Raw genomic sequence first — 72089 nt, forward strand, 5'->3', positions numbered from 1 at the left:
CCCATCTTGAAGGGCAGGATGGAGAATTGGATCAGACCTGAAGACAGGATCCTGGCATCCAACAACGAAGACAAGGGCCTAGAATATACTAGAATAGAAGTCAGGTTTATTCTACTATAAATTCTAGAATATATTTATGCTCAATATATATTCTAGTATATTCTAGAATATACTAGAATAGAGCCTTGTGGCTCAGATGGTAAAGAATCTGCATCTAGTTCAGGAGACCCAAGTTTCCATCCCTGGATCAGGAAGATCCCCTGGAGAAAGGAATAGCTACCCACTCCAGTATTCTTGCTTGGAGAATCCCTTGGACAGAGGCACTTTGCAGGCTACCGTCCATGGGGTCACAAAGAGTCAGACGCAGTTATGGCTAGAACTCAGAGGAAAGAGCAATCCAGTAGGTCTGAGAAGGGTTCATGGAGAATCCCACAACTGAGCAATCTTTAAGGAGGTCACTGAACAAGGAATAGGGGCTGACCTTTCAGGTGGAGAGCAGAGCCTGGGAGCAGGAACAAAAGCAAGTTTCCAGGGCTGGCGGGGTGGGAAGTGGTGAACAGGCAGTGGTAAGTTGTGATGGGCTCCTGGAGCTCAGGAATGAAGGATGGTCCGATCGCTGGTGATGTTCAGAAGGAGTCACACTTGCAGTGTAGAGACACACGTCTAGACACCATGCTGCAACACTCTTCCATGTGGATACTTGAGGGAGAGAGGGTGCCCCAGAGGAAGCGGTTCAGAATCTGCCCCTGAGACTTCCCATGGGTCTTTCTTCAGGGTCCCCTGGCACCCCAAGCTCACCTCTTCCAGTGCACTGCCTACCATGCTCAACTCTATGTTTCTGTATATCGTTTCATGGTGTGAGCGTCTAGCTTTCTTTCTAGGATACTCAGAGCCTAGAGACCAATTGAATTTATTTTATTCATTTTTTTAGTTGGCTGCGCCGGGGCTTAGTTGTGCATGCAGGATTTTCAGTTTTGGCATACAGACTCTTAGCTGTGACATGTGCGATCTAGTGCCCTGATCAGGGATGGAACTCAGGTCTCCTGGGTTGGATGCACAGAGTCTTAGCCACTGGACCACCAGCAAAGTCCCGAGACCAGTTAGATTTAAACAAACAGAAAACTCTGCAAATCACCTCTAGTGCAATCACCCCACAAATAAGCTCTGTAAACCACTCAGTGAATGTCCTTTGGGCATTTTTTTCCTATGTGTTCCTTTGTGTGTGGTGTCTGCAGTCAAAATTAGCTTCAAAATATACATGTCCTTTTCCAGCCTGATTTTTTCACCTCACAATGTTTATATTGGAACTGTATGCCAATATTCACTTGTATCCACCTACACCATAGCGTTTAGCAGCTGCCTGGTGTTTCACAGCATAGTTTTGGTCACCAATCTGTGGCCTCTGAAATATTAGGTTGTTTCAAATAGTTCAGTTTTTATAAATAAGGTACAGTGAGTACCCCTGTATGCATATCTTTTCACATTTGTCTAAATATTTTTTTAGGACACATCCCCAGAAGTGAATTTGTTTCATTAAAGATATATACAATTAAGGATTTAGAACTTATTGCTAAATTATTCTTTGGAAAGTTTATCTCTGTTGAGCAGTATCTGAAGGTGCCCATTTACCCCACAGTCTAGCAACACTGTGAATTGTGAATTTTTTTCTTCCAAGCTAATAAGCAAACCATGGGATTTAGTTATTATTTTATGGTGAATTGTGGTGGTTTTTTTTTTGTTGTTGTTGTTGTTGTTTTTGCTATAAATGAGCATCTCTTGGACTGCAAGGAATTAAATGAGTCAACCCTGAAGGAAATCAACCCTGAATATTCGTGGGAAGGACTGATGCTGAAGCTGAAGCTGCAATGCTTTGGCCACCTGGAGCAAAGAGCCAACTCACTGGAAAAGATTCTGATGCTGGGAAAGATTGAGGGCAGGAGAACGAGGTAACAGAGGATGAGATGGTTGAGTGGTATCACCGACCCAATGGGCATGAGTTTGAGCAAACTCTGGGAGATGGTGAAGGACAAGGAGGTCTGCAGTGCTGCAGTCCAAGGGGTCGCAGACAGTCAGCCAGGAATGAAGACTGAACAACAACAAACTCCTTCATGTGTTAATTGACCGTTTATATCTTTTCCTTTTGAAAATGCTCAACTCTCTGCCTATATTTCTATTGGAGGGTTTGCCTTTGTTTTCTTAATGATAAATAAAAAGATTTTTATGAAGATAAACTTCTGTCATTTACGCGGAAAACAAAACTCATTCCAGTTCGTCTTTGACACGCTAACTTTGTTATGGCATTTTAAACTATTCGGAATCTGTTTCATGTGATGCAGTCATATTTAGCCCCTGTCTCTTTTATGGTTCCTGCCTTCAGGGTCAGGCTTGAGCGTCCATCCCCCCCCTGCGATTAGGTCAATGTAAACCAGATGTCAGTGCCGTCAGTCCAGCCGTGGCGACCGCAGTCCACAGGCTCCGTGGGGAGGAAGCTCGGTCCATTCACTGGCTTCCCCAATAAATCCACTCACACCAATTGTTTGGTGGAGGGCAGGGAAGGAGGTTTCACGAGGAAGGAAACATCACCATTAAATGCAAAGCATCACACCATCTTTTTCTCTTTTGCCAAATCTCCCTTTAATTTCTCTCTCTAGTGAGCACACAATGTTCTTTTATTATGTGTAGGAAGCAATGAACCATCTTTTGATAGGTAAGTATTCTTTGAGGGTCCTGACCTGTACCCCAAGAAGCTTATCAAAGATTTCTGCCTGCAGGACTTCCTGGTAGTCCAGTGGTTAAGAATCTGCCTTCCAAAGCAAGGGAAGCAGGTTCGAACTCTGTTCAGGGAACTAAGATCCCACATGTCTGGGGACAACTAAGCCACAATTAAGCCCACTCACGGCCAGTAGAGAGTTCAGGCACCGCAACAATGATCCCACAACTAAGACGCAATGCAGCCAAATTAAAACAAAACAAACAAAAATTCTTCCAACCAAGTATGTTGCTGTCTTCTGAAACATTTTGGTGAATACTTTTTCCTCCAATTCATAAATTACACAAATCCAATTATGTAAATCTGTTACCATATTTTCTTATAGTGATTAATACAGTTTAATACTTAATATTTGAATATTTATGCTATTGGAAATTATTTTTATATATAGAGCATAAAACTATAAGATAACTATTACAATTCTTGTCTCCATCCATAAAATCATCACTAGACAGGGAGCTGGAGAAGGCAATGGCACCCCACTCCAGTACTCTTGCCTGGAAAATCCCATGGATGGAGGAGCCTGGTAGGCTGCAGTCCATGGGGTTGCTAAGAGTCGGACACGACTGAGCGACTTCACTTTCGCTTTTCACTTTCATGCATTGGAGAAGGAAATGGCAACCCACTCCAGTGTTCTTGCCTAGAGAATCCCAGGGATGGGGGAGCCTGGTGGGCCGCCGTCTATGGGGTCACATAGAGTCGGACACGACTGAAGTGACTTAGCAGCAGCAGCAGCAGACAGGGAGCTGTAGAGGGGTAGCAGATGTGTTTGTTTCTCTTTGTATCCTCAGTTCTTTTCACGGTGTCTGATGCATGTATACATGTGTGATCAGTTGCTTCAATCATGTCCAACTCTTTGTGACCCTATGGACTGTAGCCCACCAGGCTCCTCTGTCCATGGGATTCTCCAGGCAAGAATACTGGAGTGGGTTGCCATTGCCCTCCTCCAAGGGATCTTCCTGACCCAGGGATTGAATCTGCATCTCCTGTGGCTCCTGCATTGCAGGCAAATTCTTTACTGCTAAGCCACCTGGGAAGCCCGTCTGATTCATAGTAGGTGCTTAATAAATACATATTGAATGAATAGGGAAGGTACAATGAAAAGTTATTGAGACCAAATTTTTCTTTCTGCAATTGAAATGAGGCTTGCCCTCTCGAGATGAAACTCAAGAACTCTTTCTCCACTGAACTGATCGGAATTTTCCACCTTTATTTATAGTGACCTGGAGGAGAAGAATCATTGCAGCTGCCCTGGGTCTTCTTCCCCTTCATTTGGTAACTGCACCTTGATTTCCGTTTGTGAGCAGAGCCAGCTGCTTTGGGGCAACCAGAACACTGCGTGACTATGGCCATGTCACTGGTTCAGGGGCAGGCATGTGCCTCAAGCCACACCAAAGAGACGTTCCCCAGGGCTTTTGATGGACGTTTCATGAGAGAGATGCTCTCTTCACCTGGGGATGGTAGTGGGGAGGTCAGTATGCTAAACTGGTATCAGTGTGGAAAGACATTGCACGGTGACCACCTCTGCCAAACTGGAAAATAAACCAACATCAAAGAGGTAAAACTGGGAGATAAAGAAAGACTGATTTCTAGAAAGTGCATTTGAAAATGCACTGGCTCTAGTCTGCATACTTTATTTGTGACAGTAAATATTCCTCTCTTAGGTTTAAGTCAACTTGTTGGATTTCTGTCCCTTGAGCCCCAGGTATTCACAATCTCAACTAAAGTATAAACCTTGCATCAGAGACCTGGGCTTGTTAACACAAAGATCTCAAAATGGTTGATAGTTCTGGTCCTGGTCATCCTTATGATCTTCCTGGACTAGCTAGAATCCTTAAATAAGCATCTTCTTGGAATGGAGCATGATTAGCTGTTGTTGATGGAGTCTCTACTTGACATTGTGAATACATTCATTATCCCTATTCTTTGCAACAATTATCGATGCTAAAGGAAATCAACCCTGAATATTCATTGGTAGGACTGTTGCTGAAGCTCCAATACCTTAGCCACCTGATGTAAAGAGCTGACTCATTGGAAAAGACCCTGATGCTGGGAAAGATTGAGGGCAAGAGGAGGAGCAGGTGGCAGAGGATGAGACGGTTGGATCGTATGGACCAATGGACCTGAGTTTGAACAAACTCTGGGAAATAGTGAAGGGCAGGGAAGCCTGCATGCTGCAGTCCATGGGGTCACAAAGAATCAGACACAACTTAGCAACTGAACAACAACAATGGAATGTTTGAGTCACACAATCGTAACTGAGAGGCAGTTGTGTGGTGGTTATGAGCGTGGTCTCTGGAGTTAGAACATTTAGACCCAACTGTCTATTCCTACTACCCAGTGGCCACAAAACCTTGGAGAAGTTACTTAAACTGCCTGTGCCTTACTTTCTCTACTGATAAATGATGATAATAAAAGAACTGTGTTGTAGAGTTGCTCACAGGACTCAAGGAGAGATCAAAGAACAGAGAAAAGGACAGGGGCTGACCATGAACAAGTACTCAACAGGAATGAGCTACTACAGCTTCTTGGTGTAGATAGGGCTGGAGGGGGCAATCAGAAGCCCGCACCACCAAGAAATACACATGTCACTGGGATACTCCACCAGTAGTTCTAAAATCACTTTCACCTAGGGTTGTCAAGCCCGGTTTTAGCTGGTGAATGTGAAGCCCAGCACATCCTCGCTTCTTTATCATCCTGAGGGTAGAACAGGAAGGATGTGGAGCTTGAGACACTGCTATCTTCTCTGCTCAGTGGGGGACATTTGTCCTGCAGAGGAGAGACAGAGAGAGAGAGAGAGTGTGTGTGTGTGTGTGTGTATGAGTGTGAGTGTGTGTGTGTGTGTGAGAGTGTGTATGTATGTGAGAGAGAGAGAGAGAAGAACTGGTAAGATGACTTGAGCTCAGAATCAACTCTTAAAAGGCACCTTAGTCCTTGCGCTTTGCATTTATAGAAGCCAATAAATCTCTCACTTTTCCTTAAGCAAAGTCTGTAGGGACCTCTGTTGAAACTGAAAAGATCTGAAAGATACAGTCCCTCCATTTTTTAAAAGACTTTGTACTTTTTGGAAGGCATTGCTCTGAATCTTTTATTTGCTTTTATTTGTATTCATTGGAGTACAGCTGCTTCACAATGTTGGGTGAGTTTCTGCTGTACAGCAAAGTGAATCAGCTGTATGTATACATGTAACCCCTCTTTTCTGGTTCTCCTTCCTGTTGAAGCCACTACAGAGTATTATCCTCCCATCACTCCTAAAGAATTGTGTCTCTCAGCCAAAGTGGAAGGTAGGTTACTTTGCTCATTCAGCTGTTTGTTCATTCATTCTTTCATGCGCTTTATGAAATCTTATTGGGTCTCTACCCTGTGCCCACATGACTTATTTCTGCATTGACTATGACATTAGCCTGGTGGCCTCACTTGGTCATTATGAATCCTTCTTCCTTCCTTTGTGAGAGAATGCTGAGTATTCCTAACTTCCAGAATTGTTTTGGTGACCAAACAAGACAACGTTTGAAAACTGAAGTCCTCTGAAAATATGAGATGATAGCTCTATGTTCTGGAAACCTGAGCAGAGAATACAACATCTACACTATTGTAAATGCTCATTTTACTGCTCCTCTGGGAAGCAGGTAAGATATAATGGTTAGTTAAAACGTCTTTGGTAAATTAGACTTACCACCAGGATTCCATATGTGAAACAGCGTGGTGATAAGCATGTAACTGTGAAGTTGTCTATTGATTTCGTGAGTTTTTTCACAGGCTTTCTTTTGTCTTGCAAAAATTCTTCCAAATGCAGAGTGAAACAATAGGAGTACATTTCTTCTTATCATAAATAAGATAGAACAGGGTAAGCCTAATTGTAAACTCAAAACTGGAGTTTTCAAACATTCGCTATGTGCTAGGTAAGCATGTGCTAAGAACTCTGTGATTTTCTTTGCAAAGTTTTACACTCCCTATATGTTTTCCTCATTTTATCGCTGAGAAAACTGAGGTTCAGAGAAGTTGCTGTTCTAGTCCCAAACCATAGCGCTAGTGGATGAAAGGGCAAGTCTCGAGTAAGTCTGATTTTCTTAATGACTATTTCTCAGGGAGCTTTTATAGAATGTGCAGTGTCTGAGGCTGGCATTTTAGAGTAGGTACAACTTGGAAAGGTGGAAGGGAGTCGTGTGAACGTCAGGTGGAAAGATGTGGAGTAAAGAACATGAATGGGAAACAATATGAAACTGACCAGTGGATAGATTGTTTACAGTAAAATTAAGATTAAACAAATCCTTTAGGGACAGATTGTGGAAGGCTTTGAGTGACAGGGATGAGTCAAAGTTTATTTCATAGACAATGGGGAGAAACAGAAAGTTAAAGCCAAGAAGTGGCACCTTCAAGATGTTACCTAAGGTGGCCACTCTGCCTGCCATGTGCAGAGCAGACAAAAACCCTGACATATATACATTGCCATAGGTAAAATAGATGGCTAGGGAGAAGCTGCACAGGGAACCCAGCTCTGTGATAACCTAGAGGGGTGGATTGGGAGTGCAGGAGGCTCAAGAGAGAGGGGAGGATAGAGTTATGGCTGATTCTCATTGCTGTATGGCAGAAACCAACACAACACTATAAAGCAATTATCCTCCAATTAAAAATTTTTTTTAAAAAGAGAATGATCCGAGGGTCAGCTGGGGTGGCCTAGGAGACCACCCCAGCTCTGAAACAAGGCAGACTTCACGTCTGCCAGTGAAACATGAAGAGGAAATTTGATTGTCGACACCAAGGAGACATCTTTCTGATGACCTAATTGAGACGTTTGGGTTTTGTTCCTTGGTTTTGTTTATTTCTGCCGAGCGTCAACTCTGGCTTAATGTCTAATAAAGCATGTGATTGCCTTTACGATTCTGCAAACACATAGGCAGAGGAAAGGCAACCCTCCCTGCAGCTTCTGGAGATCTCCCCCTCCAAGGACTCTCTCTCCTTGCCAAGAATGTGAGGTTGGAGCCAGCCAGTTCTGGCAAGCTCCCCTTCTTCTTCCTGCAGTCCAACTCCCACCAAGTCTCTCACCCGGAGCCCAGCACGCTCCACCCAGAGTCAGGAAACCTGCCAATGCCTCCCAGGCTCCAGTCGGAGCCCCTTCTCTCCCAGTTCAACAAGTTTGGCCTCCTGGCCAAAAACTGAGTGTTTTGGACTTTGAAGAAAACATGCTCTGTTTTCCCCTGATGGCATCTCCGGGGCGGAGGGAAATAGACTGGCCTTTGTTCCTTTGTCCACAGGAGGAGATTACGGGAGGTCCCCAAAGCCGGGGCCGGGGCCGTGTGGGGAGGTAAGGTCTGGGCATTGGATTCAACATAAGGCCGGCATTGTCCCGTGGGCTTCTTAGAGAAACAAAACTCTTCAATTACTGAACTGCCCACTTGGGCTCAGAGCCAGGCTGACCCGATTACCTAGCACATTTTTTTTTTCATGAATGTCCTTATCTTCCAGGGTCTTTTGGGGCTTTGAACATAGCTACCATATTGACATGCAGAGTGCACCTTCCTCACGTAGGATGTTTCCTGAAAGAAAAAAGAAAAGCCTAAGAACCTCAAGGGTCTCAGGCTATATCTGTAGGCAGCACTCTTAATGACTGGACTGGGTCCGGCAAGCAATTGTGAAAAACGAGCTATGGGGTCCACTCAGCAATGGTCATCGCTTGAATGTGAACCGAGGAACCACCTACATCTAAACTCCACATTCTCCCTGCTAGCACACTATTTTTTGGTTTTATTTTTTTATTGAGCAGTGAAGTCTCATTTTCAAATAAAATCATACATAGAGTGCAAATATGAAAATTATATTGAAAACTCAAAGTGGCATGTCGGCATAAATGTCCATTTGTTTAAACTCAGAACCTATGTTTAAAACACAATGAAACCACTTATGGACACGGGGAGAGGAGAGGAGAGGATGAGATGTATGGAAAGAGTAACATGGAAACTTACACTACCATATGTAAGTAGATAGCCAATGGGAATTTGATGTACCGCTCAGGAAACTCAAACAAAGGCTCTGTATCAATCTAGAGGGGTGGGATTGGGAGGGTGATGGGAGGGAGGTTCAAAAGGGAGGGGATATATGTGTACCAATGGCTGGTTTGTGTTGAGGTTTGACAGAAAACAACAAAATTTTTAAAGCAATTATCCTTCAATAAAAAAAATAAATGAAAAAAAAAAAAACAAAAAAAACAATGAAACCAATGAGTCACTGCTAATTTACACCAGCAAACTACAGTTGAGGCCACAGACAGCAGTCACAGTTTTCTGTAAGTTTCAGAGTGTCATGTATGTTTGAATTTATCCAATTGAAATTGGATAAATTTCTTTTCCACAAGATTTGTAGCTGCAAAGGGCTGGCAGTTCCTAAGGAGCTCATCTTGGAGTGTCAACATCTTCGGTCTTCAGTAAAATTAGTCCACATATTACAAAACTGCATTGTTACTAATATTTTAGCTATAGGATTTCATTCAGTGGTTAAGACTTCACCTTCCAATGCTGGGGGCTGCAGGTTGGATCCCTGTTTGGGGGGAACTAAGATCCCACATGTCTCATGGCAAAAAAAAAAAAAAAGAAAACCAAAAACGTAAAACAGAAGCAATATTGTAACAAATTCAATAAAGTCATTAAAAATGGTTGACATCAAAAAGTCTTTTTTTAAAAAGCTTGACTGTGACTCTACACTTTTTATCTTCAATGTCTGGTTCATATCAGTAGCTCTTAAAATGGACAATCATCTGAGAAATTACCTGTTGGGATTGTTGTCACCAGGTTCAACAGTTCAATTTCCTTCCCCCAGCACTTACTTATGCACTTAAGGAATACTACAGAAGGGTTCCTATGCATACAATTTTACATGAGAGGGCCCTGACTGAGCCTGAATTTAGAGGGAAAAAAGAAAGAAAAGAAACAAACAGAAAACAACAGCCTTTCCAAATCCATGCCACATTCCAAAAATATTCAAAGACACACATTTTAAGCTATCAAGAAAGATTTACTATAGCCTTCCCCAAAGTTAAGATAATCTGGCAACTCAAAGTATCTTATTGATGACCTCAGTCATCAATGAGTTAAAATGTAATCTGTAAGGCACTTACATGTGTGTTGTTTTATATAGACAGTTTAACAGCGATTTCAAATTGTGTGAGAAAAATAATTTTAAATACTTCAGGAATTCCTGAAGTATTTTTTTTTTAAACTACCCGATGATTACATGTAGCTGACCATCAGTACATACATATATACAATGGGATACTACTTAGCTATAAAAAGAAATGAAACTGACTCATCTGTAGAGATATGGATGAACCTAAAGTCTGCAACACAGAGTGAAGTAAATCACAAAGAGAAAAACAAATATCACATATTGACACATGTATGTGGAATTTAGGAAAATGGTACAGATGAACCTATTTTCAGGGCAGGAACAGAGGCACAGGTGTAGAGAATGCACATGTGGACACAGGGTCAGGCATAAAGAGGAGGGATGAATTGGGAGGTTGGGCTTAATGTATGTGCCCTACCATGTGTAAAACCGATAGCTAGTGGGAACCTGCTGTATACCACTGGGAGCTCAGCTCGGTGCTCTGTGATGACCTGGGTGGATGGGATGGGGGTTGGAAGGTGGAAGGGACATCTGAGAGGGAGGTGATATGCATATTCTTATACAGCAGAAACTAACACACCTTTGTAAGCACCTATATTGTTTTTGGTAGTGGTTGCTAAGATATATCCAACTCTTGAGTTTGGGTAGGCTCCGGGAGTTGGTGATGGACAGGGAGGCCTGGCATGCTGCAGTTCATGGGGTTGCAAAGAGTTGGACACGACTGAGCAACTGAACTGAACTGAACTGAACTGAACTTTGTGATCCCATGGACTATAGATCGCCAGGCTCCTGTGTCTGTGAGATTTCCCAGGCAAGCATTTCCTTCTCTAGGGCATTTTTCCGACCCAGGGATCAAACCCACGTCTCCTGCATTGCAGGTGGATCCTTTACCACTGAGCCATCTGGGAAGCCCAAGACGACTATACCCCAATAAAAAACAAATTTAAAAAAAAAAAGACATCATGAAGGCTGACCCTTCTCCTTCCCTGACTCTCTTCTGTGAAATGACATGGGTATGAGCAGAGGAGGATTTACCAGGAAGGTAAGACGTTTCTGCCTCACGTCTCTCTCTTACAGGAGTCTATTTCAAGGCACTCCTCCTGCCATCTGTCTTTTTGAAAACTGCCAAAATAAGAATTTGTATTCTTTTCCCAAGAGGGCCAGGCAAACTGAGTAAGCCTCAGGCTTCATGAGACCTGGATCTGGGCCTGGTCATTGGTGGTGAGGAGTAAAAGCCCTCTGCCCTTGGTAGCTGTTCAAGTGAGTGTGTATTGAGCACCTACAACACAGCAGGCAATATGAAGCTCTGTTTACTCCGACTTGGAAGTAGAGAGAAGGAAAGGGAAAGATTATGGTTCTGCACCTCACCCTTACTTCTGCCCTAACTCTGATGCTCCCAAGGACCGTATCTGTTTAGATCCTGCCTTGTGCTACCAGAGATATGAGGCGGCTCATGGGAAACACATTCAACAAAACCGTAAACCTCAAAAATAAAACCTGAGTCAGTGGAGACACCAAACCGAGCAGGAGCTTTGTGGATGCAGCCCGTTGAGTTGTTCCATTATCTAGGAGGTCAAAGAGGAAACCTTAAAGCTGGCGGGAATGGGAAGGGGGCTGCATGGAGAAGGGGTGTCAGGACCACGAATTCCAGGGCACATGGTGGCTGGGCATCTGGCTGGGCAGCCAGAAAGGTAACCCAGTGGTCGTTCAGCCAGTGAAGTCATTATCACCAAAATCTTGGCTTTCTCTGCCCACCGAAGTCAAATAACAAAATTATGGAGACAGAGTTGGGAGGAAATAGAAAGGTGGCTTTAATCTTGAGCCAGTGGAGGAAAGACACAGTAGGTTCATGCCTCTAGGTCTGTGCCCTGCCTTCCATGAGGAATCTGGAGGATCTTATAGAGGAGGGCGCACAGTCAGAGGCAGGTGATAAGGGACAAAGTTGTAAGCATCTTGTATTCTTCTTCCTCTTATATTGTTTTGAACACAGTCATATGCTGGTGTCTGGTAGCCCAGGTCGTTGGGTCCATTGTCTTCTGTTTATTGCACCGCGGCTTTCTTTCTGAAATGCAAAAAGAGAAAATCTACAAGGGGTGGTCTGCAAACAGTGCTGTAAAGGTGATCACCAGATACAGGATGTGATAAAAAAGAGTTAAAGGATAATATACAGGTAGGGCAGTGGTAAAGAATTCACCTGCTGATGCAGGAGACTCAAGAGATGTAGTTTCAATCCCTGGGCTGGAAAGATCCCCTGGAGAAGGAATTGGCAACCTACGCCAGTATTCTTGCATGGAAAATTCCAAAGGAGGAGGAGCCTGGCGGGCTACAGTCCATGGGGTCGCAAAGAGTCGGACACCACTGAGCATACATGCACACATACACAGGTGCAGAACATAGCTCCTGCAGAGTTAGAGGGTGATGGGTGTGGGATGTAATTGACATATCAGGTCAGTCTCTTGAAAAACAAACTACAGATTAGGAACAGTTAAAATCAAAAAGATTAGTTACAGACTACAGACTAGGAATGGTTAAAGTTAAAAAAGAACCCATCAAAGGGCAAGAGAAAAAAATAGAAAAACTTTTTCCACGGCAACAAAGTAGTCAAGGGCAAGGCTTTGTGGGTCATGGATACTTGCTACAGAACTTGGACTTCTCCTGTTGGAACCTGGGAGACACTCAAGCATTGTGAGCATCGTGGTGACGGTACTGGATTTGTTGGTGACATGAGACGACTCTCAAGACTTTGTGTGATGTGATTTTAGGTTGCTCAAAAGACCCTCTGTCCCTCTTTCATGCATTTTCCTACATCCGGCTGTCTTTTTGTTGTTGTTCAGTCACTAAGTCACGTCTGAGTCTTTGCACCTCCAAGCACGCCAGGCTTCCCTGTCCTTCGCTGTCTCCTGGAGTTTGCTCCGATTCATGTCCATTGAGCGGGTGATGCTATCTACCATCTCATCCTCTGCTGCCCTCTTCTTCCTTTGCCTTCAATCCTTCACACTGGTTATCTTTCCTTTATGCTTCTACTTGCACCACCTGGCCTGAGAACTTTCTCTCTTGGCCTCCAAGGTGGTCACAAGACCCAAGATCCACCATCATTCTCTGCCTTTTGAGAATCTGAATGTTCAGTTAGATACGCAGATATGATGGCCATGGCAGCAGGTAGAGCAAAGTTTTCTTGTAGCAGCCATGGGAGAGAAGGTTCACCTGTTCTACTTCCCAGGCCCTCAGGGCTTCCCTGGTTCATATCTTTCCTAAAGTGTGGTTACTGATCCTCATTTCCGGGAGCTTCCCCAGTGTTCTTCAAATAGATACATTTTGTGCTGAAGTTAAAGGACATTTCTGTTATTTGTTATCAACGCTTGGCAAATGTACCTGCAAATATAACCCTTGATTTCTCCCTTGCAAATAGCTAATGACTGTACTTTCTATAGTCTATTACTTAGCTTTTATCACTTACTGATAAGCAATGACTCTAGGCAGAAAAGACTGTGGGGTTCTCTAAGTCATTTACATGTTAGCCTGAATTATTGCTAACTCTTTAATTAAGGAGTATCTTGAAAGTGGCAAAGACAATAGCGTGGAGAATGGGGGAAGTATGTCACTGGGCAAGAAAGAGGAAATAGAGTTTCTAGAAGGCCCAGTTAACGGATTTCAGAGTTTCTCTAATGTTAATCCCATCTTCCTCATATTCTCCTCTCTCTTATTTCTCCATTCTTGACAACTCCTGTTCTCTTCAAGACTTCTGGACATCTCTAAGAACTCTAGAACATGTTGATCGTGACTGTCACAAACAGAGGGGTACATTTCAGGTCATTTAGACTGTTCCATGCACAAGGTCACTCTCTCACACTGAGCATGTTGTCTGTAGATGGACAGTCCCAGCTACAGAAGACTTGCTGTTGCTCCCAGTAGTCAATTCCTGTGAGGGTTAGTGCTTGTCCAGAGCTGAGTCTGACTTCCTGCAAGGTTCACACATTGGCTCTAAATTTTTTTTCCTGAAACATGCCTGCTCCATCATCTACGGTTACCTTACAAACAGTTGAAAATAGACATCATGGGAGTTGAAAGATTTCTCTGAGCGAAATATATCCACACAAGACATATCTTTTCATTGCCGGTGAGCTCCTCACACTGGATTATTTCCCCATCTTGTCCTTGTCTTTTTGGAAACATAAGTCCCGGAGTTGGACACAGAGAAAACTCCAGATGAGGTTTAATCACTTAAAGCACACAGATCACTTCCTTTGATCTGGAAATATACACGCCTAGTTCTATTGCCTATTTTGTTAGTTTTCGAAATAACTGATTTGTTGCAAGCTTGGTTTTTTTCGCATGAGAAGAAATTATGGAATGGAAAGTAGACAGAACTAAGTCATAGAGGCTCATATGCTGTGCAAAGGTATTTTGACTCTTACCTGTAGATGGTAGAAAGCATGATCTGTAGTCAATAGGTCTTGAATCTCTTAAAAGTTTTGTTTCCAGTTGAGTTTTTTGAACCAAAATACAGGAGCTTCCATTTGTCCCAGCGTGTGCCCTGAACCGGGGGGTTGCTTCTATGGATTTGACCCTCTAGGGGCTGAGTCATACTCTATACTGACTTCCTCCATCCAAAGAGATTTCCATTTCTTATTTTTAAGCATAGCTGCATCAACCGTGTGCTGTACTCTGCTCAGATGTTCAGTTGTGTCCAACTCTTTTGCAATTTCATGGACTGTAGCCTGCCAGGCTACAAAACTAAAGAACCTCTTGATGAAAATGAAAGAGGAGAGAGAAAAAGTTGGCTTAAAACTCAACATTCAGAAAACTAAGGTCATGGCATCCAGACCCATCACTTTATAGCAAATAGATGGGGAAACAGTGGAAACAGTGGCTGACTTTATTTTGGGGGGGCTCCAAAATCACTGCAGATGGTGACTGCAGCCATGAAATTTAAAGACATTTACTCCTTGGAAGGAAAGTTATGGCCAACCTAGACAGCCTATTAAAAAGCAGAGACATTACTTTGCCAACAAAGGTCTGTCTAGTCAAGGCTATGGTTTTTCCAGTGGTCATGTATGGATGTGACAGTTGGACTATAAAGAAAGCAGAACACTGAAGATTGGCACTTTTGAACTGTGGTGTTGGAGAAGTCTCTTGAGAGTCACTTGGACTGCGAGGAGATCCAACCAGTCCATCCTAAAGGAAATCAGTCCTGGGTGTTCATTGGAAGGACTGATGTTGAAGCTGAAACTCCAATACTTTGGCCACCTGATGCAAAGAGCTGACTCATTGGAAAAGACCCTGATGCTGGGAAAGATTGAAGCCAGGAGGAGAAGGGGACAACAGAGGATGAGATGGTTGGATGGCATCACCGACTCAGTGAACATGAGTTTGAGTAAACTCCGGGAGTTGGTGATGGACAGGGAAGCCTGGCGTGATGCAGTCCATGGGTCTGCAAAGAATCTGACACAACTGAGCGACTGAACTGAACTGAACTGAGCCTGCCAGGCTCCTATGTCCATGGGATTCTCCCAGCAAGAATACTGGAATGGGTTGCCATTTCCTATTCAACCAGGGGATCTTCCTGATGAAGGGATTGAACCCATGTCTCCTGCAGTGGCAGGTGAATTTTTCACCACTAGAGCTACCTGGAAAGCTCCACAACATTCATACATATATATTATTCATTAATTCATTCCATCCTTAACTTAGAAAAGGAGGGAAAAACTTGAAATGGAAAATCTTGCATTTCTCCCTGTCCAATCTCATAATGCCAATTTCACCTTGGCTTTATCTTTCAAGATCATGCTGAATTTTGATTCTATCATTTACCTTATTATCATTTATCCTATCATTTACCCTATCTATCATTTACCTTATTATAAACCTCCCTGTCAAGTTTGTTTCTCCTTCTTATTTTCCCATAAACCTTCCATATTTTTCCCAAGGCAGAGGATCCTGGCACAATTTAAGTGTTTCAGAAATCAATAAATGTTGGGGAGGACTTTGGAATCCCACTGACCATGGAATTATGGGGTTTGAATCAAGCTACCAAGATTTCAGGGCTTAGCAGGTGGTGCTAGTGGTAAAGAACCCACCTGCCAATGCAGGAGATCTAAGAGAGGTGGGTTCGATCCCTGGGTGGGGAAGATCCCTTGGAGGAAGAAATGGCACCCCACTCCAATATTCTTGCCTAGAGTATCCCATGGAAAGAGGAGCCTGGTGGGCTACAGTCTATGGGGTCATAAAAGAGTCAGACATGACTGAAGCAACTTAGCACACACATGCACCAAGATTTCAACAGGCAGTGGGATTCCAGGTGATAAGTGGGTTCCCCTGGAGAGATCTGACTTCAAACAGAAGTGCAAAGACTGGCTGATTTGCACCTCCTACTAGGAGACTGTTCAGGTGCTGAGGCAATGGAGGCAGGAGCATAGAGGGTCATAAATTTGAAGGCAGAGTGGGAGGAGGAAGAAACCCAAAGCGGCTATTCCCAGGTTCCCTGCTGGATCTACTACGACTCTCAGTCTAGCAAAAGGCCCCTCTGCCTCCTCTGCCTCTCCGCTCCAGAGAACGGAAAAGTCAGCATTCTCCCCATGCTGATGACATCTGTTACTGCCAGGGATTAAGAACAGCCTCCAAAGATATCTGCCCTGTTATCTGTTATTTCCAGACTGAACAGCCTAAAGTTATCCACTCTAAAACCAAAATAATTTTTTGTTTTGTTTTGTTTTTTTAATGGTCTAGTAAGACCTGCTAGGGAAATTCTCCAGGCTAAGATGATCAGGCTCATAATCTATGGAAATGGATGGCTCTTAGGCCAGCTAAGGAGGTCTGTGTGCATCCTCAGCCTTTTCTCAACCACAGTGATATCACTTTTATATGTTCTTTATATGGGACTTCTGCATCGAATTTACCTAAACAATGAGTTCTACGCTTTAATTAAGGTCTTAAAAGTGTTGCCTGGAGCTTTTTGAACTTAATCTTGCTTCTGTTTGTCTTTGGGTGGGAGCAGAGGGAGAAACATGGCATTTCCTGGTGGCTAAGATGGTAAAGAATCTGCTTAAAATGCAGGAAACCCAGGTTGGATCTCTGGGTAGGGAAGATCCCCTGGAGAAGGGCATGGCTCCCCACTGTAGTATTCTTGCCTGGAGAATTCCATGGACAGAGGAGCCTGGCAGGCTACAGTCTATGGGGTCACAAAATATTGGACGTGACTGACTAACATACACACACATAGAGGGAGAGACAGTGTTTGAAAAAAAAAAAATTGACTCTGCCATAGATTATCTTGAGTCACCTGCAGGTAGATGAGACTGTGGCCATATGTGTTTGTTAATTGCAAGAGATTAAAAACCCTCCTTAAGTTTATCAAGGATCATTCATTTGCTTATGTAATGGGTAGTGCAAAGGGTACCTGCTTCAGGCACAGCTGGATCCAGGTGCTCAAACGGCTGTCATCAAGCAGCTGCCTCTGCTCTCATTCAGTGATGCTTTCTCTTTTCTTGACTCTTTAATTAATCAGATGACCAATTTTAAACTAATCACCTTGCTCAGGAGATGGAGAATGCTTGCTGTCCAGCCTGGGTCATCTGTCCACATCCATAGGAAGGCCAACAGAGAGAAAAGGGGAAGTCTCTAAAAAGAAATGAAAGGAAAAGTGTTGGATGAACAAAATGATAAAATTTATTCCTACCACTGTAATAGAATAGAGACCCCAGAAACTAAGCATGTTTATATAGAATCTAATATATGGATGCAGGTAGTTTGACAGATCAGTGGGGAGATGAGATTCTGTTTACCAAAAGGTGTTGATAAAATGGTCACTCATCATGGGAGGAAAAAGGTGAAATTGGATCACTGCCTGACACTGCACTAAAAATGAATTTCAGATAAATGCGAGACCCAAGGGTCATTGTAAAAACTTCCAAATTCTTATGTAATGTAGTGAAGAATATCTTTCTCATTTTAGGATAGGGGAAAAAAATAAAGATAAAAAGCACAAAGTATAAGAGACTGAAAAATTTAAGAACATTATAATTAAGAAATTTTGTTAATCAAAAAAGACATATTAAAGAAAATGAAGAATCAAGCTATAAACTAGAATATATACAAACGACACACACCAGGCAAAAGGTTAGTATAAAAAGACACAAATATGAAAACATTTAAGAACTCTTACAATGCAATAACAATATGATAAATCAATAGAAAAAATAAGCAAAAGACATGGAAAGACATATTACTAACCCAAAAAATATGCAATAAACTTATGAAGAGCCGCTCAACCTCAAGGGTAATCAGTGAAATGCAAATCTAAATCCTGATGAGATGGAATTTTATGTTCAGGTAATTGACAGAAATTTAAAAGTCTAACAATATCAAGTGTTGATCAAAATGTGGAACAAAAAGAATGCATATTATACACTGCTAGCTGGAATGTGAACCGGTATCATCATTGTATAAGACAGTTTGGCATCATTATGTAAAGTTGAACATTTATAACCTATAAAGAAAGCTGAGAGCCAAAAGGCTCTGAGAGTCTCTTGGACTGCAAGAAGATCAAACCAGTCAATCCTAAAGAAAATTAGTCGTGAATATTCATTGGGACTAATGCTGAAGCTGAAGCTCCAATACTTTGGCCACCTGATGTGAAGAACCGACTCATTGGAAAAGACCCTGATGCTGGGAAAGATTGAAGGCAGGAGGAGAAGGGGATGACAGAGGATTAGATGGCTGCATGGCATCACCAATTCAGCGGACATGAGTTTGAGTAAACTCCGGGAGTTGGTGATGGACGGGAGGCCTGGTGTGCTGCAGTCCATGGGGTTGCAAAGTCAGACAAGGCTTACTGACTGAACTGAACTGAATCAATGAGGAGTTCACTCCTAGGTACACCCCTAAATGCATTTCTTACATATGTGTCAGCAGATGTGATAAGATGCCCATAACGATGCTAACTTTAATAGTAATCCAGAGACAACCCAAATGCCCATGGACAGTAAAGCGGATACATATGGTGGTATATTTGAGGGGGGATTCCCTGGTAGCTCAGCTGGTAAAGATATCCATCTGCAATGCAGGAGACCCTGGTTCAATTCTTGGGTCGGGAAGATCCCCTGGAGAAGGGATAGGCTACCCACTCTGGTATTCTTGGGCTTCTCTAGTGACTCAGCTGGTAAAGAATCCATTCAGCAGTGAAAAAAGATTGGTTGAGGCCGCAGAAAACAAGAAAAGTGTACCTTCGTGACGATATACAGTATACTTTTTCAATACAATTCAAATAACCACTGGAAACAAAAGTTATCTCTTTTAGGCATGCATTTATATATGTGATAAAACTGTGTCTTAAAAAAAAAAAGGAGATGACAAAGTAAAACACCGAACGATGTTTACTTCAGGGTGAGAAGGACTAGGAAAAGAGCAGGCAAAAAGCACGTAAATGTGTGGAAAGATCTAGCTCTGGACATGCCCTTGGCTCACGGGTGTTCGTTGCATGGATTGACTCTGACAGTGTGTCATGACTGGAGGATTTTCATTCATCTGACTCTGTGCTCCAGAGATCCGTTTGATTTTTGAATGGTAAGCTGTTGGATAAATGCATGCAAATATGAAGGCAAAGATCAGTGCTTAAGAGAGACAATCAGAAGCTGATGGTTCGAAGATGATGTTTAAAGCCTTGGGAAGAATTTGGATGAGGAGGAAGAATTCGGATGAGGAGGAAGAATTCAAGGAGGGAGGCTTGTGGTCCCCACTGTTTAGAGACATGGCAGAGAAGCTGAGCCAAGACGGGGCCCCGAGGAAGGAAGAACACTTGAGTGTGGTGTCTGCACCCTAAGAAAATAACGCATCTGAAGAAGAAGGTAGTGGTTAGCTGTGTTGAGAAAGGTCAGGCCAATGAAGTGACCACTGGATTCCAAGGTCACTTCAAGGTCATCGGTGACCTTGAGCAGAGACGTTCCTATGGAGTGCAGCAAGATGAAACCTCTTGATCTTAGATGACACCACCCTGCGTCAGACCCTTTTCTGTCTATCCCCCGTGACATCTCTGCCTCAGTCTGGTTCCCCACCAGCCCATCTGCACCATATTGGACACAGGCCCGACTATGACTGTCCCTGCTGATGTCTGCTGATGCTGTATCTTCATGACAAGACAACTTCACCAGCAACCTTTCTTGGCGCTCTTGTCTCTCTAGTCTATTTTGAGTTTCTCAGAGTCACGTGTCTGCCCACCTCCAGGTGTGTGGCCTTGAGGGCCCATCTTTGCCCAGCCAGCAGTCTCTTAAGACTTAGCTCACATAGCCTGTGCAGAGTCTTCCCAGGCCGACCCTCCCCATCTTCTCCTCATCTGGCAGAGTTTCTGGAAGCGGGGCAGCAAGCTGAGAGATGTGGTCACCTCGCTTCTGACTCCGACTCTGCCACTGGTAATCTTCGTGACTTGGAATCAAGCCCTTTCCTGCTCTGGGTTCTCTATGTCCTAATCTCTGAAAGGAGGAGGTTCAACTGGGGTGCTTTGAAGGCTCCTTCCCTCTGGGATATTCTGATTCTAAGGACAGAGGTGTAGATTTCTATTCTGAACGCCTGCCATCAAATGTGTAGACAGAGTGACCATAATCTTCTGTTCATAGGAAACTCACCTGGCCTTTGGCCAGTCAAGAAGTGGGGCTATGGACACACAGTGAGAGACTGTACATGGCGCCCAGTTGCTGGGTGGTTCTCCACCTAAGCTTTTCCTCAACAGCTAAGTATGGCCAGCGTCTAAGACTGGCTAATGCTTCCTAGGTATGGCAAAGAACCCATCTGCCAATGTAGCAGACCTAAGAGATGCAGGTTTGATCCCTGGGTCAGGAAGATCCCCTGGAGGAGGGCATGGCAGCCACTCTAATATTCTTGCCTAGAGAATCCCGTGGACAGAGGAGTCTAGAAGGCTACAGGCCATAGGGTTGCAAAGAATGGGACACGACTGAAATGATTTAGCACCCACACATAATGGGGCCTGTCTGAGTCCAGCACAGCCAGTTCCTGGTTCCTTGGCTTCTTTGAATTGCAAAGGCTTTGGGGAATAAAAGGGAATTTTATTTTAAACCATTATTATGCGACACCAAAAGTGTTTCTCGTTTTGAAATGCCTAGTGACGATCGGTTTTATTTTTATACCCACCATTTCCTTGCAAAGAAATTAAACAAATAAACAGATGCCTCTCTCTCTCTGTTTTGGCTTGGGTCCACAGACAATACAGTGCTTCCTGCACCATCTGCTGGCTCTGTAAAGGTAATTAACAAATGCACACTATTCCCAGATGAGGCTGGTTTCTAAAGGACAAATCACACCAGGCAAACAGGAGAGAAACAAAATTAGACCGTGGCAGGCATGCCGGCGGCTACAGACCCGGCCTCCACCGGAGTGCGTTGTTACAGCCGCTTGTCAAATTTTAGCTCCTGGAAATGAATTCAAATGGATTTAGCTAAGGAAACTGAATTTCACTCCTGCTGGGAGGCCCTTAATAAGGGGAGAGGACAATTTCAGGGTGTCCAGGATGTTTGTTTCTCAGATCTCATCCTCTGTCTTTATTTATCATCATTTTCTTAAGAAGGAGAAATTAAAACAGACCTCAACAAAAGCTCAAGATATAAGGCGGCATGGGACTCTGAACTTTGGTTTCAGAGGCAGGCAGATTTGGAATCTCAGTATCTGTCTGATCTGCCAGTATCTGTCTGATCTGTCTGATCTGTGTAGCCCCTCTGAGCCTCGTTCTCACACCTGAACGCTGGGGACAACAGTGATACGGAATGTTCAGACTCATTGTCACAATGAACGAGATCATGGATTCAGGTCAGGGGCCACATCCAGTGTCTGGCCAGTATGGAGCCCATGGTCAGTGGTAGCTGCTGTTAACATCACTATCAGGTAAGGATTCAGGACAGATGGCCTAATCCACTCTCAATGGCAGGGAATTAATAACCCTTCTAGCAAGATCCATATTCTAAAAGGGGCAGAAGCTCTGAATGTAAAAGGAGAGACTAGAAGAGTTGACCTTAACAAAAACCTAACCCATTTGAAAAGACCCCGATGCTGGGAAAGATTGAAGGCAGGAGGAGAAGGGGATGACAGAGGATGAGATGGCTGGATGGCATCACTGACTCAATGGACACGAGTCTGGGTGGACTCCGGGAGTTGGTGATGGACAGAGAGGCCTGGAGTGCTGCAGTTCATGGGGTCGAAAAGAGTCGGACACCACTGAGCGACTGGACTGAACTGAAGTCTTAAAAAGATGCATTTAGGGGCAGAAGATACAATTACCATCCATACATATTCAAAATATCTAAAACCCAACAGAGTAAGTGCTCATTTGGATTAAGATTGAGGGGCTGGAGTAAGAGGTATGGGGTGGAAATTTAAAAAGTGGAGGAGAAAATGGGCTGCAATAAGATTGAAATAAGAATTGTGGAAGCAGAGAATTGTCTTCCTGGGAATAAGGAATTATTTGATATGCTTAAAGTTGTTGTTGTTGTTCAGTTGCTGAGTCGCGTCTGACTCCTTACGACCCCATGGACTGTGGCACATCAGGCTCCTCTGTCCTCCACTATCTCCCGGAGTTTGCTCAAATTTATGTCCATTGAGTCAGTGATGCTATCTAACCATCTCATCCTCTGCCACCTGCTTCTTCTTTTGCCTTCAATCTTTCCCAGCATCAGGGTCTTTTCCAGTGAGTCAGCTCTTCACATCAGGTGGCCAAAGTATTGGAGCTTCAGCTTCAGCAATAGTCCCTCCAATGAATATTCAGAGTTGATTTCCTTCAGAATTGACTTATTTGATCTCTTTGCAGTCCAAGCGACTCTCAAGAGTCTTCTCCAGCACCACAGTTCAAAAGCATCAATTCTTCAGTGCTCAGCCTTCTTTACAGAGTTAGAAAGGACCAAACAGGAGATAATGAAAAGATGGGGAATCCTGGCATGCATCAGTCCATGGGGTTGCAAAGAGTCAGACATGACGCAGCAGCTGAACACCAACAACAAACAGTAGATGGTTCTGTAATCTTATAGAAGCTCAGAAGCTACAGAGTGAGGGGATGAGGATGGTGGCTTCTTTGTTTTCTTTGCCTCTGACTGGTCAAGTCAGGGGTCAAGGAACCTGCTTCTGGTTCCCCAGAAAAAAAAATCCCAGAAAACACTGTTCAATGAGAGACCCAGGGCTGCTGGAAGCAAAGTCAGAAGGTGGATGTTTGTTTTCCAATGGCGGCAAAAGATGCCCCGGCCAGTAAAATGATAATGTCTGCAGCCCTTGGACCCCTCCCTGATGGCTGGAACTTCATTTTTGTGGAGGGAAAGAGTTTTAGTAAATGTCAAATTCACCCACACTTGCTGCTGGTGCCGGATCTCTTAAAATATCACCTGCTAAGGGGCACCTGGCCCATGGCCAGAGGAGCCAGCAGCCAGCAGGCCCACCTGGAGAACAAAAGCTACCTCCATCTATCTGCCCTGAGCTTGCTCAAGGAACTTTGTCTTCTTCCTACTCAACAGCCTTCGATACTGACCTTCTCCTTGGTGACAGCTGGGAATTCAGAGCATGGTGACCTCAAGGCATCCAATTCTTCCTTTGAAATGCTTTGGAATTCTACCTCTTCCCTGATGTGTTCCCGAAAACCAGGACCAACCGAGGATAAATGCTCCTCCTCTGTTCTCTCTTCACGTTAGGGGCATCCTGCCATCACCACTCCTCTGATCTACTTCCTCATAATTTACATAAAAAAAAGAAGTAGCAATTACTATAGACAGTACAGTAGTGGGTGTGTTAACTGGGCACATGATGGCAGAGAGAGGCTTCTTGTAAGAGAAAACCCTCAGTTCCGAGTCAGGAGTTGGACTTTCCTAGATCGATGCGATTGGAGAAGGAAATGGCAACCCACTCCAGTGTTCTTGCCTGGAGAATCCCAGGGACCGGGGAGCCTGGTGGGCTGCCATCTATGGGGTCCCACAGAGTCAGACACGACTGAAGCGACTTAGCAGCAGCAGCAGATTGATGAGGGGAGAATGGAATTCCAGTATAGAGACTTGGAGAAGCCTTGATGGGTGGAATCACGACTGTGGTCCTATTTTCTTGGCTGGAGTATTTAGAGGGCACTGAAAGCGGGTTGCAAAGCTAAAATCAGAAACAGCTTTGCTTTACAATGGCCAGGCCATGGAAGCAACCTAAATGTTCACTTACAAAGGAACGTGTAAAGAAAATGTGGTATAAAGAGAGCCACAATGGAATATTGTCCAGCCATACAAAGAACAAAATAAAGCTGTTTGCAGCAACATGGCTGCAACTAGAGAGTGTCATACTGAGTGAAATAAGTCAGACAGAGAAAGACCAGTATCATAGGATATCACTTACATGTGGAATCTTTACAAAATGATACAAATGGACCTGTTAACAAAACAAAGAGTCACAGATGTTGAAAACAAGCTTGTGGCTACCAAGAGGGAAAGTGGAGGGGAGGGATAAATTGCGTGATTGAGACCGATGTACACACACTACTAAATATAAAATAGATAACTAATGAGGACCTCCTGTATAACACAGGGAACTTACTCAGTACTCAGTAATGACCTGTATAGGAATGTGTGCTTAGTTGCTCCGTCGTGTCCGACTCTTTGCAACCCCATGGACTGTAGCCCACCAGGCTCCTCTGTCCATGGGATTCTCCAGGCAAGAATCCTGGAGTGGGTTGCCCTTTCCTTCTCCAGGGGATCTTCCAGACCCAGGGATTGAACCCAGGTCTCTTATATTGCAGGCAGATTCTGAGCTACCAGGGAAGCCCATGGTATATGAGAATAGAACTTAGAAAAGAGAATATATGTTTGTGGGTGTGTGTTAGTTACTCAGTCGCATCTGACTCTTTGTGACCCCATTGTAGCTCACCAGGCTCCTTTGTCCATGGAATTCTCCAGGCCAGAATATCAACCTGGAGATCTTCCCCATCCAGGGATTGAACCTGGGTCTCACACATTATAGGCAGACTCTTTACTGTTTGAGCCATCAAGGAATCCCAAATACATGTATACGCATATGCATATGTATATGTATATGTGATTCACTTTGCTGCTCAGCAGAAACTAACACAACATTGTAAATCAACTAGACTTCAGTAAAAATTCATTTACAAAAATAAAGGGCTTTCCATGGCCTGTCAAGGAATTTAGACTTTGTCTTGGAGACAAAGAAGTCCATTCAGAGTTTAAATGGTGATGACATGATTCTACGTGTTTGAGAAGGCTCATTCGAATGTCCATGGGGAGAAGGGATTGGACAGTAGCAAAGGAGACCAGGGTGCAGGTTATTGAAATCATCTCTGTGAAAACGAGACGGGCCTGAGATATATATGAGATATATATATATCTATATGCAGTCAGTGCCTTACATATAGAAAGTGCTCACGTGGTGACATTACTAGCAATGGGCACGACTCGGGAGGAATCTCAGATGACAGATGACATCCAGGTTGCCCACTGGCATATTTGCTTGGGTCTGGAATTCCTCTATTAATGAGAGAGAGATTTGAGGACGAATTTTTCTCATTTCTCTTTTGCCTGTCCAGTGACTATTTTGGTGGCGTAATTATTGAATTCAGTGGAGTTTGCTTGGGGTGGAGATAGGACGAAGAAAGTATCTGGGTGGCAAATTTAATGCTTGGACGATTATTTTGCACTTTTTCACAAACACAGGCTCTCTTGATAAAGCAGGTGCATTTGAGCAGATGGCGCTATCATCCCCCGATTTTACGAAAGGGAACTGAAGGGCAGGGACTGAGGCGCCTGTGCAAGCTGATTCCTGAGGAGTAGCTTAGAGCCCAGGACGCAGCCTCTCAGGACAGAGGCCCCCTCAGAACTCGGGCATCCTCAGAGGAGGCGGGAGCTTCTTTACCTGTATTTTCATGGGCATCCTCTCCCTCCCAACTGGACCTGGCCGCTGGTAGCAGAGCATCCAGATGCTGAGGTCTGAGTTGGAAATTCTACAAATACCTGCAGTGGACACGAGGCCAAGGACGGGCATTTCTGTAGCACCCAGGCCCTCTCTTTATCACCCCAGCTCCCACACACGTCACACAGCTGAGATCTGTGATGATAAGTGACAAAGACTATACTGTAATCTCCCTGGGTCAGGGAGATCCCCTAGAGGAGGAAATGGCAACACATTCCAGTATTCTTGCCTGGAGAATCCCATGGACAGAGGAGGCCGGTGGGCTTCAGTCCATGGGGTTGCAAAGAGTCAGACCTGATTGAGTGATTGAGCGTGCATACTGCAATCTGGGGGTTTCACAGGTGGCTCAGTGGTAAAGAATCGCCTGCAATGCAGGAAGCACAAGAGACTCAGGTTCAGTCCCTGGGTTGGGAAGATCTCCTAGAGTAGGAAATGGCAACCGACTCCAGAATTCTTGCCTGGAAAATCCCATGGACAGAGGAGCCTGGTGGGCCACAGTCCGTGGGGCCACAGAGTCGGACACAACTGAGTGATTGAGCACAGCACATACTACAATCTAGGCTTCTCTCCACCCTTTCATCTGCTTTCTTCCCTGTTCCCACCCTTGAAATGGCATCGTAATATTTATGGAACAAGTTCAAGTTCCCTGCCTGGCACTAGAGAGCACCCCTGACCCCATCTGTCTTCTCTTTCATCATCTGTCCTCCTGTCTTTACAGGCACCTTCTCTTGTAACCAGAGTGTAGGTGACATTGGCTTTCCTGCCCCTGGGGTTGCCTGTACACTGATAGGGTCAGGTAAACTTGAGGTCAAGCCCACGCTCTGTAATTTATTAGCTGTGTGATCTTAGGCAGGTTTGCACAACTTCACTGAGCCTCAGTCTGTTCTTTACCATGAAGCTAATTATCCTTTCCTTGCAGACTTGTATTAAGAATGAAGCAAATGTATGCCACGTGTTAGCACACACCAAGTATGCCGTACTATCAACAACCACCGTCTAAGATCAGTTCAAGACCAGCCCCTCTCATATCCCTGGTCATCACACAGAGCAATCTCCCTCCCTTCTGCCTCCTGGAAACATAATAATTGCTGAGATTTATTGAGTATTGAGGGCTTCCCAGGTACAGTGGTAAAGAATCCACCTGGAAATGCCAGAGACACAAGAGAAGTGGGTTCGATCCCTGGGTTGGGAAGATCCCCTGGAGAAAGAAATGGCAATCCACTCCAGCATTCTTGCCTGGAGAATCCCATGGACAGCCTGGTGGGCTAGAGTCCATGGGGTCACAAAGAGTCAGACATGACTGAGCGTGTGCACACACGCATTGCTATTGACTCTAGGCCTAGTACTATTTTCGTGGATGATCTTAGCTGACTGCACCACAAGCTGAAGCATCTTTCCTACCTGTATGTTATCGTTGTAGAAACTAAGACTCAGGAAGAGTCAGCTATTAGCCTAGGGTCGGGAAGCTAAGTGGGAGGGGAAGGATTCCAACCCAGGCATTCTCATGCAGGGCCAGAACTCTTAACTGTGGTGCTGGATCTAAGATGTCTACACCTGAAAAGTATATCCTGGGAGACGTAACTAGAGTTCCTCTTACTGCGTGTTCCACTCAGACATTCATGGAGGCCCTTGCATGTGGCCAGCCATGCACAGAGAGAACCAACAAGCAAGGTCCAGTTGTAAGGACCTCAGAGTCAGTTGAGGAAAGGACATAGGCACCCAAACCAATGCCACTCAACACTGCAGGCATGGCAGCTGAGCTTGTGTGCGAGTGAGGTCAGTGTCAATCTGGGGAGGTCAAGGAGGACTCCGTGGAAGAGGCGGTCATGTGTCTTTCCCATCTGGCATCCTTCTCAAGAATTAGCATTTCTGGATCGTCCTTTAACTTCCAATCATTTTCCTTCTCTCACCCTTTGGAGGGAGAAGCTTGTTTTGTAATCTTGGGGTGCTATAACAAAACACTGTAGACTGGGTGGCTTAAATAGTAGATATTTGTTTCACACATTTCTGGAGGCTGAGATCAAGGTGTTAGCAGGATCAGGTCCTGGTAAGCACCCTTTTCTCAGCTTTCAGATGCTGCCTTCTCACCGTGTCCTCACACGTCAGAGAGAGGGAGCTCTGGTCTAAGGCTCTTCTTATAAGCTTACTAAGTACATTGTGTGCCTACCTTCATGACCGCATCAAGCCCTGATGAACTCTCCAAGGCCTGTCTCCAAATACTATCCCACTGGGGATTAGGACTTCAACATATGAATTTGGTTGTGGGGGGTGGGGGTTGTGGAATAGAAGCTTTTGGTCCATAATAAGCTCTGGGAGTTGGTGATGGACAGGGAAGCCTGGCATGCTGCCGTCCATGGGGTCGCAAAGAGTCGGACACAACTGAGCAACTGAACTGAAGAACTTTTTGGTCCATACAGAAGTCTTTAAAATAACCAAGTGCCTGCTAAGTTGCTTCAGTCATGTCTGACTCTTTTAAACCCTATCGACTGTAGCCTATTGGGTTGCTCTGTCCATGGGATTCTCCAGGCAAGAATACTGGAGTGGGTTGCCTTGCCCTCCTCCAGGGGATCTTCCCAACCCAGGGATAGAACCTGCATCTCTTATGTAATTCTTCAGGTGTAATAGCATGGTGATGTCATAAAGTGAGAGAGAGGAAAATGAGGGAGTTATTTCTTTGCATTGTGGGTGCTCCTCTAAGGCTCTGAAGCTTGGAAGATCCAGCATAACTATTTTCAGGCAGGAGAAAGTCAGCAGGCAGGAAGCCTCAAGGTTCTGAGGCAGTCCCTCTGGAATCCAAATATAGAAGGACTGAGAAGGAGGAGAAGGGGGTTTCAAGAGAGGATGGGACTCCTAAGTCACCCTTCCAGGTAGATTCTGCCAGAGAAGGACAGGTTAAATGATGCGAAGGTGGAGACACGTTTTGTATTTCCATCCAGGCTCCCCGTGTACCTGTGACCAGGAGGGATCAGACTGATGTGTCCAGATGCCCTTCTTTACAGTGAGATTAACTCAAGCAAGAGACAGACAGCAAGATCGTCTTTGTGAAGTCAGGAACGTGGCTCTGCCTCCTGTGTATGAACAGTGCTCCACCTGAATGTTGAACCCACCCTCAGAGGCAGCTCCCTCATCAGGGACTGAGTCATGACTGATCACGCTCAACTGTGTAGCCAGCCCAACCTCGTCCCAAGCCCCTGTTCCCCTCTCTCTGCTAGTCTAGCCTGTCACTACACCCCCAGCTCTGCACTTGACCCTTAGTCCTTCCCTCCGCCCACGCCCAGGGGCCCCCACGCTTCTCTCCCTGTTGTCTATTCCGTCTCCTCCCTACAGTTGGTCAAGTCCAAAACTTACAAGGTTTGTGATGGGTTGCCATGGGGCTCTTGGTTCTATGTATGTTTCCCTTTTGGTGGCGCAGTGCTCCAAGCTGGGCAGCACGGTGAGCATCTTATATTGGGTGGGATGATAAAAGAGATCCTGGAGTTGGTGTCAGAAAACCTTTCACCTCAACCCCAGCTCCTGCACTTACTGGCAGGGAGATGTCGTGTGTGTCCATCTTTCTGATCCCAAGCTCCCTCCTGCCAGGGTTTGTGAAGGTCACCACCACAGCCCAGGGGTTGCCACTGCCCACACCACCATAAACAGGGGTGAAGTGTGACACCCACACAACCAGGGCTGGCGAAAAAGCCCCATCCTGGGCCCTGTTCTCTAGGAGGGCAGGGGTGCAGCTTCCGAGACTCCAAGCGCATCAGGTAAACAAGCCCATAAGAACCTGACAGGCTCTTTCCCAGCCTCAGTTAGGGAAACAAAGGCTCCCTTTAGGCTGCACCCTTCTCCCAAAGTCCCTGAGGCTGCTCTCTGCTTCTCAGAACATCCTCAGAAACAACTGGCCCTTGTATTGATGACACAGAAAATCAGGATCAAAGAGACTGATGACTCATTTGAGGTCACTGGAAAAAAAGGTGTTGGATCTCTACTGGGTTTCTGCTCCTCCCAGCTCTACTCCTCTGCTGCTAATTAAGAATCTACCTGGTGAGGCAATTGCATTTACAAAACTCCCTCTGTTTGCAAAGTGCTACTGAAATGTGGTTATAAGGGGAGTCCTCTAGGAGGCCTCTATCCTGGAGGACTTTACAAGCTGAGCCCAGACAAGTGACAGATGACATCTGATCAGTACTGAGTGGTGCTAGGGGCTTGTCCTGAAGCTGGAAGCAGGTAAGGCTGAATGGAAAGGGTGAGTCTGAGTAATATTAAGAGCAGAAATCACAAAGCACAGAGAAAAGTGGAGGAGGCGTCATTAGGAGCAGCTGCCAAATGAAAGCAGCAGGGCCTCGGTGGGTGTAGACTTGCCCACCGACTGCCTCTCTGGGGTCATCCTCCCCCACCTCCCCCCATCCTCCACCTCTGGGTCCCCCCAAAAACCAGGACCCCAATTGGACTTGCCGTTGCTGGAACACGCAGGGCTCTTTCCTGCCTCCCTGACTCTGTACACGGAGCTCCCTTCCCTGGAATGCTCCTTTCCTCTCGTGCCTACAGGAAGAAGAAAAATTGACTCCATCTCTCCTCTTCAATGAGGCCTTGGCCAGCTTCTATAGACAGAGATGACTGCTGCTGCCTCAGGCCCCATTTGAATTGCAGTGAAAAGAACAGTGGGTCCTTGAGGGTTTGGTGTGCACGCATGTGTGTGTTTGTACATATGTGTATGCATATGTGTGTGGTCTATATAGAAATCATAGGTAGCCAGATAAGGTGGTAGTCCCTAGTGGTGCCCAGCTCTTTGCCATCCCATGGACTGCAGCCCACGAGGCTCCTCTGTCCCTGGGGTTCTCCAAGCAAGAATCCTGGAAAGGGTTGCCATTCCCTTCTCCAGGGGATCTTCCCAATCCAGGGACTGAACCCAGGTCTCCTGCATTGCAAGCGGATTCTTAACCGTCTGAGCCACCTGGGAAGCCATAGACAGATAAAAATCTCAATTTTTAGAGCAAGTCTGTGATATTAGCCCCATTTTACTGCTGAGCCTCCATAACAGAGGGCTGGAGACTTTAACTTTCCTGAGATGATTCAGCATCTGAGTTTGGACTGAGGCTCAAACTCTCACTTCCTCTCTCAGACAGGCTGCTGCTGCTAAGTCGCTTCAGTCGTGCCCGATTCTGTGCGACCCCATAGACGGCAGCCCACCAGGCTCCCCCATCCCTGGGATTCTCCAGGCAAGAACACTGGAGTGGGTTGCCATTTCCTTCTCCAATGCATGATAGTGAAAAGTGAAAGTGAAGTCGCTCAGTCGTGTCCAACTCTTAGCGACCCCATGGACTGCAGCCTACCAGGCTCCTCCGTCCATGGGATTTTCCAGGCAAGAGTACCTCAGACAGGAGGAAGTCCTTCTCCATTCCAAAGACGGTGACATCTGATTCACCTGCCTCACGGCTGCCCCTGCTCTCAGGGCCCAGCTCTGGAGTGGAAATCCAATGCACATCTGTTGAATAGAATTGATTCAAAGAGAGCTGGCAATTAGAAGGCTTTTGCAGACGTTGGTGGGACAAGGTGCGGTGGCATAAAAGATGAGTGAGGAAAGCAGGAGTCAATTAGCAGAGGATGCTCCAGCCTATGATAAGGAGCTTTAATTTGACGGGAGACAATGGGGAGCCATTCATTGCCGAGCTCGGGGAAAGGTGGTGACAAGCCCCTAATGACACATGAGGGCCTTTGAAACCTCTAATTGCTGCCTGCAATTTTCCTATTTCCTTGCAGAAGTGACGGGCCAGGCCCAGAGGATGAGCAGGGGGCTGCCGTTTCCCAGGCTGCCCCGCCCACAGCAAGGTCTCCAAGAGATCACGATCACCAGCCCTTCCCCAAGGGCCGAGCAGGGAGGCTGCGAAGGAGCCCAGTCACTGCCCCTGCCTGTACCTGAACCCTGATCAAGGTCCTCCCAGCCTCCCACATCCAACAGCTTACGTGGCTCTTGGGATGGAAGGAGTCTGCAGGGACCCTCGGACCCCTCACCCCGTCACAACCCTCAGGTACCATCACTATTGGCCTTTCTGCAAACTTCTGCCCACCTCCACCCTTCCTGTCCCACCTACAAACCCTCCCTGGTCTCTGTCCAAAGAGAGCGTCCACTGCTTCCCAGGATGTCAATTGCACCAAAGCAGGAGGCTTCCCCGCCTGCCCCATCACCACGTTAAGAGTCCCCACACAGAGAGAGAGGAAGGCGATCCTGAAATCCTGCTTGTCGGAAGATGGCGGGCTGCTGGGGATTTCATCATTTATTTTTTCCAAGCTTGGGATCCCTCGCTTCTTCTGTCTGGCACAAAACCATAAGGAGACCAGTGCCTGGGGCTCTGGCCTCCCAAAGCCAGTGATCCGCCAACAGCAGAACGGATTCCAGGCGCACAGGACAATGGGCTCTTGAAGCCGCAGAAAGTCGCTCAGTGCTGTATTGTTTGCGTGTGATGCGGCTTCTTGAGCACACACAAACACTCCCTTTTTTTTTTTTTTTTTAACCAGCCCCGTGACAGTGACTTAATTACCGCCAAAGATGCTGAGAAGGATTCAAATTGCAAACGTCTTCCCCCACCTTCCCCCCAACCCCGCCCGCCCCGCCAAAAGGGAAGGAAAGAAAACCAAGCCCCACACGTGAGACAAAAAAGCCAGGCACTGGGCAGGAATGTGAACTCGGCAGCGGGTACCAGGTGCATTAATTACACTTGATTGCGTGTGGGTTTACGACTGTGATCACTGGCGTTCGATCACTGGCCCAGCATCTGTGCCCAAGGAAATCCTTGGTATTTTGCAAAGCAAGATGAATATTGGCCAGATGGTGACTTCACAAGGGCATCACTCATGTAGCATTTTCTTGCCCCAACACAGATTTCTGTGAAGGAATCTTGAATGCCACGCCGAACAAAACAGAACAAGAAAACCCAGTCCCCCCAGGAGGCGCAGCCGTAAGCTGAAGATGAATGGTTTTGACAGTGACTCCGACAGGAGCCCACATGGCAGGCAGGTCCCAGGCTCCAAGCTGCAGATCCTACCAACCCTGTCACAAAATGACATCATCCCGGCATCTTCAATGCCCAGTGGGAGGGGGAGCCCCGAAATGTCACTCTGCAGGAAACTGGCTCCCTTACCTATTTTTTTTTTTTTAATTAAGTTTGTGTGGTGATGGCTCTCATCAGCACCTGCTTGCTTGGTAATTTGATTTTGATGGTGACCAAGTGGTCTTGCCTGGAAATCCCCAGGGACAGAAGAGCCTGGCGGCTACAGTCCGTGGGGTCTCAAAGAGTCAGACACGACTGAGCAGCTAAACAACAAAGGGAAGAATGTACTTTTGGCTTCAGCAACCAGGACTAGTTCCCGGGCACTGGAAGGGACACTGAGAGCGAAGCAAATGTCTTTTGAAGCTCTTAAAAACAAACAAACCAAAGCCCTGGTGTTATCAGGCCACTCTCTAGCAAGCAACATAGCCCAGTTCCGAGTCGGTCTGAGAAAGGTCTTGCTCTCTGAGGACTAATGTGCGTCTGACCCACATGGAGTTAGAAGAGTAGGCGTCGTACACCTGCCAGTGGCATTTGAAGTGTGGTCAGCCTGTCTGGAATCCATGCAATTTCTACAACCTACACACTTCAGTCCAAAACCACAAAATAAGGACATGCAGCTGAAGGTCACGCTGCTTCAAAACAAGGTCAGCCCGAGACAGTTCAGAAGCAGATATAACCAGAGTATGCAGCTGGGGTGTGGCCTTTTCACCCTCAGGGTTTCTGCTCACAGACCCTCCAAGTCATAATGACGTGGGGCAAGACAGGACAAAAACCAGCCTAGAGGACGACGTCGCAGCATCGTTTTCCTGATGTTGTTCCTTGTCTTCAAAGGCATCATCCGGTTGTGTTAAAGAAATAAATAATAGTAGTAACCCCAACCGGGGACACACCCACTTGCACACCCACTCTCTGAGACGCACGCATCCCCACCCATCAGTCCCTGTAGCCTGCTGCCTGGTGTACTTGTCCAGAGAACGGGCCCTGACGTCCAGGGCCCCGCTCCCCCACCTACCTGCTGTGTGACCTTTTTCAGGTGACTTGACCTCTCTGAGAGTCAGTGTTCTCAAGAGGTAAACAAGGACAAGAAAGAGAACCTAGTGCACAAGCCGGTCAGGACTGACTGAGGAGATGCTTTGAAAGCGCGGAAGGGAGCTTGGCACTTGGCAAGCGCTCACGCTGTTGTCGTCCAGTCGCTAAGTCGTGTCCAGCTGTTTGCGACCCCATGGACTACAGCACACACCAGGCTTCCCTGTTGTGCACTAACTCCCAAGCTTTGCTCAAACTCATGTCCAGGGAGGCAGTGATGCCAGCCAACCATCTCCTCCTGCCTTCAGTCTTTTCCAGTCTTTTCCAATGAGTCGGCTCTTTTGCTCAGGAAAGTGCTTGTGAAAGGTCAGCAACTATTTATTACGCAGCGCGGCAGCTGTGGAAGTGAAACAGGACCTTCGGACCTCCACCAAGGGCACATCTGTCTTAAGTGGTAAAAATAAGATTGGCGGAACCCAGGCCCTTCTGGGCTGTTGCTTCCTGCTCTGTTCGACGGATGCAAATTCGTGGCACGAAGCCCAGGGACCGCGGGGCCTTCTCCGCAGGCGTGATTTGGCAGGCCACCCTGGCAAGCAGCCCACCTTACCCCATTTAAAAAAAAAAAAAAAACCTCTATTGTTTCTGAGAAAGGCTATTTGATCCTCCAAATAAAATGCTATTCGCTGTGCCCCCGGAACAGAAACAGCTCAGGGGAGCCAGCCCCTCCTACTAAGAATCTGCGGCCCGACACCAGCCAGGAGGGGCCGAGCTGGGTGACTCAGCAGAAAACGGCCTGTTGCTTACTTACAGCCCGCCTACCCCGCAGGCCAGGAGAGGAAGGCCTCTGTGAGGCAAACGGAAAAGGACTCTGCTCCCCACCCGGGGCCCAAAGCATCCTTTGTCCCCTGGGACTTTAGACAAGAACCTCCGTGTTGACATTTCAGCTGGCAGAACCAGCCAGGCCTGGCCCAGAGAGGCAGGAACCCCCTTGGGGTGCTAGGAGCCTCCGTCCACACCCTTCGGCCTCCTTCCTGAGCCCTTTGTACATATTCGCTTGTTGAATCTCATTGCTATGAGTTGTCAAAGTATTGTGTCTCTAATCCGCACATTTAGGCATCCGTGTTCTCTCAACTTCTTTTTTTTTTTTTAATTTATTTTGATTGCAGGCTAATTACAATACTGGGGTGGTTTTTGCCATACATTCACATGAATCAGCCATGGGTGTACATGTGTTCCCCATCCTGAAACCCCCAACCTCTTCCTTTCGCTGGCCTCTCACCACAAACCTGGGAAAGACCCAGAATTCACATCCCCTGCTGAGCTTACTGTGGAGAAATCAGGGGCTCAGAGAAGTTGTCACCTGGCCAGTGTCACAGAGCGAGTAAATTATGGCTGGAATCAGAAGCCGGATTTTTGACTCCGGGCCTAGGGCTATTCCGTCTGGCCCAAATTTCCCAAACGCTTGGGGTTTTAAAATCTTATGACCTGGGGGTCCAGATTTGAGACAAATTAAGGAAAATTCAGATGCGAAATGTTTTATAAAGAGCCTTAGTAGCCTTTTGTTTCTAAATCACTCTCAAACTATAACAGTCACTCTTTATTGTATTTGCTATAATGACTGTCATTTCTTATAGCAAATAGTGACCAATGTCAAAATGGTGAATACCATGAGATTAATAATTGATGGGCGGTGAGTGGTCCTGAGTGATGCTCTTGGGGCCTGAACCAGAGCACAGGTGCCTGTAACTTCAGAACATGTCTGGGAATTCGAGTCTGGTATCTGCCCGGCCCAGGTCTTGACTGGTGATGCTGTTGTTCAGTTGCTAAGTCATGTCCAGCTCTTCATGACCCATGGACTGCAGCACTCCAGGCTTACCTGTCCTTCACAATTATGCCCGTTGAGTTGGTGATGTTATCTAACCATCTTATCCTCTGCTGCCCCCTTCTCCTTTTGCCTTCAATCTTTCCCAGCCTCAGAGTTTTTTCCAATGAGTCAGCCCTTTACTTATCTTTCATCCTCAGTTGCTCAGTCATATCCGACTCTGTGTGACCCCAAGGACTGTAGCCTGCCAGGCTCCTCTGTCCATGGGAGTTTCCAGGCAAGAACACTGGAGTGGGTTGCCATTTCCTTCTCCATTATTTGTCTTTATTCCTCATTACATTTGAGTGTTTCACATCTTTCTTCCAAGGCAACTCAAGAACTAGAACAAAAGTTATAGATAGACATGGAGACAGAAAGCACGCACATACCAAGGGCCAGTCTTGTCCTATGCACATCATATCCCTCACGTTAGTTCATCCTCACAGCCATCAAATGAGGTTAACTGGTTGCCCAAGGGGACACCAGTAGGAGTGGTGGAATGGATTGGCCCCTGGCACTGGCCTCTTAATTACTGCAGTAAGTACAGTCTCTAGGTCTAGCTAACATTCTGCCATCTCCACATACTCAGTCAGCCCCAAACTCACAGGGCCTCCTGAGTGCCTCCCTTTATTTGTTTGCTGTTTAGTTGCTAGGGTGTCCCTGGTGGCTCAGCTGGTAAGGAATCCCCGTGCAATGAGGGAGACCTGGGTTCAATCCCTGGGTTGGGAAGATAAAGGCTATGGATTTCCAGTAGTCGTGTATGGATGTGAGAGTTGGACTGTGAAGAAAGCTGAGTGCCGAAGAATTGCTACTTTTGAACTGTGGTGTTGGAGAAGACTCTTGAGAGTCCCTTGGACTGCAAGGAGATCCAACCCGTCCATTCTAAAGGAGATCAGTCCTGGGTGTTCTTTGGAAGGAATGATGCTAAAGCTGAAATTTCAATACTTTGGCCACCTCATGTGAAGAGTTGACTCATTGGAAAAGACTCTGATTCTGGGAGGGATTGGGACAGGAGGAGAAGGGGACAACAGAGGATGAGATGGCTGGATGGCATCACTGACTCAATGGACGTGAGTCTGAGTGAACTCCAGGAGTTGGTGATGGACAGGGAGGCCTGGCGTGCTGCGATTCATAGCGTCGCAGAGTCGGACACGACTGAGCGACTGAACTGAACTGATTATGAGGTAATTGGAACTTAAAGACTTGCAAGAACAGTACTCAGATTCAACAAGGGTTACCTTTGTGCTACACTTGCTTCTCTTCCTATGGTCATGGACACCTATTAATTTTTTCTTAAAACTGGATATCCACATGTAGATAAATGGATGTGCACCCCATCCACAAAAATCAACTTAGAAATGGATCAAACATTTAAATGTAAGACATGAAACAGTAAAATGCCTAGAAAAGCTCTTGAACATTCGTCTTGGCAATGATTTCTTGAATACGACACTGAAACCACAGGCAACAGAGGCAAACCTGGACCAGGGGGATTATGTAAAACTAAAGCCTTCTGCACAGCATGGGGAATGAGCAACAAATGAAAACGAAACCTACAAACTGGGAGGAAATAATTGCAAACCCTATATCTGGTTAAAAAAAAAAGTTAATACCCAAAATGTCCCAGAAACTAACTCCATGCCATATCTTTAATCTTTAATTTTCTTTAACCTGGATTTCTTCCTTAGCCATTTCTTTATGGATGACTTTTGAAAAGACTACAGAGCAGTTGTTTTTAAAAATGTCTGTCAGTTTCCTAATGTGATATTTCCCTATGATTAAAGTAATGCTTTTATTTTTGCAAGAAAAAGAAAAAAAAACATATATGTTTTTTTACCCCACTTCCATACAGTGTCCTCTGGAGTTAACGGTTTTTATCTCTCTCTCCACCATGACTTTTCTGGTCCACCTTCAATGCAGGAGACCTGGGTACAAACCCTGGGTTGGAAAGATCTCCTGGAGAAGGGAATGGCTACCCACTCCATATTTTTGCCTGGAAAATCTCACGGACAGAGGAGCCTGACAGGCTACAGTCCACCGGGTCACAAAGAGTCGGACACGACCGAGTAACTAACGCTAACACACGGCCACTGGCCAGTGCACTGGCTATCTTCTAGAGTTCCCTTAGGGACAACACCTCCATGGAGAGTTCCCCATGCACTCCACGCATCCAGATTATTATCACTTCTGATTCCTATAATGGCTTCTGGACCACACATTCGGTTCTAAGCCAAGGATGCCTTAGTCAACTTTTATGAAGTTATCTGGTCTCAGCTACTCGTTTACAAACTCAGAATAGATCTCTGCTGTAACCAAACATCTCTAATTTTCCAGGACAACAGTGAATCAAAATTTGTGCTTGTTATAAGATCATAAGCCCTGATTTTACTTTAGAAAGTAGAGTAGATTAAGATCTGTATATCCCATCTTTATCTCCACTTCTTAATGCAGGGTATATAATAAAAATAGGCCAGGTCTGACTAGGTTTTTCTTTAGCCATGTAACCACACGTGTGTCTTTTTTGTTCTCTTGGCCTGCTAGTTTTAAATGGTGTAATTGGCTTAAAAGAGGGGTTGTTGTTGTTCATTTACTAAGTCATGTTCAACTCTTTGTGAACCCAGGGATTGTAGCATGCCAGCCTCCTCTGTCCTCCACTATCTCCCGGCTGCTGCTGCTGCTGCTAAATTGCTTCAGTCGTGTCCGCCTCCGTGAGACCCCATAGACAGCAGCTCACCAGGCTCCCCCATCCCTAGTATTCTCCAGGCAAGAACACTGGAGTGGGTTGCCATTTCCTTCTCCAACTATTTCCCAGAGTTTGCTCAAATTCATGTCCATTGAGTCAGTGAAGCTATCTAACCATCTCGTCCTCTGCCACCCTCTTCTTCTTTTGTCTTCTGTCTTTGCAAGCTTCAGGGTCTTTTCCAATGAGTCAGCTCTTCACATCAGGTGGCCAAAGTACTGGAGCTTCAGCCTCAGCATTAGTCCTTCCAGTCAATATTCAGGGTTGATTTCCTTTAGGATTGACAGATTGGATCTCCTTGCAGTCCAAGGAACTCTCAAGAGTCTTTTCCACCACCACGATTCAAAAGAGTCAGTTCTTCAGCGCTCAGCTTTTGGTCCAACTCTCACATCCATTCCTGACTACTGGAAAAACCATAGCTTTGACCATAAGGACCTTTGTCAGCAAAGTGATGTCTCTATTTTTTAATATACTTTCTAGGTTTGTCATAGCTTTCCTTCTAAGGAGCAAGTGTCTTTTAATTTCATGGCTGCTGTCACCATCTGCAGTGATTTTGGAGCCCAGGATAATAAAATCTGTCACTGCTTCCACTTTTTCCCTTCTATTTGTCGTGAAGCCATGGGACCAGATGCCATGATCTTTGTTTTTTTAATGTTGAGTTTCAAGCCAGCTTTTTCACTCTCCTCTTTCACCCTCATAAAGAGATTCTTTAGTTCCTCTTCACTTTCTGTGTACATATCTGAGATTGTTGATATTTTTCCTGAAAGTCTAAATTCCAGCTTGTGATTCACCCAGCCCAGCATTTCACATGATGTACTCTGCATATAAATTAAATTAAATAAGCAGGATGACAATGAACAGCTTTGTTGTACTCCTTTCCCAATTTTGAACCAGTCAGTTTTTCCATGTCCAGAGGCGTTGTGAGAGTATAAACTTTGGAATTCTTAAAGTTCTAGAGACCTTTTCAAGAGTATTCTTGGAGAGAGGGTGAAAAAGGAGATAAGCCAAGAGGTAGGTTCCATCTCTTCCAGGTCCTCACTCCTTCTGCAGAGATGTTCTTCTTAAATCTATTTCATAGGTTTATGTTTCATGCCTACAAAGCATTCTTCCTGGCTTTAAAATATTTTAAAATTACTCTAATAGATTATTTCTAAAGTCTTTTTGTTTTTTCTCTTTTGCCTGTTGCTGAGGAGAAAGGAAAGGAATGCATGTATTGAGCCTTACTATATGCTGGGCACTGTACTCACTGCAGACACTCTGATTAACCCCATTTTATAGGAGACATGAAGGGTTTGCATTAAGGCTCCATGATGGTGAACAAAGTCAAGATGTGAACTGAGTGCAGTAGCCATTACAGCAAGTCCCCTACATGTGAACAAGTTCAGTTCTGAGAGACATCATTCATAAGTCCAATTTGTTTGTAAGTCCATTAAGTCTGACTCTTTGTGACCCCATGGACTGCAGCATTCCAGGCTTCGCTGTCTCTCACCACCTCCCCGAGTTTGCCCTGGTTCATATCCATTGAATCTGTGATGCCATCCAACCATCTTATTCTCTGTTGCCCTCTCCTCCTCCTGCCTTCAATCTTTCCCAGCATCAGGGTCTTTTCCAGTGAGTCAGCTGTTCACATCAGGTAGCCAGTGAGTCAGCTGTTTGCATCAGGTGTCCAAAATATTGGAGCTTCAGCTTCAGCATCAGTCAGCATAGGTACCCAGCTAACACAATCCAATATATAGTACTGTACTATAATAGGTTTATAATACTTTCCACAAAAATAATACATACAGGACAAACACACACTTAAATAGAGAAAACATTTTTAGTCTTACAGTACAGCACCTTGAAAAGTTCAGTGGTACGGTACAACAGCTGTCATACAGGGACTGGCATCCAGTGAACAGGCAAAAAGAGTTACTGACTGGAGAGGGGAGAGGAGATGGGAGATGGTAAAGCTGAAGGATGATCAGCAATAGGAGGTGGAGGGCAAGCTGTGATTCCACTCACGCCTGACATTGATGGAATGCATGTTCACATCTTTGAAAGTTCACAACTTGAAGGTTCTATATATGTAGGGGACTTACTGTACCTGACTTTTGTGGGTTGTCCAAAGAGATAGGTAAGGTGCTGGAGCATGCCCATACTTCGCCAGCATTTTGATGAGAAGACAGCCTAAGTGATAAAGCAGAGCATATGATCTCTGCAGAGCTGTTTGGTGAAGGTGGGTCAGCCAGCTGGTCAACCTACATCTCATCTACGAATGGAAAGCTTGGATGGGAATGCCTGTGATGTCCATGGCTGGCATATATTCTTCTCTCTCTGACTGTGTTGGTTGAAGTCTGGAGGAAAACTGGGCTTGCAGGGCCTTAACTAGACCTGACCTTCTGAGGGTTTAGCATTTCTGGCAGCAGGGCTGACCTCTTCAAACCGCAAACCGCAGCATGGCTCAGAACTCGAGGTATTGAATTGAGCCCAAAAGAGCCTTCCGGAAGCTTGCCCACAAACCAAGATACACAAGGCAGGTATTTCTAGCCAGTGAATACCTTATGCATGACTATGCAAAGCCAAGACTTTACCAACACTCAGAGACACTAAGAAATCTTAAATGGAAAATGTGGACAAAGGAAGCTGGCAATTTGATTCAAAGAGAACAGGTTCCCAAATGAGTGGTTCCAAGACAAGCAAGACTTAACCATAGTCAGACCATTTGCCTAAGAACCCTCACCAGGAACCAAATCACACATAAAATCTGTAAGTTCCACATGCCCAGTGGAGCTGCCAAGGTGTCTGAGACCAGCTGGTCCACCTGCCTATCAAGCCCATCGAACCATTTTCCCCTCTGCTGACAAGGGTACTCTGGGTGCCGCTTGATTGGAAGCTAGATTACTATTTAGCAAAAGCTTTTCCGTGAAGCCAGTGTTCCAGGAGCCATGATTTAATTTTGCTGGGAAGTCATGAGCCTGATTTTGAAACTGTTGATATTGTTATGGAAATTATCGCTGTACTCAATTCCAATGAATCGTTTATTTACTTATTTTTCTTTTTTAAACTGGGGCAGAGGAATTGAAAGAATGTGGGAAATTAGGCCTGTAGCAGAGAACAAAACACAAGAGAGCATTTCAGAGGATGAATACAGTAAATTACAAAGCTTAAAGAAAAGAAATGGCATTACTCTGAAATTCTACCTATTTTCCACCTCCTTCTGCTCATCCTTGGAGGCACCTCCTCCTTTTTCCCAAAACACTCACAGTTGCCTTAGCTTTTGATACATCACCTCCTGATGCGGAGGTTGTAGGATGGTGAGGTCTCGAAACCCAGACTCTTGAGGACAGATATTAGCCCTTAATGGACTAAAGGTCTATCTTTCTTCTGAAGCTCTCAATGGCCTAGAATAAGGCCCTGCCAAATAAGTATGTGTTCTCAGTCATTCAGTCATGTCTGACTCTTTGTGACCCCATGGACTGCAGCGCGCCAGACTTATCTGTCCATGGGATCCTCCAGGAGGCAAGAATGCTGGAATAGATTGCCACGACCTCCTCCAGGAGATCTTCCCAACCCAGGGATCAAACCTGTGTCTCTTAGGTCTCCTGCATCGGCAGGCGGATTCTTTACCACTGAGCCGCCTGGGAAGCCTGCATGCACTAAATAAATAGAGCAGATGTTATCGAACTTCTATTTTCTGAGCAGAAAACTGAAGGAATTAACACCCAAGCAGAAAGGCCATGGCTCCTATATTAATCTTTTCCAAATCTGAGGGGTAACCGTTATGTGTGTGTGTATGTGTGTGTTTTAAGTGGAGGGAGAGGGACTTCTCTAACAGGTTCTAAAGAATAAAGCTGTTTTCATTTTTTTTTTTTTAATGAGAAAGAAGATGGAAGGAAGGAAGGAGGGAAGAAAGGGGAAGGATGGGTGGCAGAGAGCAAAAATAAAGCCAAGACTACAATCACACACTGCAGAATGAACCTACCAACAGAGATTTTGCCTACAGTATCTGTTGATTGGCAAAGCATATAGAAAAATAGATATGACTCCATCTTCTGGTAGTGTGGAGTAATAGCAGGAGCAAACACGCATTTCTCTGATGTCTTTTTGTTTTGTTTCTATTTTAAGGTACTCCTCGAGGTCTGCCTCTTCTCACGGCAATGTCATCAGAAGATGACTGCCGTATCAATACTTCTATTCCCTAAAGCAAAAAGGGGACAAGGAGCGGCTTTCAAGGACGCTTCAGAGTCTGATGCTAAAAAGCACCACTCATCTGTGTGTACAGGCCAGAAGTCATAGCTGCCTTCCTTGCACAAAAATGGGGCATCTCTCTCGTAGCTCAGTCGGTAAAGAATCTGCCTGCAATGCAGGAGACCGGGGTTCGATTCCTGGGTTGGGCAGATCTCCTGGAGAAGGACATGGCAACCCACTCCAGTATTCTTGCCTGGAGAATCCCCAAGGACAGAGAAGCCTGGCGGGCTACAGTACATGGGGTCTCAAGAGTCGGATATGATTTAGGGACTGAACCATGAACAAAAAGAAGCAACGCTCTTGGGATTAGCTCAGTGAAATAAACACACACCATGGCCCTGAACATTCTAGAAAGATGAATGTTGTCGACTGGTGCTGGGTGACAACCCCGCCCCACAGCCCCAGCATACCAGGATGGTGCCTGTTCTGCAAGTACGATGGGTCAGGGTACATAAGCACCACCCTCACCTGCTTCTCAACAATGACTAATTCTTCCCCAAGATAAAAAAAAAAAAGTCACAGAACCCAGACCCACCCAGAGCACATTTCTGAGCAAGAATCCTGTGAAATGTTTGTGTGGGGGCGGTGAGAACTGGAGGACAGAACAGTGCTGACAGGAAGATGTGGTCATGCTTTCTTTTTCCTGAGATAAAACGGAGAGTGGTGTGAGAAGCCGCTGGCTGAGTCGGAGGGCTGGACAAGCGCCTCACTTGGGTTTCCTGCCTCTGTGTTCCCCAGAGGTGCCTGGCCGTAGAGCGTTTCTTGGGATTGACTACCAGGGTCTTCCCAGCTGGGGTGGGCTGGATGGAGGGTTGGCCCAAAAGGCACATCATTCTTTCCCTTAATCTCAAGTGAAGGTCCCCAACATCCCACGGAAACAGCAGGCTCTGTAGAGGTCAGATGAGAGCAGTGCTGTGAGACCTGAAACAGGAGGCAGGAGCGGGGAATGAAGTACCTACCTGGGCGACAGAACCAAGGGCGTGGGTCTCTTCATTCTGAAGCCAGGAAACCATCTCAAGTTTCATATCAAAGGACAAGCTAAAACCAAGAGGAAAGACCCACACATGACATCTTGTGGGATCAGCGATTCCTCTAGCGGGCGCTGCCCCCGGTTCTCCCTGCTCCCCCCATTCAATCGCATTCTGGGGCGATTGGGAACTCAGCTCATCATGATATTGGCTACAACAGTAATGATAACAATAGCACCCAATCAAAAAATGGGTCAGTCAGTCAGTTCAGTTGCTCAGTCATATTCGACTCTTTGTGACCTCGTGGACTGCAGCACGCCAGGCTTCCCTGTCCATCACCAACTCCCAGAGCTTGCTCAAACTCATGTCCATCGAGTCGGTGATGCCATCCAACCATCTCATCCTCTGTTGTCCCCTTCTCCTCTCGCCTTCAATCTTTCCCAGCATCAGGGTCTTTTGTAATGAGTCAGTTCTTTGCATCAGGTGGCCAAAGTATTGGAGTTTCAGCTTCAACATCAGTCCATCCAATGAATGTTCAAGACTGATTTCCTTTAGGATGGACTGGTTAGCTCTCCTTGCTGTCCAAGGGACTCTCAAGAGTCTTCTCCAACACCACAGTTCAAAAGCAGCAATTCTTCGGTGCTCAGCTTTCTTTATAGTCCAACTCTCACATCCATACATGACTACTGGAAAAACCATAGCCTTGACTAGACAGACCTTTGGACCTTTGTTGGCAAAGTAATGTCTCTGCTTTTTAATATGCTGTCTAGGTTGGTTATAGCTTTTCTTCTAAGGAGCAAAAAATGGGTGGAAGATGTAAATAGAAATTTCTCCACAGAAGACATTCAGATGCGTAAAACAGCACATGAGAAGATACTCAACATCACTAATTAGGAGAGAAGTGCAAATCAAAACCACGATGAGGTATCACCTCACACCTGTCAGAATGGCCGTTATCAAAAAAGTCTACAAATGAGAAATGCTGGAGAGGGTGTGGAAAAGAAGGCTATGCCCCCACGTCTCCCAGTGTTGGTAGAAATGCACACTGGTGGAGCACTATGGAGAACGGTATGGAGGTTCCTTAGAAAACTAAAAATAGAGCTGCCGTATGATCCAGCAATCCCACTAACTCACATATATCTGGAGAAAACCATAATTCCGAAAGATACAGGCACCCCAAAGTTCACTGCAGCACTGTTTTCAAGGACATGGAAGGACATGGAAGCGATGTAAATGTCCATTGACAGAGGAATGGATAAAGAAAATGTCATGCATGCATAGAATGGAATAATACCATTTGCAACAACATGGATGGACGTAGAGTTTGCCATGTTGAGTGAAGTCAGCCAGAGAAAGACGAATACCATATGATGTCACTTACACGCGGAATCTAAAAAAGGATGCGCAGATGAACTTACCTACAAGACAGAAATAGAGTTACAGATGTAGGAAACAGATTGATGAGTGCCAGGAGGTAAGGGGTGGAGGGATACCTTGGGAGATTAGAACTGACATATACACACTGCTACATGCAAAACAGAGAACTAATAAGGACCTACCATATAGCACAGGGACCTCCATTCAAACTCCATAATGGCCTGCGTGGGGAAAGAATCTAGACAAGAGTGGATACATGTATATGCATCACTGATTCACTTTGCTGTACACCTGAAACTAACACAACACTGTAAATCAACTATACCCCAATAAAATTTAAAAAAAATAGAAATGACCTAATTGTCCAATTATAGAGTTGGTTAAATGAACTACGGTATAGTCACCTTCCAGAATCCAATCCTTCTCTTTGCCTGAAAGACCTGAAGATGTCTTCTTTGAACTTCATTCATTTACCTAGTTGATTGTTCATTTAGCTAGTCGATTGTTTCAGATAAATTTTCCCTAGTACCCTTTAACTCTATCAACTTGTAGACTAAGGCTTCCCAGGGGGCCCAGTGGTAAATAATCCTCCTGCCAATGTGGGAGACGCAGGTGACTCAGTTCCAATCTCTGGGTCAGGAAGATCCCCTAAAGGAGGAAATGGAAACCCACTCCAGTGTTCTTGCCTGGAGAATCCCATGAACAGAGGAGCCTGGAGGGCTACAGTCCATGAGGTCACAAAGAGTCGGACACGACTGAGCATGCGCTCAGCAGAAGCGTGTAGATTACGGGACTTTTCTGGATTTAGGATTTTAAATACCAGCTCTGGCCCATTGTTCTGATTCTCTTCCCCAATCATAGGTTTGCTGGGCCACCTTTGCAAATTGTTTTACATTTCACCCACTTTCCCTTTGAAAGTGGGTGAAATGCTTTGTTTGTTTCCTCATTTTAATTCATTTTTAGTCTTTTTATTTTTTCTTTAATCCCCCTTGTTAAATCTTTTACTCCATCAGTACTTTGGAATTTAGTCTTCATTGTGTGTGTTAGTTGCTCAGTCGTGTCCCACTCTTTGCAACCCCATGGACTGCAGCCCCCCAGGCTCCTCTGTCCATGGGATTCTCCAGGCAAGAATACTGGAGTGGATTGCCATGTCCTTCTCCAGGGGATCTTCCTGATCCAGAGATCGAAACTGGGTCTCCTGAATTGCAGAATCTTCATTACTGATATATTTTTTCTCAATTTCTCTCCCAAGTCTAAGTAGTTTTTTTGAAGGAAGGAGGGTTAAGGGGAGTCTGTTCCTGGTCTTAGTTTTTATATTTCTGATTTTAGGTATTATTTTATATTCCTAAATGAATTTACTTTGGTGTGTTTCTTTCCAGTTGTTTTGAGTTTTCTTCTGCTTCTTCGAATTTTCTGGTAAGACTGTTCATCAGGAGAAATGCTTTGATTCTCATTTTCAATTATTTTTACAATAATTTTATATGGATGTTGATCTGCTTTTCTGTATTCTTATTTCTTTCACAACAGGGTCCCTAGTTTCAGAACTCCTTGGTTCTTCCCCCTTTTGTACCATTTCTTTTATGGGTAATTTGGGTTATGGTGGCATGGGGAAAGGAGGGTTTATTTCCCTGAGAGTCCTTAATCATTCCTACTTATTTCTTTCATTTTTTCATTGATTTGTCTCCAAGTGGTATCATCCCCTCTCTATATATCTGTAACCCTTCCCCAGAAGTAACACTTCCAAATTCTGCCTTTGCGTTCCCACACACAATCAAAACCCTTCCCCGCCTTCAGTGCTGTGAACTTCCAAGTTGCAGCCTGCGTTTCGTACTTTCTCGTTTAAAGTTGACTTTCTATTCCCAGGGTAATTTCACTTGTGTTTTATCAAGATTCTCTGCTATCTTCCACCCTTCTCTTAAGCCGCCTCTTAAACTCACACCCTTTCTGTTGGAATTCATCCTGCCCTCCACTTGCAGGTAAATGAAAGGTCATGGAATCTCTGTCTCCTAGTAACGTCATGATCCTGTGTGGTTTGTTTGCTCTTCTGATTGTTTCTGTGTGTTTCCCTTTGGGAAGCTTCCACTGTTCTGTAACACGCAAGTCTCCTCTGCCTGGCTTCAGAGACAGTCAGCAAAGCCACACTTCTCCCTAGCTCTAAGCCTCACTCAGTTACAGCTTTGGGGCGACAGTATGTTCCAAAGCTCCAGCCATTCGTTTCTTCTTATTGTTTTCAACTTCCTCTCAAAGATACAAAGTTTTCAATGATTTTGTCTACTAAGAAAGAAAATCCTGTTGCTTAAGTAATAATTTCTTCATTGATTCACTTATAGCCAACAATATCCTATCTGAAAGCAGTATTAGCAGAGTTGATAAAGTAACCATCAAGCAAAGAGACACTTCATGTATCCAAAGCTGAACATTTAACAGTGAATGTTCGGTACTCATTAAAACTATTTAACATTGAAAATCACTTGGATTGTTAGTTGTTGCCTTTATAAATGCAGTCTCTAGGTTGGGATTATTGCCCTGTCCATTAAACCTCATTTAGTCAGCAAACATTTACAGGCAACTAGGGTTACAGAGAAGGAAGAACTTTATCCCAGCCATGAAGAAGGTCTTTATGGATGGGGCTGGGGGTGGGGTGAGGATAGATAAGTTTAAATTATCATTCAGAGTTATGAGGACCTGAATACATGTTTGTTCCTGGTAGAGTAGGGTCAAAGGAGAAGAAGAATCAAGTCTGCTCGGGTGAATCAGAAAAGATTTCATGAAGGATATGTCTGATCCATATCTTAAGAGGATGAGTAAAGACGTTTGTAAACTCAGCTTGTTCCAGGAATCAGTGCCTCTCAAAATTGCCTTTGAAAAACAGTCAGAAACACAAGTTGGAGCCACCTCCACACCTTCACTGCTCAAACACATAAACACACACACACACTTACACGTGAAACTCAAGAGAAATTGAATATATTCTGTTCTTTTAAAGTGATGGTTTTAACTATAGGAGCATATCAGAATCATCTGAAGAACTTTTAAATCTTCAAGACGCCCAAGCCAGAGGCCTCTCTGTTAACAATCTTGCATCATGCAATCACTGACATCAAAGTTTACACAACCTTGCTCTCAGATGCAGAGAGAATTAGACTAAAGGACCCCTGTCTATCACTGTAGATTTCCCCAAGGCACAGAAGACTTCTCTCTACAGAATTAGAATTCTCCCTTTTAGACTGTAAAGGCATGTCAGTCAAAATAGCTTTTGAATATTTCTAGGGTAAGACACAGAAGGCTTCAGTTCTCAAAGGGTAAGTTCATGAGCTCCAGGGCGGTGGGGAGTGGGCAGACAGGACTGTTTCCCCAGCCCTCTGGAAGGTGAATCGAGTCAACAGTACTGTCTGAGCACTCACAGTGAAACAGCAAGTCACTTTCCCTAGTGCTCTCTTTCTTCCAGGAAAATATAAACCCATTGCGTTGGTCATTAGTTCATTCCGCTTCGCTTGATCAGCGTGAGCAGGGAGTCTCCTGAGAGCCCTCTCTTGGGTGCAAAGGCCAGCAGAGTCCCATCACCCACCCCTGCCAGTGACATCTAACTGTGTCTGATGAAAAGCTCTGGGGCTTTGTGTGTCAACATTCCGGTTTTGCCAGACAGCCGCAGTCGGATGTTCAGCAACATGTGGGCACATATTGCAGGAAAACGCTTTGGATTTTAAACTAAGGGGCCTGTTTTTCAACTTCTCTGGGTCCAAGCTACCTCAAGTCAAGGTGATGGGGGCATGGGGATAGTAAGAAGGATCAGAGATGAGTTACATGTTGGGGAGAACCCCGCCCCCACAAAGCCCGGACCTTTTTGTCGGGGACTTGCCGGCAGCTATATTCTTTCTTTCTAACCTCTCAGGATTCTGTGAAGAAGCATAAGACATCTTCTTTTCTCCTTTTCAATCTCAAATCTGTCAGGGTTTACAGACTCCATGAGGGGAGAGATAAGAAAAGCTCAGGAGTTGAAAACCATCCAGTCATTGGGCACTTGACCTGACCTGACTCCTCTTTGAACTACTGGGGAAAAACATGAGAACAGTCCCTGCCAACTTTTTTTTTTTTTAATAGATTGGCACAAACTTTTTAAAATATTTATTTATCTATTTTTATTTGGCTGCACCAGTCTTGGTTGCGGCACACCGGATCTTCTGTTGTGGCATGCAAATTCTTAGTTGTGGTGTGTGGGAATCTAGTTACCTGACCAGAGATCAAAGCCAGCCTCCCTACATTGGGAGCATAGAGTCTTAGCAGCTGGACCGCCAGGGAAGATCCCCCCAGTCCTTGACTTCTTCAAGCTTCCTGCCTAGGAAGAGAGAGAGAGACCAGGACACAGCTGGATTTTAAAGCACTCAGCATCCTTGTAGACACCTAGGCAGGAATGCAGCTGCCCCCAAATTAAGCATCCCAGTGACCTAAGAGCCACCTTGCCTTCCTCCCCAACCTCCCTTCGCACTCTCCCACCTTTCGCTCTCGGCACATTTATTTCCTACTTGTTGCTCCGAATCGTGAAGCATTTTCCCAACTCCAGGCCTTTGCATCTGTCGTGGCCTCCGTAGGAAAGTACATTTTCCCCAGGTTTTGCTAAGTCTGCCCCATTTTTGTCCTTCAGCTTGTTTGTCTCTTCCTTGAAGAAACTTTCCTTGAAGTCTCCTCTGACTCAGAAGCTACAGGTTTTACTTTTACCATTTTAATTCTTCTTTAAAACTTCTAACTTGGTGAAAAAAACAAAAGGGCTGGACTTTTAACTGAAATATTTTGGCAATTTGTTTGTGACTCCTCCTTTCTCCCTTTCTCAGGCCCCTGGCCATCAACATTCCATTCTTGCATTCTATGAATTTGGCTATTTTAGATCCCTCGAATGGATAAAAGCCTAGAGTGGTTGTTTTTCTGTGCCTGGTTTCTTCTGTTTGGTGTTTCCTCAAGATTTATCTGCGTGTCACATAGTGCAAAATTCCCTTCTTTTTAAGGGCTGAGCGGTATTCCATTGTATGTATAGATCGTGTTCTTTATCCGTTCGTCCGTTGATGAACATTTAAGCTGTGTCCACATTACAGCGATTGTAAACAATTTTTCTATGAATATTGTTGTTGTTTAGTCACTAAGTCAAGACCAACTCTTTGCAATCCCATGGACTGCAGCACACCTGTCTTCCCTGACCTTCGGTATCTCCTGGAGCTTGCTCAAACTCATGTCCTTTGACTCAATGATACCATCCAACTATCTCATCCTCTGCCTCTTTCTCCTCCTGCCCTCAATCTTTCCCCTCATCACAGTCTTTTCCAATGAGTCAGCTCTTTGTATCAGGTGACCAAAATATTGGAGTTTCAGCTTTAGCATCAGTCCTTCCAATGAATATTCAGGATTGATTTCCTTTAGGATTGGCTGGTTTGATCTCTTTGAAGTCCAAGGGTCTCAAGAGTCCTCTCCAACACCACAGTTCAAAAGCATCAATTCTTGGGTGCTCAGGCTTCTTTATTGTCCAACTCTCATATCCATACATGACTACTGGAAACACCATAGCTTTGACTATAGGGACCAGGGAACACAGGAGTGCTAAAAAAAGAGAGGACTGGACTCTTGTTGAAGGCAACAAGACAGATTTATTCCTATGACTGCTGTAAGGGAGTCTCCAGCATAGACTGAGCTCCACCACGACTAAGACAAAGGTGGCTGAGGATTTCAAAGGGAGACAGACAGGGAATATAAGAAGGGTATTAAGGGAGCTTAAAGGGAGACCACAGAGAAATGGAAAATTGCAGGAGGGGAGTAAGTGGAGAAGTACTGAAACTGGCTTGGCAATGCGGCACATTCTGCCCTTCGGCAATATTGTTTTCTTGAATAAAGACTCAGCTCAGAGGTCATGTGTAAGGACACCGCCTACTGCAGTTAGAAACCAGATAAACGCGGTCAAATCTCCTAGCACGGTGTTCAGCTAAGTCCTTTGTGCCATATGGGAATTCGTAGTTTTCAACTATGCTTAAGGTGCTTTGCTTTTTTATTTTATCAATATCTAGAGTTAATGGATGGCACCCCACTCCAGTACTCTTGCCTGGAAAATCCCATGGACGGAGGAGCCTGGTAGGCTGCAGTCCATGAGGTCGATAAGAGTCGGACACGACTGAGCGACTTCACTTTCACTTTTCACTTTCCTGCATTGGAAAAGGAAATGGCAACCCACTCCAGTGTTCTTGCCTGGAGAATCCCAGGGACGGGGGAGCCTGGTGGGCTGCCCTCTCTGGGGTCGCACAGAGTCGGACACGACTGAAGCAACTTAGCAGCAGCAGCAGCAACAGAGTTAATTGGGGCCTATAACTTCTTCCCAAATAGGATGAAATCTAACCAAATTTTAAATTCTCACATTTCTTTGTTCTGCTTTCAGTTACCAAATCTGAGATTTATCATATATTTTAATAATCAAAACACTTTTATTCTTTGAAATACATTGTATTGTTTTTTGTTTTCTCTTTTCCTTTCTTACCCCATATCTTCTTCTTAGATTTATTTTGGTTTGTTTCACCAAGTGCAATTTCTAGCAATTGTTTCAGTCAAATTTAAGGGACGGCAAAACATTCCGGTCACTAAAATGTGCTTATTTCATCCTCTCATTTTTGAATTGAGCAATATTTTGACTGTGTATAGAATGCTGATTAAACAGTTATTATTTTCCTCTCCCATTCAATGATATGGATGAGAAGACTTAAGCTAATATGATTCTTATTCTTCTGTAGAGAAGCTTTTCTCCCCCCTTGTCCAAAAGGTTTCTGGACCTCCTCTTTTTTGGTGGCCCGTAATTATTCTACAGTATTTCTGGATGTGCTCATTTTATATGCCTCCTGCCCGACACCCAGTAATCCTTTTTAATTTAACTCATGTATTCCTGAAACAGAATATGTATCTTTCATTATTTGTTGACTCCTTCTATCTGTCCTCTGCGTTCTTTTCTTCCAGAACCCCTCTTAGAACTTCCTATTTCCAATCATTCTTTAATGTATTCATTTTTGCTATTTAACTTGGCCTTTTGAGAAAACCTGTCAGCAACAGTTTTCCAACTATGAATTCTCTTCTCAGTTCTGTGCAGTTTGCTATTCAGTACATCTACTAATTTCTCCTTTTATTTCAACAACTTTCTGTAGTCAAAGTCTCTAGCCAAGTCTCTCTTTTTGAATCCAATGTCCTTTCTCATCTCTCTGTATTTGCTACATTAATTCGATTTCCTTAGTTCTCACAACTAGTGTTGGTGGGTTTGCTGACTTGACTGTTAGACTGACTTTCTTAAATGTTGCCTAAGTCTTGGTTTTCTGCTTGTCTTTGTATCTTTTACCAGTTGCCTATTTGAAAGCTGGATTATACTACCTGTTACCAGTGATAATAAACTAAAGGTGGAGGTACTATCAGCTAGGAGGTCACTAGCTAGTCATTTTTGTTGTTTAGTCGCTAAGTTGTGTCCAACTCTTTGAGACCCTGGTGGCTGCAGCATGCCAGGCTCCTCTGTCCTCCACTGTCTCCCGGAGTTTGCTCAAATTCTTGTCCAGTGAGTCAGTGATGCTATCTAACCATCTCATTCTCTACTGCCCTCTTCTCCTTTTGCCTTCAATCTTTCCCAGCATCAAAGTCTTTTCCAATGAGTTGACTGTCCTAGAGACGCCTTATTTCCCTTGAGTATCACCAGCCACCCAAGGGGCTTTGGTGCCTCTCGGGTCCAACGCCTCCACTTAGTGCTCCAGCCTAGGGACAGACACTCCTGTTCCCACCTCATGAGTGTGGTAGTGGGGAGGGGAGGGACCAAGCCATCTGGACTCTCCTACTAGGGCACTGTAGAGCCACTTTGACTGCTAAGAGCTCCTTAGAGCTCTCTCATATTCCGGTATCCAGTCCTCAGCATTTAGACAGAGTATCTGAAACCACTCCCTGCTGGGAACAAGCTCCCCAGGGTGGGGTTAGGGCCACAGCCTCATCAATTATTCATACCCCATCTGCCTCCAGCCTTTCAGAAATCCCTTATAGTTTCTGGTCTGAGGAGAATAATCCCTTTTGTCTTATAGCACTGTTATAGACAATTTTCTCCTATATATTTAGAGGAGGAAAAGGACATTATAGCATACACTCAGTTTATCATCTTAATAGCATCTTCTGGGTTTAATTTGCAAATTTGTTTTTGATTAATAGCTGTACAAGAACTATAAGCATAAGGGTATATATCCAATTTATTTGTACACATTTAAATAATATTGCAATTAAAATAATTGAACAACACAAGGAAATCACTATGCATTAAAATATTCTTGGAAATGATGTCTATATATTATTCCTGTTGGAGAAATATTGTCTGGGTTCTTACATGAGAACTTACTTCACCTAGAGTTGATTGAAAAATTGCAGAGGGAAACACTAAAAATAATACTTCCCCTGCCTCAGCCGTAAAGCCTTAACCACAGAAGCAACGCAAGTGCCAGTGTCCTTTGTAATGACCCCTACCTTCAGGTTGAAGCAATGTATTTTAGTCCTGCCAGTCTGCTGGCCAAGCAGAACAGGTAGAAGGAAGGGAAAGAAAGCTGGCAAATGAATGATAGGGCTTGTGTAATATTTTCAGTGTGCCAGCTAACATTCAAACGTGTTACATTGACTTGTCCTGACAACAACCTAGATGCCTTGATGTCCAACGGTTGGGTATTAACCTCCATTTTACAAATGAGAAAAACAGAGGCTCAGTGAAGTCAAGTGACCTGCTTGAGGTCCCCTGCTACTCTTGGCTAGGAAACCAAAGTCCTTTACAAGGCATATCCGTCAGTATCCCAGGGGGACAAGGATGACGTGCTGTACTTAGGAGAGTTCAAGGAGGCTTTAAGTAAAGGGACTGGACTTCCCAGGTGGTGCTAGTGGTAAAGAATCCACTTGCCAATGAAGGAGACTTAAGAGACCCGGGTTTGATATCTGGGTCACGAAGATCCCCTGGAGGAGGGCACAGCAACCCACCCTAGTATTCTTTCCTGGAGAATCCCATGGACAGAGGAACCTGATGGGCTACAGTCCACAGGGTCACAAAGGGTCAGACATGATTGTAGTGACTTAGCGTGCACACACACAGTAAAGGATTTACTTAAATGGTGCGATGGAGAAGGAAATGTCAACCCACTCCAGTATTCTTGACTGGAAAATTCCACGGGCAGAGGAGCCTGGCATGCTACCATCCATGCAGCTGCAAAGAGTCAGACATGATTGAGTACAACACATGCAAATGGTGTGGCAGGGAGTAGAGAAATGATCAATGCAGGCCCCCCAAGCCAGTGAGAGGAAAGCGGTCCCCACCACTAGGCTCAATGCAACAAGGAGGGGAGGTGATTACTGCATGGATTCCTAAACTTTTATCAGTCTGGGGGACCCAGAAGACCCCAACTCAAGAATAATGTTTTTAAGTGAATTTGATAAAATACTTAGAATTGCCAAAGAAACCAATTCTATTAAAAAATGATGCATAAAATAGTCAAATAAAATATGTCTGTGATGAGTGAATTAAAGTCACTCAGTCATGTCCAACTCTTTGCAGTCCATGGAATTCTCCAGGCCAGAATACTAGAGTGGGTAGCCAATGCCTTCTCCAGGGAATCCTCCCAACTCAGGGATCACATCTTCTGCATTGCAGGCAGATTCTTTACCATCTGAGCCACTAAAGAAGCCCCAAAATAAAGACATGTTGTATTAAACCAAAATTCTTCTAAATAAATAAATAGAGGTGTTTTTTTATTTTCTCCATTAGAGTTTACAGACCTTTTGAACTCGATCCACAGGCCCAAGACTAACAATGCTTTGGCTACTGGGACCCAGAAGGAGCAAACAATGCAGAGGGCACGTTGGAAAGAGCAGTGGCCTTTGGCAGAGGGACACACATCCACACAGCCAGCCCAGGGAAAGGCCACCAGGAGGGAACTGGATAATACCTACCCCAGTGTCCTTTGCTTCTTCTGTCTGATCACACGCGAACTGTCACTTTGGTGTAGTTCATACAGAACGCCTCGCCAAGGCAGAGAGCAGGGTTAAGAAGGCTGGAGAGGCAACCTAGGGGCAACTCTTCAAAGTTCTGCACGTCGGCCTACATTTGAACTCCACTTACAGGCAACCTACCTCTTTACTCCAAAGACGCAACTGGCTTATTTTAGTTCTAGAAAGCACTCAACTGCTTCCAACTTCAAGAGACACCCCCCACCCACAGCCCAGGAAAATTTTGCCTAACCACCATTCATATCCTATTATGCTTTCTCATTGAATAAGCTGATCCCCATTCCAGTAAAATATCAATAAGTGTATCATTTATATAAACATTTGTTTAGTGTTTTGGATCAAGGGGAATTATATTTGGTGGCTTGTAACAAAGTGGCTCAGCTGGTAAAGAATCTGCCTGCAATGCGGGAGACATGGGTTCCGTTCCTGGGTTGGGAAGAACCCCTGGAGAAGGGAAAGGCTACCCACTTCAGTATTCTGGACTGGAGAATTCCATGGACTGTATAGTCCATGGGGTTGCAGAGAGTTGGACGTGACTGAGCAACTTTCACTTTCAACAAAAACCCAAAGCCGAAAACAAAGGTTTCAACATAAATACATTCAGTTCAGTTCAGTTCAGTCGCTCAGTCGTGTTCAACTCTTTTCGACCCATGAATCGCAACACACCAGGCCTCCCTGTCCATCACCAACTCCTGGAGTTCACTCAGACTCACGTCCATCGAGTCAGTGATGCCATCCAGCCATCTCCTCCTCTGTCGTCCCCTTCTCCTCCTGCCCCCAATCTCTCCCAGAATCAGAGTCTTTTCCAATGAGACAACTCTTCCCATGAGGTGGCCAAAGTACTGGAGTTTCAGCTTTAGCATCACTCCTTCCAAAGAAATCCCAGGGCTGATCTTCAGAATGGACTGGTTGGATCTCCTTGCAGTCCAAGGGACTCTCAAGAGTCTTCTCCAACACCACAGTTCAAAAGCATCAATTCTTCGGCGCTCAGCTTTCTTCACAGTCCAATTCTCACATCCATACATGACCACTGGAAAAACCATAGCCCTTATGGGGAGGGAGGTGGGAGCGGGGTTCAGGATTGGGAACACGTGTATACCCGTGGCGGATGCATGTTGATGTATGGCAAAACCAATACAATATTGTAAAGTAAAAAAAATAATAAAAAAAAAAAAGGAAAAACCATAGCCTTGACTAGATGGACCTTTATTGGCAAAGTAATGTCTTTGATTTTCAATGTGCTATCTAGGTTGGTCATAAGTTTTCTTCCAAGGAGCAAGCATCTTTCAATTTCATGGCTGCAGTCACCATCTGCAGTGATTTTGGAACCCAAAAAATAAAGTCTGACATTGTTTCCACTGTTTCCCCATCTATTTCCCATGAAGTGATGGGACCAGATGCCACGATCTTCGTTTTCTGAATGTTGAGCTTTAAGCCAACTTTTTCACTCTCCAATTTCACTTTCATCAAGAGGCTTTTGAGTTCCTCTTCACTTTCTGCCATAATGGTGGTGTCATCTGCATATCTGAGGTGATTGATATTTCTCCTGGCAATCATGATTCCACCTTGTGCTTCTTCCAGCGCAGTGTTTCTCATGATGTACTCTGCATATAAGTTAAATAAGCAGGGTGACAATATACAGCCTTGACATACTCCTTTTCCTATTTGGAACCAGTCCATTGTTCCATGTCCAGTTCTAACTGTTGCTTCCTGACCTGCTTATAGGTTTCTCAAGAGGCAGGTCAGATGGTTTGGTATTCCCATCTCTTTCAGAATTTTCCACAGTTTATTGTGATCCACATAGTCAAAGGCTTTGGCATAGTCAATAAAGCAGAAATAGATGTTTTTCTGGAACTCTCCTGCTTTTTTGATGATCCAGCGGATGTTGGCAATTTGAACTCTGGTTCCTCTGCCTTTTCTAAAAACCAGCTTGAACATCTGGAAGTTCAAGTTTCATGTATTGCTGAAGCCTGGCTAGCAGAATTTTGAGCATTACTTTACTAGCATGTGAGATGAGTGCAATTGTGCAGTAGTTTGAGCATTCTTTGGCATTGCCTTTCTTTGGGATTGGAATGAAAACTGACCTTTTCCAGTCCTGTGGCCACTGCTGAGTTTTCCAAATTTGCTGGCATATTGAGTGCAGCACTTTAATAGCATCATTTTTCAGGATTTGAAATAGCTCAACTGGAATTGCATCACCTCCACTAGCTTTGTTTGTAGTGATGCTTTCTAAGGCCCACTTGACTTCATATTCCAGGATGTCTGGCTCTAGGTCAGTGATCACACCATCATGATTATCTTGGTCGTGAAGATCTTTTTTGTATAGTTCTTCTGTGTATTCCTGCCACCTCTTCTTAATATCTTCTACTTTAATATGTTACCATGTGTAAAATAGGTTGCTAGTGGCACATTGCTGTATAACACAGGGAGCTCAGCTGCGTGCTCTGTGATAACCTAGAAGGGTGGGATGTGAGGGGAGTGGGAGGGAAGCTCAAGAAGGAAGGGATGTATATACACTTACAGCTGATCACGCTGTTCTACAACAGAAACCAACACCGCACTGTAAGGCAGTTATCTTCCAATTTAAAAATTTAAAAAGATAAAAAACATATCGAGAGCTTTGCTTTTACTACAGAACAAGAAGTCCCAAAGTAGGCAGGATAGGAATAACTACGTGGTGCCTTGTGATCGAGTTGTGGCTTCATAGGCACGGGGAACAGCGTCAGCAAAATTGTGGAGGCTTGCGGACCTCGTCTTTGCAAGGTATCAAAACAGGGAATTGTTACGTTGAGAAGATAAAATGTGGTGAGAGATGAAAGGTGGGGAGGGACGGGGAGCAGGTTCTGAGTGTCTGCAGTGGGTTGGGTCGGCCTCAAAGAGAGTGATTCATGTGGGAAACTGGGTCACAGCAGTTTCTGATGAAGGCGAGGATTAATGGCGATCTGTGTGTTACTGTTCTTATTAAAAAAAAAAATTAATAGTATGACTGTCTTCCTTAGGTCTGATGCCTGTTCCCAATTTGATCTCTCATTTAATTACCTGCAGAGAACACGAGCACCGACATGATTGTTGCCTCCGCCTAGTTTGTGACTCACAATGGGAGTTTCGGAGTAACAACAGGTCCTTGTCACCCCGAAACCTCATCTAAGATCAGGCTTTGGGAAAGACAGGCTGAAAACAGTTGGTGCCACCAACACCTTTGTTAACTACACCTTCTCTCCTTTTTGTCTCGTTTTCTCTCTTTCTTCTTTCCCTGTGTTTCATCTTTCCTTCACTTTTATTTCAACTCAGGTTAGTCATGTAAATGAAAACTATGCTGCATGGCAAAGATATGACCAACTCCTCAGCAGGCAGTCAGCCAGCCCAGCAGATGGAGGAGAGAATCCAGCTGAGGGTTACCTGCCCCTCATCCCTACTGGCTGGCTTGACCTTTCTCAGCCCTCTCACACCTCAGTGGGCATGAAATAGAGCAGGGCCGTATGGTCCTTCCCCCCATGTCCTCTGCCTCCCTTTACTCTGTGGGAAACTTTAGTTGAAGAATAAGTTTAATCAGAGAAATGAGAACATGCAGAAACAAAGGAAAGTCGTCAAAGGAGACCAGAGAGTCATGATGTAGTCATCAAGCATAGTCGAGGACGTTTCTTTCCTTCTCAATGGCTGTTGATAATATTCTGAGCCATCTTCTAGATGCTGAAACCCCCACCAGGTGGAAGAAGTTAACTACATGATGGCCAGGCTGTAATCATGACATAAACTGCTACAATCCTGAGAACTAACCTCAAGGAAATGGAAACAAGCTAACCCTGGGAGTGAAGATTAACTGTACCTAAAACCACTAAGATGACACTGGTCAGACCATCAGTGATCAATCTGAAGACGGCTGTCAGAGCTGACTGTGCTGTTTCATCATGTAACGCCTTCTCCCTTTCTATAAAAGCTCTTATCCCCTGCTTGTCATGGGAGATGTCTGCACCCCCGCCCAGCAAACCCCACCCTCCAGTTGCCGGCATCTGAAAGAAAGATGCCTCCACCAACCTGTTTATTGGCTTTTGAGCAGCAAGCAGCCAGACTCCACATCTTCTGGTAACAGGCTCACGTGAATAGTTCTAACCAAAGGAAGGTAGGGGAAGAAATGTTTTGCCTCCAGTCAGAAGGGCTTAAAGTACATGGGCCATCTCTACGCTCTAGCTTCTGCTTCGTCACTTGGCAGGATTCAGAGGAAGACCCCAAGAGTCTCAGAGAAGACAAAGACATCGGTAAAGAGAGGTCACTGATCCACAATGACTGTGCAGCAGAGAACACCCAACCTTACCCCCTCCAAATTTTGATCTCTTTTTTATTAATTTTTATGAGAGTATAGTTACTTTACAACTTTGCGTTAGTTTCTGCCTGTACAACAAAGTGAATCAGTTATACTTGTGTGCACATGTGTGTGTGTGTGTGTGTGTGTGTGTATTAGTCGCTCGGTCATGTTTGACTTTCTGTGATCCCATAGACTGTAGCCTTCGAGGCTCGTCTCTCTATGGAATTCTCTAGGCAAGAACACTGGAGTGGGTTTTGTCATTCCCTTCTACCGGGGATCTTCCCAACCCAGGTATCAAACCCGGGTCTCAATTGCAGGCAGATTCTTCACCATCTGAGCCACCAGGGAAGCCCCCAGTTATACATATATCCACTCTTTCTTAGATTTCCTTCCCATTTAGGTCACCACAGAACTCTGAGCAGAGTTACCTGGGCCATACAGCAGGTTCTCATTTTTTTGCTAAGTCGCTTCAGTTATGTCTGACTCTGTGTGACCCCATAGATGGCAGCCCACCAGGCTCGCCCGTCCCTGGGATTCTCCAGGCAAGAATGCTGGAGTGGGTTGCCATTTCCTTCTCCAATGCATGAAAGTGAAAAGTGAAAGTGAAGTCTCTCAGTCGTGTCCAACTCTTAGTGACCCCATGGACTGCAGCCTACCAGGCTCCTCCATCCATGGGATTTTCCAGGCAAGAGTACTAGAGTGGGTTGCCATTTCCTTCTCCAGGGGATCTTCCTGACCCAGGAATCAAACCCAGGTCTCCTGCATTGCAGGCAGACACTTTACCATCTGAGCCAACAGGGAAGCATGTATATATATCAGATCAGATCAGTCACTCAATTGTGTCTGACTCTTTGCAACCCCATGAATCGCAGCACGCCAGGCCTCCCTGTCCATCACCAACTCCGGGAGTTCACTCAGACTCACGGCCATCGAGTCAGTGATGCCATCCAGCCATCTCATCCTCTGTCATCCCCTTCTCCTCTTGCCCCCAATCCCTCCTAGCATCAGAGTCTTTTCCAATGAGTCAACTCTTCGCATGAGGTGGCCAAAGTACTGGAGTTTCAGCTTTAGCATCATTCCTTCCAAAGAAATTCCAGGGCTGATCTCCTTCAGAATGTACTGGTTGGATCTCCTTGCAGTTCAAGGGACTCTCAAGAGTCTTCTCCAACAGCACAGTTCAAAAGCATCAATGCTTTGGTGCTCAGCCTTCTTCACAGTCCAACTCTCACATCCATACATGACCACATGAAAAACCATAGCCTTGACTAGACAAACCTTTGTTGGCAAAGTAATGTCTCTACTTTTCAATATGCTATCTAGGTTGGTCATAACTATCCTTCCAAGGAGTAAGCATCTTTTAATTTCATGGCTGCAGTCACCATCTGTAGTGATTTTGGAGCCCAGGAAAATAAAGTCTGACACTGTTTCCATTGTTTCCCCATCTATTTCCCATGAAGTGATGGGACCGGATGCCATGATCTTCATTTTCTGAATGTTGAGCTTTAAGCCAACTTTTTCACTCTCCAATTTCACTTTCATCAAGAGGCTTTTGAGTTCCTCTTCACTTTCTACCATAAGGGTGGTGTCATCTGCATATCTGAGGTGATTGATATTTCTCCCGGCAATCTTGATTCCAGCTTGTGTTTCTTCCAGTTCAGCGTTTCTCATGATGTACTCTGCATATAAGTTAAATAAACAGGGTGGCAATATACAGCCTTGATGTATTCCTTTTCCTATTTGGAACCAGTCTGTTGTTCCATGTCCAGTTCTAACTGTTGCTTCCTGACCTGCATACAAATTTCTCAAGAGGCAGGTCAGGCGGTCTGGTATTCCCATCTCTTTCAGAATTTTCCAGTTTATTGTGATCCACACAGTCAAAGGCTTTGGCATAGTCAAGAAAGCGAAATAGATGTTTTTCTGGAACTCTCTTGCTTTTTCCATGATCCAGTGGATGTTGGCAACTTGATCTCTGGTTCCTCTGCCTTTTCTAAAACCAGCTTGAACATCAGGAAGTTCACGGTTCACATATTGCTGAAGCCTGGCTTGGAGAATTTTGAGCATTACTTTACTAGAGTGTGAGATGAGTGCAATTGTGTGGTAGTTTGAGCATTCTTTGGCATTGCCTTTCTTTGGGATTGGGATGAAAACTGACCTTTTCCAGTCCTGTGGCCACTGCTGAGTTTTCCAAATTTGCTGGCATATTGAGTGCAACACTTTCACAGCATCATCTTTCTGGATATGGAATAGCTCAACTGGAATTCTATCACTTCCACTAGCTTTGTTTGTAGTGATGCTTTCTAAGGCCGACTTGGATGTCTGGCTCTAGGTTGGTGATCACACCATTGTGATTATCTGGGTCCATATATATTAATCCCAGTCTCCCAGTTCATCCCACTTCCCCTTCCCGCTTGGTGTCCACTTTTGTTCTCTACGTCTGTGATCCTATTTCTAGATGCCACGTGTAAGCAATATTATACAATATTGAAAATAAGCAGCCCTCAGAGTCTGATGGCTATGGGGCCAGCTTATCAAACCCCCTCAAGCTCAGACGACCACAGACAGTTTCCATTTTTAAGAGCTGGCCTCCTGGGATTCAGGTAGACAGAGAAGATCTGAGATTGTTGGAGGGGTGGGGGAGGGAGGAGGAAAGACAGAACATCTGGAGTCTGTCCATCCTGGCCAGGTCTCAGACTCTGAACAAGGTTGAAGATAAGATGATCTGATGAGCTTTTTGATTCTATTCCATCTAGGCCTTGCTCAGGGGAAGAATGTCGACAGACTTTGCTCCTAGTACTACGGATACATGGAAATGAAATGGTTGGCTTCGGATGTCATGGGGCCGAGAAGGACACACTGGGGATATAGTGTGACTTGAAACCAGGTCACCTAGAAAAAAATCCTGCAAAGTTAAAGCTGAAATGAAAGTGGCAATTTAGGTACTTTGCACCACCTGACTTATTGGTTCTTCTTCTACCTGAAATCTAGGAAAGGTACTTTCTGGGTCCACATCTCTTTAAAGCTTGTTTGAGCATCTCTTTTTATTATTTTTAAATATAGAGCACACATAGATTTCATGCCTTAAGCATCCTTTTCATCCCTGTTGGTAGAAATAAAAAAGCTACCCAGCTGTTCAGGCTGTTTGTACCAAGTTGGATCTCTTCTGAACACTACGATTCTGATCCTGCGAGACTGTGCTGATGGACAGAAGGGCTAAGCAGAAAGGATACAGTGACAACTCTGAATTTTTTTTTTTTTTTTACAATTAACTAGTTTGGGGTCAGATTTGTTTTGGTTGAGAAAATACTACCCTTTGTCCCCTGTAGAGATTTCCATCCTAAAAGTCCATTGTTTCACTTGTTTGTTTGTTTAGTTTTGGGGGTGGAGTTTGGCTCCAACAAACATGGCATGTGAGATCTTAGTTCCCCTACCAGGGATTCAACCCATGCCCCCAGCATTAGAGGGGCAGAGTCCTAACCACTGGACTGCCAGGGAAGTCCCCAACAAGTCCACTGTTGCAGGGAAGAGTCACTGACACAACATCATGTTTACTGTAGAGAAGAGAAGGGAAAAGAAAAGAGTTACAGGCATTTAGCACGCTCTATCTACCACATGCTCTTTATTATATAATCATCAAGACAACCCAGTCATATAGGAATCCTTTCTTGTAGCTTCTACAGAATAGGAAACCAAAGTTTAATCTAAGGGACTTACCCAAGGTCATATAGCTGTGAAGGACAGAAAAAACTCAAGTTTATCCTGGCTTGAGAATTCACAGCAACAAGTTACTATTAGGGCTTCCCTGCTGGCTCAATTCTAAAGAATACACATGCCAGTGCAGGAGATGTGGGTTCAAGCCCTGGGTCAGGAAGATCCCTTGGAGAAGGAAGTGGCAACTCACTTCAATATTCTTGCCTAGGAAATCCCATAGACAGATGATCCTGGTGGGTTATAGTCCATAGGGTCCCAAAGAGTCAAACACGACTTAGTGACTAAACAGTGACAAAGCTGACATTACCAAATATGCAATCCAGTCATCGAGTTTTCAAGAAATGGCCCAAGAAGATAAAACAGGCCATGTACACATAAATAATGCAGTCAATCTCACCCATAAATATTGAATAAAACTAATGTGAAGTAACAATCAAGTGAGAGTATTTTAAGAATGTGTCCAGGAGGTGGTGAGATTTGAGGATATTTGAGCCTGCTCATTTATGGATATCATTAATTTGTAAACATGATTAAATGTGAATATTGCAATATAGGATATTACAGTATTTTGCTGTGAAAGCTATGTCATGCTCTTTGCTTTATTTATTTTTATTGAGGTATAGTTGATTTACAATCTTGTGTTAATTTCTGCTGTACAGCAAAGTGATTCAGTTATACATACATATTTTTTCCTATATTCTTTCCCACCATACACCATAGTTTATTTCAGAATACTTAACATAGTTTCCTGTGTAATGCTCTTTTCTTAATGAATTTATTTCAAAAATAAATTGAGCTCATTGCTCATTGCCTTTAGGCCTGAATAATCCTAATTAAATACGATTCTTGACAGATTTATACACAAAGCTGATCCTTCTTGGATTCATTTGTATATGAATTCACCAAACACTCACTGAATACCTCCTAGGTTTTAAGGTTAAGATGCTAAAGCTTTGTTTTCAAGATACAGTCTCACAGTCAGAAGATAAATAAATATACAGTCACAAAATAACATGGCAAGTTTTATGCTAGAGATTATGTATGAGATACAGGATCCAGACGGGCGGTTCCCATGTCATTAGGGAGAGGTTTCATGGAAATAGTGATGTCAGGAAAGTCTCTGAAGGGTGAGGAGGAAATAGCTAGGTGGGCAAACTAGGCAGGTTGTCTCAGGTCAGGGCAAACGTGTGCTGAAAGGCTCAGAGAAGTGACAGATTGTGCCGACTCTTGACTAGTTTATCGGAGAGTGGCAGAAGGTGAAGTTGGACAAGTAAACTGGAGGTAGACCAGAAGGATGATCTCTGAATGCCATGGGTCTACTAGACATGCTAAAACTGTCCTTTCTCTCCTTACTTTTAGAGTAAGTAATCCATGGGATTGCACATTTAAGTTCATGCTTTGCCTTCGCTTTCAAAGTACTTTCTTTCTCCTCATCCCACCACCATCTGGGCTCCTTCTGACACGTGTCTTCACCAGAGAACCAGACCTTCACTTGCTCAGTTGTCTGCAGTGTGGCTTTACAAGTGAGAGTCTCTGGTCCCTCTCTCAGAACAGACACAAACTCTGATGGCTGGTTACACTTCCTTTCTCCTAAATCTTTCATATTAAAGACAGTTCTTCAAGCTCTAAAAGAATTCCAGCATTTACAAAGTACTTGGTGACTTCTGAGGATTGCAAGATGCTATATGTGAGATACAGTGGCAGAAGGCTAAGAGGCCTTGAAAACAATATCGTTCATGAAACAAATTAGAAAACCAGGTCATTGCCACCTTTCATGGTCCTGTCAGAAGACAAGTATTAAGGCAGGACATCGTGTCAAGGTCATTTCAGATGCCATTATTCTTCTTGTGAAACGATAATGATAATAAAAATAGCACCTTTTTTTCATGACTTACACATTTGCAGAGCTCATTCATCTATGATCTTCTCTGAGCAGCTGATGGGGAAGGTGAACTTGGAGTACCAAAAAATGCTCCCAACCAAACCTCATGGTTAAATGATATTTTAAGTGGGAGATGTGATATATGGAACAATTTTTAATCCATCATTCTGGATTTGATACCAAAAGATGATTTCATGGGCAGCAAAGTTGGCCTCCATGTTTCTAAACTTGAAATTTAGGTATATTCCAAGAATATCCTATTATTTCTATATAATATATTATTTTTATTTGCTTATAAAATATTTAAAGCTATTTAAATTTTCATCTTTTTTTTCTACTATGGAAAAAACTGTTTTAAAACTTGTCATTTCCCCCAACATACTGTAAATTTTTTTCGTTTGTACTAAATGTACCCTTTTATACTTGCAAACAGTAGTCCATAGTTATTAATGATTGCAGTGTCACTGCTAACAAAGAGAATGTGTTTCAGAGACATACTCATTTGAGATAAATATAATAACTAGAGACAGAAATGATCTAGGAGACTTGGAGGAACTTTCCAGAAAACCATGCATAGGACCAAGAACTAGAAATCTTGCAAAGTGTGTAAACTTTGGGGAGAGAGGGAAAAAGGTAGGACTTGGGTAAATGTATCTTTTCCCCAAGTGTATTCTGTGGAACCCACTCTGCTTCAGGTTTTATGGTCAAATAAATTGGACATAGCACTTAATATATCATATTAGACTAGCAAAGGCACTGAGAAGTCCTGCAGTAGAGTATTTTGCAAATTTTATTTAATCCAGAGTTTTTCAAACTCATTGACCACAGATACTAAGGTTTTTCCAGATAGTTCTACACGAGGGTTCCACAAAACACGTTTTGAGAAATGTTGCTTTGAAGCTGGGGAAAGCATGAGAGAGCCTGACCTACACTTAGGGAGAAAAAGTGATCCACCAGCACTCTCAGCAAAAACAAAAGATTATTTTACAGTATTTTTTTAAGAAGATTTTTAGAAACGCGCACGGTAAGGTATCTAGGGAGAAGAGTTCTGATGTGCACAACTCACTTTGAAATGTATCCAAAATAAACTGAATTGATGGTTGCACAGAGGAATAGACAGATATGTGGTAGAATAAGTTCAGTTCAGTTCAGTCGCTCAGTCGTGTCCGACTCTTTGTGACCCCATGCATTGCAGCACACCAGGCCTCCCTGTCCATCACCAACTCCCGGAGTCCACCCAAGCTCATGTCCATCGAGTCAGTGATGCCATCCAGTCATCTCATCCTCTGTCGTCCCCTTCTCCTCCTGCCCCCAATCCCTCCCAGCATCAGAGTCTTTTCCAATGAGTCAACTCTTCACATGAGGTGACCAAATACTGGAGTTTCAACTTTAGCATCATTCCTTGCAAAGAACACCCAGGACTGATCTCCTTTAGGATGGACTGGTTGGATCTCCTTGCAGTCCAAGGGACTCTCAAGAGTCTTCTCCAACACCACAGTTCAAAATATACGTGATATGTATACAGCAGGTATTCACTATAATTTAAAAACTTTTCTTGAAGTCTTGTTTTAAATTTAGATAAAATGTTGAGAAGAGAGAGAATACACAGGTGATCAACACTTGCATGAAGTACAACTCAAAAGGAGGTTGTCAGCTTTCCATAACAGTTCCCATCTGCTGACCACATACCAAGCATTATGCTGCATACCTGACAAGTGCATGTTATCTCATTTAACATTCAAACCAAATGAAAGGGAAGTTTGGGGATCCCTATTTTAATGATGAGACAAGACTCAGCAAAGCTAAATGTCGGGACAGAATTCACCTTTGTTAAACCATGTTTTTTTTAAGTGGTGTGCAAAAGGCGCCCTAATTATGATTCTCATCTTCCCATTGCATTCTCCACTCAGGAAAATATGGCAATGCCTAGGGGAATTTTCTGCCTCCCTTCAGCCACTAATCTCTCTGTAGTCTTCAGCTCTACTTCATAGTTGAGTTACTTTATAGTTAAGTTGTAAGGAGAAGCAGAAAAGTAGAAGCAAATTATCTACCCCAGGAAAAGCCAAAATTAACTCTGGGAAAGGGAGAGAGGGGCAAAAAGAAAGAGGGAGAAGAAGGAAAAGATAATTTGGAGGACACGGATTGTGCTGGAGCGGATGGAAATGAACTCTCGAGACAGTTTTAGGAACAAGAGGAATGGAAGGAAATAATTTACAATACTGCGGTCACTTATAGATGAGATTTCTTTAATATTTTTTGAGAGATGCAGTATAGATTGAGGTTAGCTTGGTGCCTTTGTTTTCTGGACTGTCTTTCTCAGAATGTGACATTTCTTTGCCTTAGCTTTTCTGAACTGTGTGTAAGAAGCAGATTTCTGTTGCTAAGAAGAAGGCATTCAGCTTTGGCACCTGTGATCACGTGACTTCCGCACCGGCCGGGACGATGGAAGGGATACGTGTTGGGAAGGTACAGGCGATGATGGGGACAGACACCCTCCTCTTCTTAATACAATCTGGGAGCTTGAGCTAGCCAGCCACACCAATCCTCACCACCATTACACCAGCCAAAGTGGTCTTAACTGCAGAGAGCTTTGGGAAACTATCCATGGGATTCCTCAAGTCACCATAAATGGCAACCCACTGAAGTACTGCTGGAAGTATGTCATCAAAATCTTTAGGTCTGGAGAGGACAGGCCTGCCCGTAACCATTTAGCAAGACCAGGCCTGGGCTTGGTTTCTGGCTGCTTCAGCCTGCAGCCCCAAAAGATAACAGAGTCTTTAGCCCAACTGATGATTTTAGGTCTTTATGTTGAGCCAGAAATTTAGAATGACGTACTGAATACAGTTGGACCTCTGAATCCAAAGGTTCTGCATGCCTCCCCCCACCACCACCCCGTTTCAACCAACTACAGATCAAAAATAACTGGAAAAATGAAAAAACTCCAGTAAGTTCCAAAGACTTATATTTACTACATACCCACTGGCAGCCACTTACATACCATTTGCATTATATTTACAACTTATTTACATAGCATTTACATTGAATTAGGTATTGTAAGTATTATAAGTAACTGAGAGATGATTTAAAGTATACTATACGGGAGGCTTCCCATCTATCATAGGCAAATACTACACCATTTTATATAATGGACTTAAGCATCCTTGGATTTTGGTATGTGGGAGGGATGACTGGTACCAATAGCTCAGTTGGTAAAGAATCTGCCTGCAATGCAGGAGACCTGGGTTCGATTCCTGGGTTGGGACGATCCTCTGGGGAAGGAAATGGCAACCCACTCCAGTATTCTTCCCTGGAGAATCCCACGGAAAGAGGACCCTGGCAGGTTACAGTCCATGGGGTCACAAGAGTCAGACAGGACTTAGCGACTAAAAAGAGAGAGAAATACTTAGGGAGGGCTATCTTGTCTTTGCTATGCCTTTGCCAGTAGAAGCAACCAACCACTCATACAGTCTTAGAATTTCTTTTTCCAGGTTCTCTGGCACCTTCTACAAGTTCCACACCTTGCCTCCCCTGAGCGTTTCATTATTACTGACCACACCTGAAAATTGGATCCATGGTTTTGCCACCCCCTGGCATATTGCCAGAGATCCATCCCTCATCTGGAGCTGGATTTTCCCTTTCTGTGGCCCATCCTGGCCAAATAGTCCCAATCTTACCCGTGCAGAGGTTAAGAGCAGAGCTGGCGGCAGAAGCTGCCTTCACAGCTCTTAAGAAGACCTCTCTCCACTGTTCCCAGGGACACAGGTCACTCAGCAGTCAGTCTGTCTCCATTTTCTGCTCGGTCTCATCTTGGTCTTGCTCTTTTCCCCAAGACTCCCATGTGATGTGGTGAGTGCCTGGGCCCTTTGGGAGGGTGAGTTCACCTGTACTGGAAGGGGCCACGCACAGGAGTTATTCTCGCTTTGTGGGGGTTGACCCTAAACTCTATTTTGATTCCTCCACGCGTCAATAAATTAGTGAGCTATGTCTCAGTGTATCTCCAGAATAAGACCCAGAAATAAGGAAGTCTAAGAAAAGGACCACTCAGATCTCCTCTGGAGAGGCGCAAAGAGTCAGACATGACTGAGCATGCACATTATGTATCTGAAGGAACTTTGTAAACTGTAAAGTGCTGTCCAAGAAATGGATTATGCTCCTGGAATAATCTTGACCTTTCTTTCTACTTCCCTGCTCTCTGCTGTTTCTGAAACAAACACATACTTTGTCTTGTCTGTCCTTCCCTGCACTCACCCCCACTGTGTTCTAGGTGCTTCCTTTGATTACAAAACTGGTTTCACAATCTCACCAGGACAGGTTGTTTCATTCTATTCCAACCTAGTCTAGATAACACAGATTTAAGAGTTTATAATCCATCCTTCATTGATCAATGTTCTTGGCTGTTATGCACTTGCTTGAACTCCATCCCATTCAGTCATAGCGTCAAAGGCTTAAGAACAATGAGTGGTTTCATATCTCTCTCATATCAGCTGGGAAGCTTTCTCTTAACCCTCTCCTCCTAAAGTGGTCCCTAAGTTTTATTGGGCTTTTCACCTCTCCGAGACTCTCGTGAGGGCTAAGGCTCCTCTCCTCAGGAAGAAGTAAAAATAAAAGCACACAAGCCTATGTACACACACCTACGCACATAGGCACACAGATATACACACATTCACAAACCAGGTGCAATTCTGGGGGATTCACAGATCCTCATAAACCCCAGGACTGTGGGTGCAGGTCTGAGGTGAAACATGGATCTCTGATATCAGATAGATCAAGTTTTAAATGCTGATTGTAAAATATTTTAACAATGATCCTGGCCCACAGTACATGTTCAACAAGTAACAGCTGTATCATTAAAATAACACAGCATCTCCAGAGACATTATTCAGTCCCAGGAGATGTTCAAGAAAAAAACCTGGATAGCTTAAAACAGAGATTTCAGTTTCCTAGAGAAAAGCGGATAACATTCCACCATGGAGGAGCCCAGGGCAGGTTCTCCCCCTGCTGGCCCGTGGTCAGCTTGCATCCTTGGTTTTGATCGCACTGGGTGTGGGCGTGGTCCCTGGGAAGGCAGTGGGAACAGACGTGGGAGATGAGGAATTAGAGGGCCTGTGGGCTACTTCCCGGAGCCAGGGAACATACTGGAAAAGCTAAAGACAGGGAAGCGTGTCTCTCCCTTTTCTCTCCTTTTTCCTTCTTTAAGCCCTAATTATTATATTTGCTGAGCACATTCTTTCTGGGTATCTGCTGTGGAGAGACGGCATGATCCCACATGAATAAGACACAGCCCTGCCCACAGATGCTGGGTCTCACCCTTAGGAAGCTTGCCTTTCCTTCTTGACTTAGAGTTTCAGTTGAAATCAGAGAGCACAGATCCACACTGGACGGCGTAATGAGTCAAAGCAGGGGCTTTGAACTCTGACGCACAGCCCTGCCCTTGCTCGTGGAGTGATGGGTTCACTGGGCCTCTCTGAACCTCAGTTTCCTCGTCTATAAAACAGGGTTAATAACAGCCTCCCCTCCCCCTCTAGCTTGGTTAGGCAGATTTGTAAACAGTAAGTTGGGTGCACCGTAGACAGTTCAGCAATAAAAAGAACTTAAGTGGTAAGTATCTGGGCCTCCGTGGTGTTTCAGACGGTAAAGAATCCACCTGCAATGCAGGAGACCCGGGTTCAATCCCTGGGTTGGGAAGTGAGTAGCAGTATTTTTATTCTAATATAGAAATCAATAATCAATAAAAACCTTTTTTTATTTTTAAAATTCCACAATAATACTTGCTTGTTACATAAGGTCAAACCACTTGGAAATTGCTAGCATTCAACCAGTTTTGACCTACAAAGCTAGCACATTTCCCTATGGTGGTGGTTTAGTCGCTAAGTCATGTTTGACTCTCGTGACCCCATGGACCGTAGCCTGGTTCCTCTGTCTATGGGATTTTCCAGGCCAGAATACTGGAGTGGGTTGCCTTTCCCTTCTCCAGGGGATCTTCCCAACCCAGGGATGGAACCCAGGTCTCCCACATTGCAGGCAGATCCTTTACCAGCTGAGCTACCAGGGAAGCCCTAGGAGTGAAGTCTTGATCAAATCAGGCTGTTGCTTTTTTAGCTTAATCTGACAAGTGAAGCAGGGGTCAAATTTTCCAAGAGGGTAGCAGCAGGGTTATGAGTGGAGCATGTGGACATTGAAGTCATTACTAATATCCACTCTGCTTGAGAGAGATGTCCTGTTTTCTGTAGGATTCCGCCAGCAGCAATAGCCAGCCTGTCCGCCTGCCCCCCTCCCCACCTCCGACCCAGGGGCAGAGTGCTGACTCAACAGGTACACTTGGCTTTGGTGAGAGAGAGATGTGGCCTTGGCAAGCTGTTTCCTCAGCTCCTTAAGATGAGATGAATTGTTACTTTGACCTTATAATTTCCCAACCTCTCTGGGTAATCAGGATTTGGGCTAGAGCACAATTGCTTACTGGAGTAAAACTGTGGTAGAGTTAGACCCTCTGTCTCTCTTTATTGTTCCAAGCATTTTGCCAACATCAACAACTCCTTGCTATTTTTGGAACTGGAATGTTGCTATCAGGGTATGCACAGCCTAGAAGGGCTTAGTCATGCGTATCAGAAGTTTCTTAAATGTACAGAAGTTCCTGTTCAGGGGCATAGAGGGAACTGTGTCCAGAAGGGTCTGCTTCTCAGTCTTCTGGCCTTGGGGCTAGTGAAATTCTCATCAATGTACACACAGCTTAACGACTGTGCCATCACTTACTATAGACGCTCAGTTTGTTCCCACTACTCGAGTGAAAGAGTGAATGTGGTGGTGTAAGACCACAAGGCTAGGGCACAGGGGCCCTGGGCCCTAACGCTGTTAGCTGAGTCGGTGACTCAGAGCAAGTTACCCATTCTCTCTGATCTGTAGTTCCCAAGAGAAAGAGCAATGGTTTGAATCAGGCAATCACTAAATTCCTTTCTGTTATTGTCTTCAAGCTCTCTATACCTAACAGAAATCCTTTCTTCTCTTTCTCTGAGTCTATCACTAGGAAGTAGCAAGAATTTAAAGGTCTAAGGGGGAACTAGAAATTATGAGAATTTGTGTTGTTCATTAAACACACGATAAAGAGA

General features: G+C 44.6%; 2 long non-coding RNA genes across 3 annotated transcripts; one reads left to right on the forward strand and one right to left on the reverse strand.

Annotated features, from left to right (window-relative positions):
• Positions 1 to 11685: 11685 nt before the first annotated feature.
• LOC112447129 (uncharacterized) lies at positions 11686 to 23731 on the reverse strand. The gene is made up of 3 exons (XR_003035228.2): positions 23403 to 23731; positions 17286 to 17506; positions 11686 to 11951 (listed from the first exon to the last, which is right to left on the reverse strand). It is a non-coding gene; the product is annotated as an uncharacterized lncRNA (long non-coding RNA).
• On the forward strand, positions 21632 to 33912 carry LOC132345551 (uncharacterized). Of its 2 annotated transcripts, none has more exons than XR_009494966.1 (4): positions 21632 to 21775; positions 28768 to 30040; positions 31574 to 31842; positions 32330 to 33912. It is a non-coding gene; the product is annotated as an uncharacterized lncRNA (long non-coding RNA). The 2 variants fall into 2 exon arrangements; XR_009494967.1 differs by having other exon boundaries at positions 32693 to 33912.
• Positions 33913 to 72089: the final 38177 nt, after the last annotated feature.

This window comes from Bos taurus, chromosome 6 (assembly GCF_002263795.3).
Source record: "Bos taurus isolate L1 Dominette 01449 registration number 42190680 breed Hereford chromosome 6, ARS-UCD2.0, whole genome shotgun sequence".
Taxonomy (NCBI): Eukaryota; Metazoa; Chordata; class Mammalia; order Artiodactyla; family Bovidae; genus Bos; species Bos taurus.